This window comes from Nothobranchius furzeri, chromosome 6, assembly GCF_043380555.1.
Source record: "Nothobranchius furzeri strain GRZ-AD chromosome 6, NfurGRZ-RIMD1, whole genome shotgun sequence".
Taxonomy (NCBI): domain Eukaryota; kingdom Metazoa; phylum Chordata; class Actinopteri; order Cyprinodontiformes; family Nothobranchiidae; genus Nothobranchius; species Nothobranchius furzeri.
The window spans coordinates 26058302-26120526 of NC_091746.1; the positions used below are offsets into that span (position 1 = coordinate 26058302).

Genomic DNA, 62225 nt, shown 5'->3' on the forward strand with positions numbered 1-62225 from the left:
CTTAAGCAAACAGGTAGGAGCCTCCTATTGGATGATTACTGCATGGGCGATCGTCTTTCAGCTGCAAAAACCTATTTAACCCAACTGGTGCAACAAGCTGCTGCTCAGTTATTTAACAACCACGTGGAAAGACACATCTGGTGGTGGAAAAGATGCTAGTGTAGCGTGATGAATTGTCCATTTCTAACCTAAAAGTCCCTGCTCTATTTGCTCTGCCCAAGCAAAACCATAAGTTTCTGACACAAGCCTAATCTACAAGATATGGGACAAGAACATTATGCTCTGTGCTCTTATCTAAACTGTTGCTTCCTCGGGCAGCACAGGAAAGAAGACCAAGAACTCTATTAAATAATAATTAAATAACATCTGTTAGTCCAAATAATCATGTAAAGCCTAATGTTCAATCAATCTGTGAAATAAGAATATTAATTACTTGATATTATAATCCTATGATAGTATATATTAAGTAATATAACTTTAAATATTTACACTAGACTGATCACACGTAATGTTTAAGTCACGTGACACATTTCCTTTTTCTGATCCAATCAGAACCTTCCAGATCTGACGTGAGGCGTGGTTTTGTTGGTGCTTGTATAATCCCCTTTTGTGTTAAATTCTGATTCGACAGTAAATCAAAACATCTGAATTATAAAACTATGCCCCACGTCATCTTAACTTCAGTTCCAAGCGTTCTAGAGAAGTTATCAGAGTGGCCAATCTGTAACTTTCCTTTTAAAGCTGAAAGAGCCTAACGACAAGCTGGATTAAATCTGTTGCATGTTCCACCTGCTGCAACGGTTCCTTCAGAATAAAAGCTGAACCATCACGACACCTTCAGGGTCTCGCTGATGCCAATAAACTGTCGTGACCTGGGAGTAACTAAAGACTGGAAGGGTCAGAAACCGCTGCATATCTACAGGCGTCGGTTCCAAGAGGGTCCAAGCTGGACCCCCGACATTCCGGATCTAAACGGGGACTTCCGTTGGGGTACGTAGACCGACAGATGGCGTCTCAATGTGTGTTATAATCTCCAAACCAGAGCTTAGAGCGAAACACCATTTCACTCCCACTCAGAACTAATAGTCTCTCCGGATTTGCTGGTTCTGAACATATTCACACACACACACCATCCTCAGTCTTACTCCACCTTAGTTACATCATACACATAGTGTTTAGAGTTACTCTTGTTTAAATTGATTTGAAATAAATCTTTTAACTTTTAAACCTGACTCTCTCTCTTTCTTGGAGTTAATATGAAGTGTTGCTCAATCCCTGCAATAAAAAGTTCCAATCTTCTGGTTAAAGTAATATTCAAAGATCCACCAAATTGATTTCATATTTCCTATGGAATCTCACATTTTGTCTGTGAATGTTCTCAGTCATACAGGTCACTGTAGCTTTGAAAGAAAAAGTGTCTGGACTTCTTTGAGTGTCTTGAAGACGTTTCACCTCTCATCCGAGAGGCTTCTTCAGTTCTAAGGTCAAATGGTGGAGAGTCCCAGATTTAAACCCAGTGGGAGTTTCCCCTCGAAGAGGGAACAAAAGACCCCCTGATGATCTTCTACATAAACACATGAGCCAAGGTGTGAGGGTGGGTGTGGGTCCTATTCAGCCAGAGTTTCGGGTGAGCTCATTGTGAAGCATGGCCCCACCCTATCAGGTGAATTCCTGAGGTCAGGTGGCCCAGGATATGCGTGGGCGTTGAGGCATCTGGGAAGGGATCTCAAAACTGGATTATAGATAGCAGACAGTTGGTGTCGTAAACCACCGCCTCTGTTCAAAGATGGTTGCTCACAGTGGACATAAATGGCTTCCTTTACTCCTCTTTCAAACCATCTGTCCTCTCTGTCCAAAATGTGAACGTTGGCATCCTCAAAAGAGTGACCTTTGTCCTTTAGATGCAAATGAACTGCTGAGTCCTGTCCCGTGGAGGTAGCTCTTCTATGTTGTGCCATGCGCTTGTGAAGTGGCTGTTTGGTTTCTCCGGTGTAGAGGTCTGGGCAACAGACAAATTTCGCTGATCGCGGTCGTTTGTCGCCTCCCGTGTGTCGAGCGCCTAACTTGCCTCTTAAAGCCGAAAGAACCTAACGACAAGCTGGATTAAATCTGTTGCATGTTCCACCTGCTGCAACGGTTCCTTCAGAATAAAAGCTGAACCATCACGACCCCTTCAGGGTCTCGCTAGATGCCAATAAACTGTCGTGAACTGGGAGTATCTCAAAACGGGACTGGTCGGCAACTGCGGCTTTGCTACAGGCTTCGGTTCCAGACAAGGTCCAAGCTGGACCTCGACACCTCCTGATCTAAATGGGGACTTCCGCCAAGGGTACGTAGGCCGACAGATGGCGTCTCAATGTGTGTTATAACCTCCAACTAAACGCTTAGAGCAAAACACCATCTCACTCCCATCAGAACTAATTGTTTCTCTGGATTTGCTGGTTCTGAACATATCCACACACACACCATCCTCAGTCTTACTCCACCTTAGTTCATCATCACATAGTGTTTAAAGTTAGTCTTGTTCAAATTGTTTAGAAATAAATCTTTTAACTTTTTAAACCTGACTCTCTCAGAGTTGATACAAAATGTTGCTCAATCCCTGCAATAAAAAGATCCGATCTTCTGGTTAAATTTACTCAAAGATCTATTAAGGTGATATTTCATATTTTATGATATTTCACATTCTATGGTTTCTGATTAAATGTAAGAACATCTTTTCTACAGTGTCTTACCCTCTTGCTTGAGGGTGTCAATGATGGCCTTCTGGACAGCAGTCAGGTCGGCAGTCTTACCCATGGTTGCGATTTTGAGTAATGAACCAGGCTGGAACTTTTTAAAAGCCTCAGGAATCTTTTGCAGGTGTTTAGAGTTAATTAGTTGATTCAGATGATTAGGTTAATAGCTCGTTTAGAGAACCTTTTCATGATATGCAAATTTTTTGAGATAGGAATTTTGGGTTTTCATGAGCTGTACGCCACAATCATCAATATTAGAAACAATAAAATGATTGAACTACTTCAGTCGTGTGTAATGAATTTAATATATATGAAAGTCTAATGTTTATCAGTACATTACAGAAAATAATTAACTTAATCACAATATGCTAATTTTTTTAGAAGGACCTGTGTATAGTAAAAGTTGACGAAAAGCAGTGATAGCAGCTCCAGAACTGAACTCTACAACCAAACAATGATGAAACACCGATGTGGATTCTCTAACAAGTTCCATTTTTTCTGTTTCAGAAAATTGACAACTTCCTCATCAGTTTCAGACTGTTCCTTTTTAAAACACAGATAAGGTTTCTCTTTACCTAGCCAAAAATGGAATTAGAAGACAAACACAGCACGAACGTACAAAAGAAGTTTCCGACTGTGTCGCACCTTCAACTAATACCGCATTTGGTATTTTAATGCCATATTTCTCTAGCACACCCATAGTTGGTGTATAATCTATGCTGTTTAGCTAACAATGCACTCCGTTTCTGTGTCAACAAAACTCCTGGCTGGCTCACCACATTTTATGTAACAAGTATAGCAGTAATTAAGTGACTACATGACCTATCAGGAACAGATGTAATTCAGATGAGAAGCTAGGATCAGCTCACAGGAGTAAGTGGCACAGAGACGGAATGAAATAGACTCTTATGTTGGTACCAATAAAGAATAAATTATGACAAATATTTAACAATATGTACAATAAAAATCAATAAATGACCTTATGCAGACATCAAAAATACAAATAATCAAAACTGAATAGAATGTCCATTAATTGGGTAGCACATGATCGATGGCAACTTCAAAACTCCAGCGGACCCAAGGACCAGTGAATTGGTCCTAAAGAATGAGTCCAGTGTCCGTGAGAGAGAGAGGGAATTGTGAAGGACATGATTAGGGTAATCATGGCTCGCTGTTTAATGAAGTTGCTGAGGAACTCCTACCAGCCCAACAGTGGTGGAAAAAGTCTGATTCAACCCTCCTGGCTTGGTTCAGGGATTCTGGGCTTTTAGGCTTGCGGCCTAGGGTCTAGTGGGTAGCTCGCCATTCAATGAGAGAAGACTAGAGCTGAGGAAAATAATCAAATAATCGATGCATCGGGATGCGGACATAAACGATTCTGCATCGTAGAAGAGTACGCCATAATCTATTATGGTGGAATGTAGTTTTGTTTTTTTAAGCGCACCATCCAAATCTGTCAGAGTGAGCGTCCTCCACATTTACCTCCGCCTTAATGTGGTACTGCAGGGCTGAGCGCTAGAGTTGTCACCCGAGACCAAACCGGAACCGAATCAGCCCGACCGGTTCTGTTGGATTTGGGCCGTGAATTATGTTAATTGAGCGGGTTGTCGTGCAGCGCGCTCCGCTCGCTCGATCAGCGACCGAGAGAGAGAGGGGGAGAGAGAGAGACTGTCTGCTCACACAAGAGAGACGATCAGAGGACGCTCCTCCAAACCGATGCTCCAAACACGCGTTATTTTCATAATTTCATTATTATTTCTCCTGGAAGCGCTCTGTCAGACTGCTTGTTGTAATGTAGGGAGATCCGGTCGTGGGGAGGGGGCGGGGTCAGTGACGGCGGCTGCAGCTTGATCGTCTGTCTCTTATTTAGGGACACGGAGAAGTTAAAATGAGAGAGAGATAGAAGATAGAAGTTCTGTTCCACTTTATTCTTTTGTTTCATGAAGATAAACTGATGTTAAATTCAGCTTAAAGAGAAGCTGGGAGGAAGCTTTGGTTCATTTGAAGTTACAGGAGGTCTTGTCTCCTGCTGCTCCTCCAGAGACAGCATGGACATGAGGGTTACATGGTGAGGGTCACATGGTGAGGGTCACACAGGACAGGTTAGTGGAAAGGTTTGTAGTTAGCTGGTTAGTGAAGGAGATCCATCAGATGTGTAATTTAATCCTAATCCAGCCCACAGCCTTCTGCTGGTGTTATTATCAGCAAGAAAAAAACACACATCTTAAATATTATTGGAAGTGTAGAATTTGTTTTATGTTTTATTGTTTTCTGCACCAAACAGAACTTGATTCATTCTCCAACATTTCAGAAACGAACCACTGGGTTCAAATGAAATAACAAACTAAGTCAAACATTTCATTTGGTGTTATTTCTGACACCCTTCAACTGTGGCATAAATATTTGACTCTAAAGCTGCTCAGAGACATTAAACACTCATATATGAACACATTATGGATTTTATTATTACATTATGTGTCCTGTAGGTTTTCAGTACTTTTTTAGATTTTGTGAGTTTTTGCAAAGCGTGTTTTTCTCAGCCTGAGGCGTGGTGTTGAACGAGGAAACAGATTGTTTTACTTTGTTAAATCTTCTTAAATGTTTAAAATGTTTTGTCCTAACCTGTTGTGAATGGAGAGCTTTTGCGGGATGGCAGGTTGTGTCAATTACGTTTTAGATAAAAAAAATAAAAAGTAATTATCTGACATCTTCTATTTATCGATGAAAACAAATCAATATGAAATAATCGTGATGCATCGTGATGCATCGGGATATCGAATCGAATTGAATCGTTGACCCAATAATCGTAATCGAATCGAATCGGGAGACAAGTGAAGATTCACACCTCTAGAGAAGACCTGGCCATTTCCATCATTTTAAAGACATCTCCACACTCTTTCTTTCCGTCTGAGTAACCGTAGTTGGCTCCTGCAGCAACTCTTTCTCTGTGTCCCCTTGTGCTTACCGACATCGTCTGGCTGTGAGCTATTTAACCTCCTAATTGGCTAAGATTTGGCCATGTGACTGGCGACGTCGAAGACATACTGGCCAGTTTATTAGAGACAGACGGAAAAGAGGAGACCAGAACCAGGCCCATCATTTGGCAACTGGGTTACATATGTGCTACAGTAATCTAGACGGGAGGAAATAAAGGCATGGATAACCATTTCAAATTCACGTTTTGACACAAACCTTTGCCGTTTGGAGATATTTCTTAAGTGATAAAAACTATTTTGGACCAATGTTTGAGAGGCCTTCAAGAGACATTGATTGGTCAAAAACACACAAATACCTTAAGTGTGTCTTGATGGCAGAAGATAAATGACCTAGTTGCTGACTTATCAGGGGAACCATGCTCTCAGGGGCAATGATCAGACATTCAGTCTTTTCAGAGTTTAACTGAAGAAATTTTTCTTCTAGCCAGCTGGTGATTGCTGATAGACACTCTAGTAATTACACAATTTATAGAATCCTTAAAAGAGCAGTACAGCTGAATGTCATCTGCATATAGGTGATAAGAGACATTGTGAAAATAATCAATTATCTGTCCAAGAGGGTGTATGTACAGTAGAAACAGCAGTGGACCCAAAACAGAGCCTTGGGGTACCCCACAGAACAGATCAGTAGAATCTGGCATGATTTGGTTTATGCAGAAACTGTAACTTCTGTTAGAAAGGTACGATCTAAACCAGTCTAGAACAGTTCCAGAGATCCCCACCGAGTTACCAAGTCGGTTAATCAAAAGCTGCAGAAAGATCCAACAATACTAACAATGTAGCCATCAAGATGTCGGTGGAACTATGAGAAAGGCTATTTCTATACAACGCTTTTTACAAAAGCAGGATTGGAATTCTTCACAACTTTTGTACAGTTACAGAAAAGTAATCAGCTGATCCTAACCCATAAACACAAACGTGAATAAAAATAGATGTACAAACGCGAGTCAATTCGAAATCATCAGGTTTGCTTTTGAAAGTTTGAAACTCCTAAAGAAAACGGATGCAAAAGGTAGACGTGAAAACTCCTCAGAAAGGAGAAATGGCTTTACTGTTCCACCATGGAACTGGACAGTCTACAGAGAGTGATGCTGACTTGTTGCAACAATGGTCCTTTCGGCTGCGTGCGTTAAATCATCAAGTCTTTAATAACAAAATCTCTTAAATTCAACAACATAAGACAGCTAAGTGAAAATTTCACGAGCCACAGGGAAGAATGCTAGGGGAAATAATCTTCACACATACTGTCCAACACTGATGAAGAGCAGTTCTCAGCAAGTCTAGACATACATATTAGTTCTGCCCAACAGGTCAGTAAAAGAAGAGGCAGACTAGGAGCCAGCCATGCACTCAGGCATGAGGATGGTTCCTGAGCTTATACGGGCTGCGCTCAGGCTGAAGTTGTGGTTGTGCCTGCAGCCAGTGGCTGCTGCCTACCTGCAGTCTCACTGAAGTTAATGCAACATGGCAGCCCTGAGGGCAGAGCCTGCACAACTTTCTCAGCCCTCTCGGAGTAATTGGTGACCCCTGAACCTGCCCTTCGTATAAAAAGAGGAAAGGGAGGGCAAAGGAGAGGAGGGGGAGACAGGACAGTGCATCGTCAACAGATGGGGAGACGAGATTACGCAGAAGAACAAAAACCAAAGGCAGAAAAAATAGAAGATTCAGGAAGACGTGAGCCAGGAGGAAAAGGTTAATCTCTTTCTGTGGACAGTTCGAAAGTTCAGCCATTAAAGTCTGTAATACAGATGTGTGTCCTTTTTAAACAAACATGGAAACCAATAGTATAGGGCCTAATCTTTAAACCAGGAGTTTGTACAGATAATGTCAAGATTCGTAAACAATACAAACATTTCCTCAGGTTATTAAAGGGACAACATCATCATCATCAAAAATAAACTATTTCACTTTTGTTCACTGATGTTAACAAGTTGTAGACTTTGATAGAATTCATCCCACTAGATTTATAACGTCCTCCAATAAGCCGTGTTTCACTTTACACTGGACACACACACACACACACACACACACACACACACACATACACACACACACACACATATATATATATATATATATATATATATATATATATATATATGTTTATGTATTTGGCAGATGCTTTTATCCAAAGCGACTTACAATTTATAACCTATAGGGCATGTTGTGGTCTGTGGGGGAAACCGGAGTACCCGGAGGAAACCCACGCATGCATGGGGAGAACACGCAACTCCAAGCAGAAAGGCCGCAGCTGAGATTCGAACCTGCAACCTTCGTGCTGCGAGGCAACAGTGATAACAACTGCGCCACCATGCAGCCACGTATGTATGTATATACACATATATATATGTGTATACACACATATACATATACATATATATATATATATATATATATATATATATATATATATATATATATATATATATATATATATACACATATACATATACATATATATACATACATATTAGGGGTTGTATGAACTAGTCGACTTCACGGCTCTGTAGTGACTTTTTATGCCTGTCATCGACTAGTCGCTGTCACGTGATAATGACTGACAAGATGCAGTCCTTGGAAAAGACAGCAGGTGAAAAGACGTTGTGCCAGAGCGTCGGTACTGACACAGGCGGTAAAACGGACATTTAACCAAACTGTGACCTTTTCCCTCTTGCAATTCTACCTTCCCCTCACCCCCATCCTAACCGTAACCAGTTTGCGCATGCAAAGCTCTGATCGTTGACGCGCTCCAGACATCTGCGTCCTGAGCACCGGCAAATCAGGTGTCACCACCTCAAAAACAAATTTAACACGCGATCGTTCATGTCGGCTCATTTCCTTTAATGTTTTCTGTCTGCTATTTGTGCCTGATGCGTTTCGCTGCTGCGTAGCGAGGCGCATCACCTGTTTTGTCCTCCGGTGATGAACCCCCAAAATTCCACTATTTCCACTCCGCTCCGGCACGAACTCCGCAGCAAAAACGGTCCCGTTGTAGTCGGCCGGTGAGCACTCTGCTGTTTTTGTGGTCGGTAGATCTTTAAGAACTGCAGTTCAAAGGTAACTCATATATATATACATACATATATATATATATATGATAAGTGACCCGCACTTGTATAGCGCCTCTCAGAGTAAGGACTCCAAAACGCTTTACACTACAGTGTATCATTCATCCATTCACACACACACATTCACACACTGATGGTGATGAACTACGATGTAGCAACAGCTGCCCTGGGGCGCACTGACAGAGGCGAGGCTGCCGAGCACAGGCACCACCGGTCCCTCCGACCACCACCAGCAGGCAAGGTGGGTTAACACACACACACATATATATATATATATATATATATATATATATATATATATATATATATATACACACACACACACATTCATATGTATATACGTTTGTATTCATCCAAGTTAGTCATTAAACAACTGGATCTCCATCCTTAGGCAGATAGTTGTCCTGCATTCATGACTGCGGCCTTGTCTGTGTGGGTTTTCTATGCAGAATGAATCCATTTGTCTCCACTGATGGAAAATAATTGCAAAGCAAACAAATCATCTCTGCCACATTGAGCAGGCTTCTACTCCCGGGGCAAAGCAGCTCGATCGCTGCAGGAAAGAAGACGGACTGACACGGAGATTAACGAGGAAGAAAAGGGAAGCGAGGCAAAAGAGGAGGCTAGAGGAGGTGCAGAGCTAAACGCTCTGGCGTTGGGATTATAAATGCAGAGCGCTCCAAAGCAGCGCTTGTTGCAGAAGCTGATGCAGTGGGAGTGAGACGTCTACGTGGTGTTCTGAGGAGGCTGAAGAAAACGGGGAGAGTTGGAGGCCTCCGTGGAGACTCAGTCCAGGAACATAAGGAGGAGACGTCTGGAGATGCCCTGCTCTGGGGCAGAGATGAAAGAAAATGTTTTTATTACGGGTGTTCCACACAAACTTGGTGACGATATGAAGAATAAAGTTTTTAAAATCAAAAACGTTCTTAATATCAGATGAATATGAAGTTTGTGATGTATCTGTCTGGTTCCTGAGCTGCTGTTTCTGAGGAGGACATGTTTGCAAGGCTTAGAAACTCCAGCGTGTCCTCCTGGCTCATCCCGCGGCGCCTCCTGCTGGTGGGACGGAGGTGTTCAGGAGGCCTCCTGACCAAATGCCTGAACCACCTCAGCTGGCTCCTCTCAGCGTGGAGGAGCAGCGGCTCTACTGGAGTAGAGAGATGTTCCTTGCTCAGTTTAACCCAACATGCTAATTACAGTGCCACCAACTGCACCCCCCAGAAATATCTACGCAACTAATCCCACTGAGGTCAACCGCTGGTTCCATCCTGCAGAACACCATCTCAGAAGCTAACCAGCTGCTCCAGATGGACTCCAGCAGCAGAAGACCACTGTCAGCTAAGAACAAGAAACAGGTTACAAACCAGGATCACCAGAGCTGGACCAGAAGAGACAGGAACACCCTTTTCTAGTCTGATGAATCAGCTGCATCCTAACCCCGACCCATCTTCTGATGGCTACTCCCAGCAGGACCATGCAACATGTCACAAAGCTCAGCTCATGACTTCCTGGACGCCAACGGCCTCCACAGTCACCAGATCTCAGACCAGTCCAGAACCTTTGCGGATGATGCTGTCGTCATGTCAACATGGACCAGAACCTATGCTCTTTCTTTCTAATGCCCATAATAATAAAGCACATGGTGATGTGGGTCATTATGACCATCGTTGTTGTGGTAGGTGTCTTTACAGGAACCCTGAGACCCTCCTGAGGTCTGAAACTGGACCAATGGTCTTATTCAGCATTTAAGCCCGAGTCGTTTAAGGAGGGAGAAGACCTGTTACGGTCACGTCCTTCACATGTCGTTTATTTAAAGGTTAGTTCTTTTTGGTTTTCATTTATCTTGTATTTCCCTACAAACGCTGTTTCTCTATTCTAACTACGGACAGGAAAGGGACCATATATGGTCATATATAAGGCTTGTTTACTGGGCGACTCGAAAATAACAACGGAAAAATAAAAATTGTGTGTGAAAAGTCACCGCTGAGCTGCTGGAGAATCCAGAAAACTCACCTGAAAAGTGCTTGGCTCTGAATTTTTGTCCACCGAGTGAAACAATCCCCACAGGTGTGGGCGGAAGTGTACGGGACGCATCTCTCCACGTGTCCTTCCGCGACACCTGACTAAAAAAAAGAGGAATAAAACTTCCCCTTGGCGTATAAAATTCAATTCATTCATAACAGTAATTTAAATTAGACGAAGCTTTAAAACTAAAACTAAAACATCAATTTACGATTAAAAAAACTCTGGTAGTAAACCCTTGATTTATTCTCTGCTGCCCTCTAGCGGGCAACACGAGTCATCTCTAGAGCATCTGTCCACGTCATTAAAGGCACCAGGAAAACTTGTTTCACTGTTTATTATATGTTTATGTCCAGAAATGGAAACAAAGCTCTCAGTTCTTTTGTTTGCACATTACAAAGCTTTAAATGCAGATGCTTCACGTGTCTGTTGGCTTGTAACTGCAATACAGTAAATACCGACAAGCATAAAAGGAATTTATCATCTAAATGTGGGGAGAACCTGTCACCAAATCACATTTCTGTGTGTAAGAATTACATATGCAACAGTTTTACGCCAATTTAAATTGAATGACCTGAGTGATCTGGTTCAAATTGTGTTTACTCGTCCTGGTTGAGAGCGATTATGTCAGGTTGTTTTATTGTTTGTTTGTTGTTTATTGAGAGTTTAAGTGTTCCTGCTACACCCAAAAGCACGGCCGGGACTGGATAAAGATCACAAGTTTCCTCGTTGTTTTTTTTCCCCCCAGATCTTGTTTTACACGTTTCTCAGAAGCCAGTTTGGAGGAGAGATTCCAGACTGGGAGAAGTAGTTCCACCACCACGGTTTCTCCTCCCTCTCCACGTCCCCCTCAGCAACATCTGGACTGCTGTAGCGTTCAAACTGGTTGTAGGGGTCAAACCGGTCCCAGGTGTCCGTCGTAGGGAAAAGGTGGTCATTGATGTCCGGCTCCACGGGAACCTGCGTGCAGGTGAGAGGTAAAACCAAAGAGAAGTCAAAAACCTGCAGGATTTCACGGAGAATTTTAACATTTATTTAGTGCACTTTGGGGAAAACTGCTCATTTGAAAACGTTGTCATTGTTACTGATATCAGATTAAAATTGTGCCGTTAGAGTCATTGGTTCCTTTACAGTCCCCTAATTACTAAGTACTTACATGGTAATTACATAGTAAGTTAAAGTGTATTATTGTTTCTGAGTTCTTAAACAGTTATTAGCATGTAACTCAGTTTCAATTCTAATTTTTATTTTTATTAATCATTCCGAGTAAATACAGCTTTACACAATAATTACACTTTATTACAGCTGTAATTACACAAGAATACACTAACTTACTTTGTAATTACCATGTAAGTACTAGGTAATTATGGAACTTTAAAAGGAAGCGTTACCGAGTCATTCACAAGTTACGCAGCTCATCCTCTTTGTTCGTTTCCCCTGTGAGCAAAAGGCTACGCATGTGAGGGTTTCCAGTCAGTTTGCACGAGTAGATGCCGGCATTGTTTATTTTAGAATAACCCAAAACAAGTTTCCAACTCCTGCAAATTTCTTCTATCTCAAATCTGGACAGCACCACTGAATCGTGTTGCTACAGATGCTTCTCCTCACAGAGGGAGAGAAACACCAACAGAAACCCCCGGATTTGCTGCTGCAAAGCGATCTTTGGTTTGAGGCTGTGGAGCTAAAGGTGTAACGTGCGACCGCAACGATCCAAACCTTCTCCAGGACAAAGTCCACCAGTCCAGCCTTGTTCATGTTGTGAGGCAAATAAACTCTTTTGCTGACTTTGGAGAAACCCTTGGCTGTAGCGGTCAGGATGTGGGTGCCAGGATTCAGCAGCCGCCAGTAGTCCCCGTCCTCAGCTGTTAGCGAGAAAGAGATGATGTTTTTGAATCATCAGTGACTTCAGCGAACCCTGGATCAAAGCTTAAAGTAGAAATATTATGACTTGTATCTTAAGTTTTAATAGATCTGTGGCTGACACTAAACATGTTCGTTGAGTTCTTTGCACTAAATCCCTCTCAGATCAAAAAATCTTAACAGTTTTATTCTTGACATTTTCAGGACCTTCCAGAATCAGCCATTTTGGGTCTTTGTCACTTTAAGAAAACAATCTGGAGCTGGCCACACCCATCCCTCCCCTGATTGGCTACTATAAGCTGAGAAGCTCCAAGGAGAGCTGCTCCTACAGAAGAAAAGGTGTAGGGTGGTGCTACGCTAGTTTTCCTTATTGTGACATCACAAATAGGGACATTTTGAAACAGCTTGTTTTAGGCAAATAATTCCTTCTGACATAAAAACAGACGGACGGGTTTCTCTCGTGTTTGGAGCGTTTATAGAAGCAGTAGAAACCTGCAGGGCGGCGCTAAAGGATGCCAGACGTGAGTTTTGCACAAATCCTAAAACAGTTCTAAAAGTTATACAATCCAGTTTTTAAGTGGGTGTTTTGTTTGGTTTTTTTTTACCTGTGGTGACGTCTCTTCTAATCCCCCTGACAGAGACCGTGGCACCTTTTATACCATTTCCATCCAAATCCTTAACAACACCTTTAATTCCTCGATGGACCTGTTCAGGGAAACAAGTCACAAACCTCTTCACAGCAGCGAGGAGCTTTGAGTGAGAAAAAGGACTGAAACCAGGCATTCACATTTCTTCTGAGAGCTCAAGCTCTCATATTTTTACCTGAGATTGTTCACAAATTAGTTCTCGGTGCACGGTAAGCAGGTGAATTCTGAGCTTTCATTATCATTGTGTTGTTTCCAACACGTCACGCTCGTCTAGAAGAAACTTACAGACTCGAGAAAACTGAGCAGAGCTTCCTTATTCCGCTTCCACTCTGGGTAAAGCTCCGCCTCGGAGGGGAATTTGTCACATCCAAGCTCCACTGTGATCTCCATACAGTTGGTGTGCAAGTAATTAAAGTCAGACATGCCTGCAGAGGAAATGAGATGGATTATTTTAGCAGGGTTCAGTCAATCAATCAAACTTTATTTATGCAGCACTTAATCATGCAACACATGCAACTCAGAGCGCTTAACAAATTGAAAAGGCCCCGCATTCCCACATTCCCTCCCATCCCCAGAAATTTTAAAACAGTCTGACAATAAAAACCCCTTCACAACACTCATCCTCCGGCACACACACCCACACACACATACATGCCCCCCCCACCCCCACCCCCCATTGAAAAATCACGATGGGCTGAGATCAGGTGACTCAAACCAGCTAAGATAAGGAAACGCCATCAGGGGAGCCATCCGCCCCGACACCAGCAGATCTGCAGCAGCAGCCGAGGCACCGACACAGGGCGCCCAGGGCAGGGAGGGCGGAGACCCCCCACCTCCACCCAGGCACACCTGGAAAGCACCCAGGCCGCCACAGCCGACCACCGCCCCCCAGGGCAGAGGGCTCCCAGAGAGGAAACACTAGAAAAAGGTTAAATTAAGGTTGAAATATAAAATCATAAGAGCTAAAATGAGAATTTTAACATAAAAAGTTATTTAGATATTAAAATAATGTTGATCATAAATCTATGGTAAAAAATAGCATGTATAAAGAAAGAATACATTAAATAAATAACTAAATAAATAAATAAATTTAAAAAGTGATAGTAATCAGTTAAAAGATGGGTCTTGAGCCTGTTTCTAAAAACATGAACGTTATTTGGAGATGTTTCTCCTCGAGGTTGGAAGAGAATCTCACCCCCAGCAAAGCTGTACCACAGCGCCCCATTGATGATGCCCCTATTCCGATAGAAGGAGGCTCCACATCTGTCTGTGTCATTGTTGGACATGGTGGCGTGGGCATCAGCGTAGGTTCGAGCCAGCTGCTTGAAGACCTGAGTGATGGAAGGTTAGTGGTTATTGACGGGGTGGATCCAGGTGTTACCTGTACTCTGTTCATACCTGCTCATCTGGAGTGGGTGAGAACATCTTCTCCTCGTGTGGGTGTTTGGAGAAGTCGAAGGGGTAGGAGATGACCAGCTCTCCTCCATGGAGGCTGGCCGACTGAACAAAAGGCAGTGACCTGATCCACTTCATTACTGCATAAGTCTCTGGTGCCACCTGTAGCCCAAATGTAGGTACTACATTATGTTGGTAGACTGGTCGCCTCAGACTGCGTCTTGAGTTTTCCTACCTTGCTAAACCAGTAGGAATCTGGGATTGGGATGTGGTCAGAGCGGTAGTGTCTGCTTCGCCTGTTCCGGTAGAAGATGGACGTGAGATCCGGAAAGTTGCGGTTCAGGTCGAGATTCTGGGCGTTAGTCCGTCCGTTTGTCCAGCCATTCAACAAGTGACCCTGAAACGTTAGCGGCCAAACAGCTAGAGGCATTAAAATGTGTGAAATCTGTCGAGAATCAGGATGAACGTTGGTGATAACGATGTTGTTTGATCATTAGTAGAAGAAAGGATTGTGTCAAAAACAAGAAATACAATGGACAAATGATATTAGTCAGTCAGTCAGACTATTTCTGTTAATACTATTGTTAACATGTGGACAAGACCATGTATCCGTCAGGACTAAAGCCATAAAGATGCTGAAGCCATCAGAAAAGCCAGAAATTTTTGTTTTTTTTCATCCAAATTACTTGAAAATGGATTTTTCCTTCTTAAACTTGTAACGTACAAAAAGATCTATTTTTCACCATTTCATTGACACAACATGGCAACACCATCTGGACTCCCAAAACTACCCTTTGCTCACTTATTGTTCCTCAACACAGAAACAAATATTCTCTCCCTAGGTCCTGCACTCTCTGAGTAGAAGACTGGCTGCTGCAATCCTCACAACCTACTGGAAGACTTCATGACTTTACAGTTATAAGTTAAAGAGCAAGTCACCCCCTAGCAGATTCTTACTCCACTCCCACTTCCTGTTTGAAAAATGCAACAAATGCTGTTGCCTAGCAGACCGAGAGGGCGGAGCCGCTAACAAATACACACACGGGCTCATAACGACATTGTGACATCATATGGTACCAGCTAACGCTCTAGGGTACCTCTTAGCCAATAGCGATGGCAGATTTAAATTCAAATGCAGTGCAGAGTTTTTACCTGACAACGGCACAACACTGACAGTTTTAGGCAGAAAATTTAAATTTTAACTAAAATGCACTAAAGTGCAAAACGATTGACTACACGTGTCTGCAGCACGATTAGACACACATTTATATAGTTTATCAGAAAAAAAGGTAGATTTGGAGATAACTTGTTCTTTAAATAATCACGTGTTGAATGAACAAGATGTTTAAGTCAACACATATGATTATTATGTTATGCAGAGAGTGCAGGACCTTGGGTGAGAATATTTGTGTCTGCGTTGAGGAACAATAAGTGAGCAAAGGGTTGTTTTGGGAGTCCAAATGATGTTGCCATGTTGTGTCAATGAAATGGTGAAAAATAGATCCTTTTGTACGTTACAAGTTTAATATTTTGAATGCAAACTAAAGAAACAAAGGGTAACTAAAGAATTTTCCTCGTCAGCATGCATGTAGCAACTGATTTGTAATCAGTATTCCTGAGCTTAAAGGGAAATAAACTTTAGGCATGGAAAAGGTGCAAGTTTGGTTTTCACAATCAGAGATTTAAAAACCATCCGGTCAAAGACTTAACCGTGCAGCAAATGCACAGTTCAGAATAAACTGTGAAATGTTTTTAAAATGCCTTTTCAGCCATTTGTTGGTTCTGAACCGTGCGAGAAATTTCAGCAGCATGCCCACATCAGAGGTCGTAAGAGGCTGCGAGACCCAGAGGTAATATTTTACTGTAAACTCTGACAATAATGAAAGCCCAAAGAATATGAGAGACGCGTGAATCTAGAGGTTTGATCTGCAGGACAAAGGAAGTTGAGACACTTCAGCAAAATTCAAACAAGCTTCTACAGAAATGGCCAAAAGTAGAGGGAATCGCAAGTTTTGGTTTAGATCTGTTTTCCATATGCTCCTGACGAACATCTCATAAGTTGGCACTAGGCAATTAGTGCACCTAGTGCCTCGTGCTGGAAAAGGCACGTATTGGGAGGAGTTCCCCAGGGATGATGTTTCGGTACCATTCTTTAGTCGGCCAGTGTTGAGACACTGAACTGGGAGTGAGTCCATTTCCTTTGCTGAGACACACATAAAAGGGTCCTGTGTTTGTAGACAATACACCAGACTGATGGAAGCACCCAAACTTACATTCTCCTTACAGAGTTCTGTACGTCTGGATGAAGGTAAATGAGGCAGCAAAGCTCCCAGTTTGTTCGTTTTTGCGTTATTCTCTAAACTTTTGACCGCGGCTGTACAGAAAAGCAAAGACTCATGCAGGTTTCCCACTACCAGCCAAAGTGTTCAACCAGTTTTCAAACGTTTTTGCTTCATTGTCCCGACAACTCTGACTGGCTGATCACTGAGGCTGGAAGTGGGAGCGTCTCTTCAGGACAAGCAGAAGGACGTGAATCAAGCAGGAGGTGGAAGCTCGTGTAGACGGACATCTCAGCGCTTCGTTCGCTAAAATGAAAGTTGCTTCATTTTACAAATATGCAAATATTTTCCGTGTCAACAGATTCAGCAGAGTACTCCACCTCCGACTAAAGCTGAAGGAGCTCAGCAGCACAGCGGACTGAAAGCGGATAATGGCAGTTTGTCTTGTTTTCAGTTAACAATATTTACTTCCTGGTTGGAGAGCTCCGGGTCATTGCTATCCTCTACCTCTGAGGCAGCCAACTCGTAGCCATCGGGGTTCATGGAGGCCAGAATATGGATCCGAGTGGTGTTGATGATGGTCTGGATTCTCTGGTTCCCCAGAATGTACTCTGAGCACAGATACTGGGCCAAGTAGATGAGCAGCTGACGACCCAGCACCTCGTTTCCATGCATGTTGCCCACCAACTTGATCTCGGGCTCAACTATGGAATAAAACATTAATGCGATCAAAGCAGCTGAAGGGGAACCAAGCTCTGAAGTGGAGTGATGCCGAATTATCACAACCAAAACAAATCTGATCATCTTAGAACGCTAATCCTGACTCACGTAGCTCGTGCTGTCCGGGGTTGTCTGTGAACTCAATCACCAGCAGGTCCCTGCCCTCCGTACTGCGTCCGATGCTGTACACGTGAGAGATGTGGGAGCACTTGGCTGCTGTCCTCTTCAGCAAGCTGTACATCTGAGCGTTGGAGGTGTACGTGAACTGGATGATGGTGCTGGGCTCCTCAGGTGAGAGGCTGGACAGCGCCAGCTCCTGTCTGGCTGAAGGGCAGGTCGAAGTCGGTTTACGTTATTTGCATTGGTCAACAAAGTAGAACAACACACCTAATTGGACCTTTACCTTTCAGCCCAGCCAGAGGGTCAAAGCAGCCTTCTTCTTCACTGGCAAAGAAGCGATCACAGTCCAGGAAGTAAGGCCAGGCCATCTCGATGGCATCAAAGGCGTGTCTGCAGTCCTTCCTCAGCGCCTCACATGTGCTGCGGCACGGTTTTATCATCTTGTTATCCCGGCAGGGCGAGGCTAGCACGGAGCAGCCTACGAGACGGATCTCAGGGGAGCACTCACCGTTGAGCAGAGCATGGATGACACTGAGGAGGAGGTACTCTGCCCCTGACTCTACTTCCAGACGACTCCGGTGACCGAGGATGTTGGGGAATATGGTTCTATAAATACAAAATGTGGCACCAGAAACTCTGGATTAATTACTTTTTTTTAAAATGTCCATTCGTTCTCTTCAGCCTAAGCAGAGAAGCCCAGACTTCCCTCTTCCCAGCCACTTGGACCAGCTCCTCCAGGGAATCCCAAGGCGTTCCCTGGCCAGGTGAGAGGCACGGTCCCTCCAACATGTCCTGGGTCTACCTTTAGGTCTCCTCCTTCACCAGGGAGGCATGCAAGAGGTATCTTAACCAGATGCCCGAGCCACCTCAACTGGCTCCTCTCGATGTGGAGGAGCAGCGTGTCTACTCCAAGCCCCTCCCGGATGACAGAGCTTCTCACCCTATCTCTAAGGGAGAGCCCAGCCACTCTTCGGAGAAAACTCATTTCGGCCGCTTGTATCCGCGATCTCGTTCTTTCGGTCACTACCCAAAGCTCATGACCATAGGTGAGGGTAGGAACGTAGATCGACCGGTAAATCGAGTTTCATCTTCCACCTCAGCTCTCTCTCCACCACGACAGACCGGTACAACGCCCGCATCACTGCAGACGCAGCACCAACCCACCTGTCGATCTCACGCTCCAGTTTTCCCTCACTCGTGAACAAGACCCCGAGATCCTTAAACTCCTCCACTTGAGGCAGAACCTCGTCCCTGACCAGGAGAAGGCATTCTACCCTTTTCCGAATCAAGACCTCGGATTTAGAGGAGCCGATTCTCATCCCAGCTCCACGTTCGGCTGCGAACCGCTCCAGCGAAAGCTGAAGATCACATCTGATGAAGCCAACAGGAATGACAAGGCCACTGAAATGCTGTGAAGATCTAAACTGCATGACCCACCTCGTGTATTCCACATCGTTACAGTAGCCGAGGTTCATCTCTGTGCAGGTAGCTGCGAGGAGAAAATTAGGAAACCCTAGTGAGGGGTTGAATTATTTATTACAAATAAACAGAAACTTCGGTTTTTGGTGTAGATGAACAAGTTTACAGTTCAACAGACATAATATAGTTTAAGAACATTTGTTCAGTTTTATTTTATTGTCCGAACTAAATTAAAAATACACTTAAATTCTTTTGCACTTGGTTGAAAATCTCTAAAAACGAACGTATTATTATCATGATGACGAGCTGCTGAAGCAGCAACTCGGGACAAAGATTCATAAAAACAGATTTTTGACACTGAAAAGGTTTTTTAACGCAGACTAAAAGTTTAGCGGAGTGACCCGAGCGCCCCGAGTCGATCATTTATGACTTTCGCCTCCACACTCGGAGCTCCATCGTGCTGGAGAAGACATTCACCACCAAAATGTTCTTTGAGGATCTGAGGAGTTCCTCATGGAGGGTGTTTTGGTACCATTCTTTATTTATGGCTTGTCTGAGGCTAAACCATGAGTGAGTCCATTCCCTGGGAAGCACCCCCCACACATGAATGATCTCAGACAGTACTGCTGGAGGACTGCATGGTGAGGACACTCATATTTTCTTCTCCAGATAATCCAACTATCAGGAAGAGGATTCATCAGAGAACAGGACCTCCTCCAGTCCAGCTGACGTTTAGGCTACAGGTAGGCTGAGGACTGGAGGAATATCACTTTGTCCTGATATTTACAGGGAAACTAGACTTTTAGGGAGTTGTATAATTCCAACACTAAAGAGGGATTTTGCTTTTAATGACAGTTCACTTGGTCATTTATAGAACAATCTGGAGGTTTTACCGCCAGAAATCTGAGGAAGAAAAGTTTATGATGAATATTTTTGTCACTCTCAGATGAAAGCTGCTCTCTGTAGTATGTTTCATGCACATCATCTTGCAGACAATAAAACAAAAAGCTACTTACGTGTTACTTCCTGCGCGCTGCTGCACATTCCTGAAGGAGAAGGGAAGTTAGCAAAACTTCACAGCATCCATGACGGTTTCTTCTACTGCATCACAGTCATTGGTTAACTGCTTTCCGAGCTCGCTGTTGCTTTACGGTATTTTAAGTTCTTACTCTAAATAAACTGCGATGCCATTTTTCTTACTGATTTTGCACGAGAACATCAGTGATCCTCAAACTCAACACAAGGTGGCGACAAAAACAAACAGCACGAGAATTCAGAAGCTTTTGTCTGAATAGGAATGAGGTTCAAAACACAACCGAGCCTGTTTATTCAGATCAGATTTCATCTAAATGAAAACACTGATTCGTTTGTAGAATCTAACTTCATATATTCTGCAAAGAAGCTGCATCCAAAACAGACAATAACACTGAGGAGTAAATGAACATGACCCAATCATTAGGTGTGTGTGTGTGTGTGTGTGTGTGTGTGTGTGTGTGTGTGTGTGTGTGTGTGTGTGCGTGCGTGTGTGTGTGTGTGTGTGTGTGTGAGGGTCTTACCTAAGAACTCGTCCCCTGGATGACATCTCCGCTGCGGAACGCAACAACAGCCTGTGAGGAGGAGCGACAGCGCCAAAAGTTCCAAACGCATGTTAGAAACGCGCGCAATGCGGCGAGCCGCTGGTGTGATGTGGCACAGTGGTGTGCGCGCGTGTCTGCTGCAACTTTCCGTCTGCTCTCGGTTCCGTGATAATTACCGCCCGCCGCACAGAGAGCTCCTTCCTTTGTCTGCGGAGCATCCCTGAGAGGAGCGGATCAGGGCGCGCTGCTGCAGCGATCATATTTCACACAGCGCGCGCGCGCGTGCGTGTGTGTGTGTGTGTGACGGCAAGTCCATAGGGGGGCGCTGGGGCTCTGCCCTCCCAGGTGCAAAGGGAGGAAAGTATTCAGATGAATTTGTCAAAATAAAGTGGAGACTTCTGAATAAATTCATATTTCATTAAGACAAAAATATTGTTTGTTTAATGTCTTACACTGATGATAATGATAAATGACCTGCACTACAGTGTATCATTCATCCATTCACACACACACGTTCACACACTGATGGTGATGAGCTACGATGTAGCCACAGCTGCCCTGGGGTGCACTGACAGAGGCGAGGCTGCCGAGCACAGGCGCCACCGGTCCTTCCGACCACCACCAGCAGGCAAGGTGGGTGAAGTGTATTGCCCAAGGACACAACAGCAGAATTCTCTGTCCGGAGCCGGGATCGAACCTGCAACCTTCCTCTGGACAAGCCGCTCTACCTCTTTCTTATTCACTCTCTCTCTTTCTTAACATTTTTTTAAAATCCCAATTACCTATTTTTGCTCATTTTAAATATATTTTTGAACATTTTCTAAATGCTTTTTTATACTTAAACATTTTTTTTGTTTTTGTGAAGCACCTCATGATTTTTATCTTGAGAGGCGCTATAGAAATGATATTTTCTTCTTCTTCTTCTACTCCTCCCCCATTAGAAAAAATACTGCAAAGTAAACTTTTTTGGGCCCTCTGACAGCTGTGGGCCCTCATGTCCTAACCTTTCCCCCTTTCCAGCACGTGTGTGTGTGTGTGTGTGTGCGCGTGCGTGCGTGTGTGCGTGTGTAAGGGACACAGTTTCACTTTGTCATGTTTGTCCACAAAACTTTTTCCATAAAGTTTTGGAACCACCAACAGATCTTTGGGGGTGATTCCGAAAATGATCTTTGATGTTTTTGGTCAGCAGGGCTTTGTTGTTTACTCTTGACCTCTGACCTTAAGCCGAGTTATTTGGCCGACTGAAGTGACTTCTTCATCCGTTTGCTCTGGCTCCGTGCTGCTTAAGACAACAAATAAAATAGTTTAAAACTGTTTTGTTTCTACTCGAGTGTTTCCTCTCTGGAACATTTGGATGTGGCCGAAAACAGAAGGGTTGATATCTTATCCATCCTAGAGTGACAGAATTGAAATCAACACAAAAGCATATTTGGAGCTCGTTTATTTCCAGGATGTAACGGTGCTTTAGTGTCAAACATCACTCAGTGGCGTATATTTAAAGAGTCCTTGTGATAGAACATATTCACACATCCTTATTTGCATTTTTAGACCGCTAACACAAGCGTTAACGTTCGCTCTGGCGTTTTAACGTTTTGTCACTGAAACTGACAAATTGGTCCTCACGGCACTTCAGAGATTCACCAGAGTCCTCTCCTCCCAGAAGAACCAGAAGGCTTCACCTTCAGCTCTGTGTGTAGGTGACCTCTCCCAGCAAGGCGTTGACCTCTTCCCTTCTGCAGCTCGCCCCCAGTGCTAAAGCTATCCTTTGACCCTCCCGATGAGGTTCTAAAAGAATTCGAACCACAAGCTCAGGTTATCCTAGCAGGGCAGTTTTCCTCTGTGGTGTCCCACATGCTGCTTGTGCTGTGGACGGACAGGAAGTAGCGATCTTTTCCAGCGAGCCGGCTGATGAGGCTGACCAGAACCTTCCTGTACTGGCGTCGCAGGAGGCAGTAGACAAACGGGTCGCTGGAGGCCTTGGCATACATCAGACACTTGGTGGCGATGCCCCAGTGTCGGGGGATGTGCACAGAGGGAAGCAACTCCACCAATCTGCAGCGGGATAAAACCCAAACACGGGTCCGGGTCATTCTGCCCCAGAACATTTAGAATAGCCTAATCTGAACACTAAATGCAAGCAAAGTAAAGAAAACCCTTCATCGGGTTTTACCTGGTGATGACGTACGGTGAAAAGCAGAGGATGAAGGAGCCGATGAAGATGGAAATCTTCTTAGCAGCACGCTGTCGCCTCTTCTTCTGTCGAGCCAGACACCTCTCCTTCACACTGAAACGCACACAAACAGCTGCTCTTCACCCACGACCGAACCTCCTTCTGCTTAATGCTGCAAGTTAATCATGACATCAGTAACGACATCATGAGTTGGATCATCTTGTTAACGGAGAACCCGGACAGGTGACTCACCACCAAAGGGACTCGGAGGTGTTGGATAGGAGATCTTTCACTCATTTGTGGCTAAATGACTTCTAAATGCTTCCTAAACATTTATTTTAAAACCATCAACTGCATTTGTGTTTTTTCATATTTGGAAACAACCTGGAATATTTTGATTCAAGCCTGTATATTTACATTTGATTTAAAATGTTGGTTTTTTACGGAGCATGAAGTCATAGCAACCTCCTGTGGTCAAATCTGTGAACTGCAGCCCGTGTTTCAAAATAAAAGCTGTTTTTACAAAACATCGCCGTCAATTTGCCGCAACGCCATGGCGACAACAGGGAGCCTCAGGTTGTTTATAAGTGGTCAGACCGTGGCGGTAATGTGGCACAATTGTGTCGTTTTACTAAAGATTAGGCGATGGCGGTATAAAGGGGGTATGGAGCGGTCTCTGCACTGCAGCAGACTTCTGTTTATCGTGGACATAACTTTTTTTTTTTTTTTTTTTGCAATCGAAGCCGAGATTGGTACGTTTATTTGACAAGCGGCTCCTAAAGGTGTCTGTCCCCCACAGTCCCTGTGCAGCCTTGGGTGATCTGACCTCCAGGAGCGCTAACGGAGAAAAGCTCCAGGAGCGCTAACGGAGAGAAGCTCCAGGAGCGCTAACAGAACAGAAAGAAGCTCCAGGAGCGCTAACGGAGAGAAGCTCCAGGAGCGCTAACAGAACAGAAAGAAGCTCCAGGAGCGCTAACGGAGAGAAGCTCCATGAGCGCTAACGGAGAGAAGCTCCAGAGGCGCTAACGGAGAGAAGCTCCAGGGGCGCTAACGGAGAGATGCTCCAGGAGCGCTAGCGGAGAGAAGCTCCAGGGATGCTAACGGAGAGATGCTCCAGGAGCGCTAACGGAGAGAAGCTCCAGGGGCGCTAACGGAGAGATGCTCCAGGAGCGCTAACGGAGAGATGCTCCAGGAGCGCTAATGGACAGATGCTCCAGGAGCGCTAACGGAGAGAAGCTCCAGGGGCGCTAACGGAGAGAAGCTCCAGGGGCGCTAACGGAGAGAAGCTCCAGGAGCGCTAACGCAGAGATGTTTCAGGGGGGCTAACGGAGAGAAGCTCCAGGGGCGCTAACGGAGAGAAGCGCCAGGGGCGCTAACGGAGAGAAGCTCCAGGGGCGCTGCAGCCTTCCAGTTTGCTGTCTCTGGTGATTTTGTTCAAAAAGCAAGATGTACCTCATTATGGTTGCCAGCCGGAGCTCAGCAGCAACTCCCCATGTATTCATGATACCTCCCTCTACTGCGACAAGGAGCGATCGCCATTTATAAGTCCGACAATTATTGCAATTTTTCTACCAAACGAGGCAGAACGAACGCTGCAAAATCGGCGCACTTCCATGCCGGTGTTCTGACTATCCGTGCTTCCTCGTCGAATATTCCTACCCCAGAGTGTTACGACAGTTTCGCTCTTGTTTACAGTGTAGTAACACGCTTATTAAGCACGGTCTATCTTAAATAGGTGATATTACTCAAAAATACAGAACTTTAATATAACTATTAGCAACAATATACAGTCTGTCGTGATTTATTTATGAAAAAGATTGTGTTTGTTATGATTCCGTGAATCCCGTAAACAATGGGAGAAATTTCTTGTTTACAGTATAATAACCATATTTTTTAAGCTAACTGTCTGGTAAACATACAACAAGCAGTAATATAACAACTTCCAAAGGTAGCGTCTCTTCAGGTAAACAGCCTGCGACGTAGTGGTCGGTCAGCGCATTTCCCCAAAGTAGCATGTATCAACGAGTAGCACGAATACTCCGGCATGGTGCATTCATAAGACTCGCTGCTGCAGTAATATTACGGTAATTTGCCGGCCTGGCGTGTCGCAAAAAGGCTAAAGAGTCTGCTTTCAGTGACAGCCCTCCATTCATGTTTCATGGTGGTTTCCGGTTACAGATCAGCACCAACAGATTCTAAGATGAGCGAAGACGAGACATACTCAGTAAACTGATGAGTAGATAAATGCATTTCACTGTAATATTGAGTTGTTGGTAACGGAAAAAGTAGCTTGAGATATTTTTAAAGGCCACGTTTTGCATCTAAATCACCGTTAGCATTGTTAGCCCACGTTAGCCTTCTTTGCCAGATATTCGAGTGAAACAAAAAGATGCCGTGGCTTCTTAGGGGACAAGAAATAACTTCTGGGTCACTCCTGTTACTAACATTCGTTCCTCAATGCTGCTTTTTTCCATTGAGTGCGGAACTAAGTTTACGCTAGGCTAAGTTTTCGCTCACACATGTATTAACTGAGACGTTTTCCTTTGGTATGTCGAAGCAATTCTCCGCCAGGACAGCAGAGGGCGTGACGCCTTTTTGGGGTTTCCTGCCATCAGTGCAGTCACTCTGGTATGTTTATATCAGTATTTCAGGATTTTAAACACGGACAAATATGTCCTCCACTTCTCTATGCAGTCACCACCTCTAATCTCACGTTTCCCATCATTTTCTGACACGAATAAGAACTTCACTGCGTATCTTTGTACTCCTTCAGTCGCGGGTGTGTTGTTAACATTTATATTTTCAGACTTTTACCAGTACATATCTTCGGCTCTCGTTTCATTTCTTTAAGGGGGAAGTTCTGTTGACGAAGTTAAAGGGAGCGGTGTCCTGACCAATCACAGGCTTTGATGGATATTTAGAAAAGTTGGCTCTACTCCGTCCATCCTTGCCAGCCTGTTATTAGAGAGCCCTTGCAACAAGGAATGATGGTGTTGCGTGTCTCCGTGCTGATGCAGACAGAGAAGTCTTAGCTAGCCTTTAGAAATGTCAATGCAGCAGCGTGCACCGGCAACCCCACAGACTCGCATATGATTGGTTCTGGAGCCAGGAGGTATGGAAACACCTCACTTAACTGGACAGGTTGTCCAGTTTGACCTAACCAATTTGATTTTATTCTAAATCTTTATCTTAATGTTATTTGCTTTAAATATTTAATGACTGTATTTTCTAAGGGTGGCGAAAAGTAACTTTGGAATTTTCTTGTGACAAATGGCTGAAAGCTGGGAAAGTGTAGCCGCAAAAGTACAAAATATGAATTTATTCCCTACCTGGGGTGGAGATCCACCAGCAGAAGCAGCGTCTGCACCGTGATGACATCGATCCTCTTGCAGTGGGACCTGGCCACTCTCAGAACCTTCAGGTAGGCGAAGCAGAGGACGAGGAGGCAGAGCGCAAAGCTGCTGCAGTGGAACAGAACCGTGAAGGTCACGTAGGCTCCCTGCTGCGACTCCCCCTCCGCGTCTAGGTGGACCGTGCACGAGGCGTACGTGTGGCTGTACGCGCCCCAGTCCATCATCAGCTGGGTCAGAGAAAAGGTGAAGGACTGGAGCCAGGAGTACGCGACGATTAGAAGCGCGTCCCTGTGGCGCATCTTGCTGGAGTACCTGAGAGGGAACACCACCGCTATCCAGCGGTCCATGCTGAGCGCGGCCATGCTCAGCATGGCGTTGGAGGTGATGAAAGTCTCAGAGAAGCTCACGACGCGGCACAGCAGGTCCCCGAAAGGCTTCGCGCTCCACCTCACTCCGAGGAAAGTAGCGGGCATGTTGATGACAGCCAAGAGGATGTTGGAGAAGGAGAGGTTCAGGACGAAGACTCCTGGGACGTGGGACCTCAGCTCTGCGCTCTGGGTGAAGCATAACAGCACCGACAGGTTGGTCACGCACGAGACGACAGCTGAGACCACTATGGACACCTCCGAGAGGAACTCCGGGATGCTCATCTCTCGCGCCACGGTGTCAGCGGCGGCGGAGGAGAGGATGCTGCGCCATGCTCTCCGGTCCTGCCCGCTACCTGCTGCGACTCACGCTGCTTGCCACATGCCAGATGCGCGCGCGCCGATGAGCTGTCCAGTGCTGAAATGTCCTAACAAGGCTTTCCTGTCACAGTACGAGCCAAGCAGTGAATCCAGCACATTAACGCAGCTGTTTAACTGGAAGAGAGAATCCTTACAGGTGATGTTCATTCGCGCTCGTGCGCATCATCCATGCAAGCGCCTCCTCCAACTCCAAAACACCGCGCGCCTCGCACGTGCAGCCGGTGGATGCCTCGTGTGGCGCATGGGTAATGTTCACGGAAGCAGTAGATGTCATGATGTTTGCACACACGTTCCAGTGAGTTCCACCACGGTGGCTGCAAACGTGCATTGCGTAAAACCAAAAGAAACTTGGGTCACGTTGGCTCAAGAGCATCGCGTGATCACTAAACATACACAGAGACACCCACGCCGTTTCCATGGCAACACCGTGGTTTGGTTGTTTTACAATAGTTCGTGTTGAGAAGATAAATCACAACAGACATGTTGATAAAATCAGAAACAATATGATCAAAATCACCACATCAAACGCACTTTCCTCCAGAGCATTTTAGAAGTCTTAAATGTTTTCATAACCCCGTTATTAGCAGATTATTACTGTTTAATTAGGGTTGGGGTTAAAATCCAACAAGCTGCTTCTCTGAGGCCAATGTTCAATTCACCTCGGTTTCAGTTCCGTTTGTCATCCAAATACACTCAACACACGCTCAAATTCAGATTATAATCTGTTAGATTCAGCAAATTCAGTGAAATTATAGTAAAATTTTAGCCTGATTCAGGTTCTTGGAGCGTGAACTCGTTTTCCGCATCTTTTCATTATGGAGCTGCTGCATGCCAGAGGCAGGAGACGCCAAAAGTTTGAAAAGTCTTTAAGAGTCTTAACTAATTCTGGATTTTCAGAGCGCCAGTGAAGCAGCTAGATCTGCTCTCTTACTTTGGAAATGTAATCCAGCAGAGGCAGAAAGCGAACGCGATGATGGACCCCCTTCGGGCTGAAGATCGAGCTTGCAGCCTCACGGCTCCGGCACCAACACCTTTACTGGATGCAGTAATGTACAAATAGCTTTATTTCAGCAGCAGTATTTATCAAGTAAAAATAGATTTATTGCACTGATTTCTTTGCTCTATTTAGTTCGTTTATTGTCCTGATTGCTGTGAAAGACGCAGCCCATCTGTCTGGTTCTTGCTTATGAAGCTTTGTAGCACAGCTGATGGCAGAAGTTCAAGGAAGTGGTGATCGAGGTGGAAGGGATCACTGGTGAAGGTGTGTGTGTGTGTGTGTGTGTGTGTGTGTGTGTGTGTGTGTGTGTGTGTGTGTGTGTGTGTGTGTGTGTGTGTGTGTGTGTGTGTGTGTGTGTGCGTGTGTATGCGTCTGTCTGTGTGTGGTGTTGAATTTATTCCCAACAGCTCTCTGCACGTTTTGGTTCAATCCTTCAGCTTTCATGAAGATCACATTCACAGCACCCCCCCCCCCCCCACACACACACACACACACACACACCATTTCCTTTCATCATGCTGCTACCAGAAGAGCTGTTGTCACTGAGCGTGGGAATTTAACGACTGCGTTGTTGTGGAATAAAAATTCCCTTTGGTGCCGAGCAGGAAAGAAGAAAAGTGAGAGAGTTAAAAGGACGACTCCGAAAGGGACGAGTGAGGGAAATGGCAATCACCCCCTCATCCGGAAGGAACCCTCTAAGTGATGACACGTTTCCTTCGGGTTCTCCGGGCTGGAGAGAGTTATGTAAGCAGCAGAACACGCCTCTGATGGCAGGGACACTTAAGAATTCCCGTTCAGGCGAGAGGTCCGTCTCGCTCACCTCGGAGCCTCCGGTTGGATGAACGCTGTGTTACATCACAGCGGTTCCCACAGACAGCACCACAGCATCCAGCTCTTTCGGCAGCTGCGACCCCAAACCGTCGGCTCTGTTTAGTTCAGACGTAAAGATGGAAGAGTGCAGCTTTCTGTGGAGGTGCTGCTAGCACACGTCCCTCTAATGATGGTCATGAGGAGGGATGGATGTAAGTGCTGTGAGGAGGAGATGAGTTTGTTAGTCCTGCAGCTCCAGAAACACACTCGGATTCCATCCTGGAGCTGCAGGCGTCTGGGTCTGTGAGGTCCTGGTGCTTTGAGCCACAGAGCTCAGAAACGCTAACCCACACGGACACTCGCATGCCTATAAACGCACACAGAGTCAGATTCATGCCGCTGTCGCTCTCTTGTCCCGCCTCTGCACTTTACTTCACTCTGAGTCAAAATCTAATGGGCCATTCCCATCTGTACCGGGTCGGCCCGGGCCGGGTAGCGTAGGTTGTTTACATATCTGGGTGGCCTGGTATTTTTCCGGGCCAACCAAGGCTCATTCTCAGCCCTCTTCTCGAGGGGGTCTGCTTCAGGCCGACCAGGGCCAACACGCCCACTGCTGACAGCAAACTCACACCTTCCATTAGAGCAAGCCTCTGATTGGTGGGTAGAATCAGCCCACATGGGCTTAAGACAAGGATGTGTGGAATCAACCGGGCCAGGCTGGGGCCGACAGGGCTACCCGGCCCGGGCCGACCCGGTACAGATGGGAATGGCCCGTAACAGTGCTGCCGCCTAGCGGGGGCGTGGCCACATCCTACTGGAGGGAAAACCTACTGATGATGTCACATCAGACTTTTGTACGGTTGGATAAATTAAAAATTAAAACCATTTGTTTTGAATTCCTTAATTTAAACCATGTAAGAAAACATGTTAACTCAGAAACATCCTAATATTTTGTGTTACGATACTGAATTGATTTTAAAGGCAGCATATCTGCGTTTACATTCGGACATTCACTCTTTTAGAGGTGCAGTTCAAACGCCGACTGCTAGGTGGCAGCACTTTTTTTTTTACCACCATCAGTCTGACGAAACAACCAAATCTCAGGAAAATGCTGAGTTGTGTCGCTTTAGCAAACATCGCCTGACTTAGCATCACAATATAATAATGGTTCCCCCGCATCGTGATACGTGTCGTACCGTATGTGCTGTATTATGGACAGTGTTGGGGAGAATACTTTGTAAATGTATTTAGTTACAGAATACTGAATACCTGCTTTAAAATGTATTTTGTAACATATTCCATTACTTTGCGTAATCCTGGTACTGTATTCTAAATACTTGGAATGCTTCCCCTTAAAATCAGCATTTAAGTCTATTAAATATCACAATGTGCGTTGGTAGCTACTCCCTTGAGAAAGCAAAGGACATGTTTATGCTAAACAATATGAACTGGCTGGGAAAATAAAACAATTCTTCAGATTAGATGTTGAGCCTTTGGACTCAGCTAGTCGGTTGTTAGCTGGGAGACAAAGATTGCACTGCACCATCAGATTTCAGGCACCTCGCTCCTTTTTTACAGGGAAAACTGCTCGGATTTCCAGGAAGTGAATTTTTTCTTTCACTGCTAGTAGGTTGATTTAGCTGCGGTTGTGGCTCCACCCACTCCCATCTCCACGGTACTACTCGGGGGTGTAGCCTTCTCGGGGTCTCGGCCATAGTGTTACTATGGTTACAGAGGCACATTGTTTAGGGGCATTATGGGATAGATAGCCTACATAACACAGAGACGCATGTTGCCCAAAATTAATTCATCTTTCGAGTGAAAGTTGTCCAACGTTACAGCTCCTGTGCCCTCTGGCAAACCAGTTGTTTACTTTAAATCCAGATGTCTCTTTTTTATTGTGGATGCTCGATCCAGCTGGTCATTTGTTGTTTTCATTAGGAGGTGAGGGGTGAGATTTAGCCATTTGGCTGATAAACGGTAAACTGACTGTATCTAATAAACGTAATCCTGCCAGCTATGACGCAGCATGTTTCCAACGCCCACAGAGAGAAGCAGAATCCGCCAGGGTGACCAAGCAACCCTTCATCTTCCAAGATACGAGCAACCTCGCTGCAGAAGTCTTGTGTTTACTGCTCAAAATTTACCCACAGAAATCTGGATCCCTGGTCGGGTCACAGCAGCCGACGTCCTCATTAAGAGGCTTAGTCAACTTTATAGCTGCAGAAAAACGAGGCAATTACCGTGTTCCTTCATGCACCGAGAAACCCACATGACAGCACACCCACTTGAAATAAATCAGCACATACACCAACTGTCAGATTGCGTATGTGAGCGTACACCCCACCCACGCAGGGGTCAGAGAGTAGATGTGGCTGTATTATCCAATATCCAGAGTCATGCTTGTGTAAGAATACAAGGAGGCGACGAGAATAAAGGACAGCAGAACGGATTTATATAAAAAAGGGACAAAGACAGAGGAGGAGAAGGCAGATGATTGCCAGATCTACCTGGCTTTGAACAAACCAGGCTCCCTCTCTCTTCTGGACCGATGTTTGGCTGAAGTGAGGGTTTGGCTTGCCAACAATTTCCTGAAGCTGAATGATTCTAAGTCGGAGGCACTCCTGATGACCCCTAACAAAACCACACACTTATCTTCTGATTTGGACACTCTCCCGTATGACCTCAAGCAGTGTGTTACCAACCTGGGGGTGAAACTGGATACACACTTTTCCATGGGCCCTCAGATTAACGCAGTGGTCAGATCGTGTTTTTATCAGCTGCGCAGACTAGTTAGCTTAAAACCGATCCTGAAACAAGCACACCTGGTGCTTCATGCTTTTATCATCTCCCGATGGGATTACGCAAATTCCATTTTAATTGGTTTACCTGCCTCCGCTCTTAGGCTTCAGGTCGTATAAAATGTGGCAGCCAGGTTTTTAACAAACATCCCTAGAAGAGACCATATCACACCTGTACTGGCGCAGCTCCACTGGCTACCCGTGAACTTCAGAGTCAAGTTTAAAATCCTGACTTTTGTTTTTAAGGTCCTGAACGGTCTGGCTCCGGTGTCGGTACAAGATCGGCTCAGGGTCCGTCGACTGCCGATGACGTCAAAGTAGTTGATTGGCTGAACATGAACCTTACGGAATTACGTAATCACGTTACGTTGGTCCAGGCAAATTTTTCTGTTGGAAAGATGGACAACTTTTACAAAGAAATCCATCATTACCTCTTTGAAAATACACTTTTAGCACAGAGCTGCATGCATATTAGGGCTGAACGATTAACTGCATGTGCAATTAAATTGCGATGTGACAAAAGGAGATTTTCTAATCGCAAAGGCTGCAATTTGACAGCGAGTGGTTAGCGCAATGCTAATATACGTGGAAAAACCCATAGGAATGCTAAAGCTAATATCACCGATTACATTCTTACAAATTATGAATTAGAAACTTGCCAAATGATTACATTTGGAGTCTAATAGAACATTATTTTAATAACGAAACTGCTAAATTCTTGCCAACAGCATAGATGTGTACTGTATTTTGTCTGAGTGGGTTTGCCGTACTTTGACGTCATCGGCAGTCGAAGGACCCCGAGCCGATCTTGTACCGACACCGGATTACCTGTCGGATCTTGTGACTCGTTATGTGAAAAACCGGGCGTTGAGGTCTGCTGATTGCCTGCTGCTTCGTGTTCCAACAATGAAATACAAAACGCGGGGGCGGCGTGCTTTTGTCTACGCTGCTCCGACACTCTGGAATGCTCTTCCTCTTTCAGTGAGGCTAGCACCATCCCTCCTCCGGTTCATGTCACTACTTAAGGCTCACTTTTACGACCAGGCATTTTTAAATCCCTGACTTTTATTATTTTACTATGTGTCTTTATTGACCGTGTATTGTTTTATATTGTGTTTTTACTTTTTATTCTGTACAGCACTTTGGTCGGCTGCCATGCCGTTTTTAAATGTGCTTTATAAATAAAGTTGGGATGGTTTGGAGAAGGCATGAGTCAGCCGTCTGGCAGAAGGAGGAAGACGGGAGACAGACGATGAGTTCAAAGGCTTTGATTATCTCTAGAGCCCCGACTGAATCCTTTCTGACCCTCTTTAACCAAGTGTATATGTGTGTGTGTGTGTGTGTGTGTGTGTGTGTGTGTGTGTGTGTGTGTGTGTGTGTGTGTGTGTCACAACTTGTTCATTTGTCTTCATGTCTTTTTGTTCCTCTCCTGAAATTACGTCCATGGACGTAGCTGAGGCACGCTAGCCGACGGGAGGGGGCGGAAGTCCGTGACCGACTTTAAAAGCTAGCTTGTGGCTCCAACAATCATAGTCAATCCAACGTTTTCAACTGAAGCTGCAGAAATGTGTGTGAAGCCACAACATCACGCAGGAGCTGTCGTGATTAACTTTTGTGATCAGATTCACCCAAATGTAGGGCCAAAGCTCCCCCGTGCGCACCTGTGCACAGCCAAGTTTTACCAAGTAAGACAAGGGAACGTGGGAACTTGCAAGAGCAAGAAAATCACAAATCAACAGAAGTCAACCTGGAAAGTAACAGACCTTGTCACAGTCATGTCCTCGGAAAATGCAGATTTTGTCCTGATGGTAACACCCGGAGCACGAACACCAAGAGTAAATGACAAAGTAAATCAGCCTAAATGCACCGGAGGCGTGGAGGAAGGAACAAGGACCAGGTGTGCAGGATCTGATTCCAGGCAGGTGAGCTAGTTAACTAAGGGAGCTGAGGGTCACCAAAATGACAGACTGAGTAAACTAGGGAACAGAGGGAATAACACCAAACTCACCTGGGAAGGAACCAACTCAACTTCAACTTCCAGGTTTGTTTGGATCTGTGGTAAATACAAATGCGTTTACAGAGTTAATGCAGAAAGTATCCCTCATTTTCTTGTGTTTGTCTAATTCCAAAATTAATTTAACCCTCCCACTGTCTTTATAGGTGACCCTGCCAGGAAAGTGTACCACTGAGCAGGATTGATGGTTTATCCCTTGAGATCCACGTGGCAGGGGTGAGGTGGTGCTCACTCCTCACCCAGATCCCCCCACAGGGCCGGCCACCCCCACACAGGTGCCTTGGTCTGCCTGGGTCGTGGCTCCCGGGTCAGGGAGTTTAAGATTTTGGGCATCTGCCTGACCAATCCCGGTGGCTGTCTTGTGGGGTCTGGGTCCCTCGGCTCTGCTGGGTCCCCAGCGGGGGTGGTCGCCCCTGGGTCCCGGGTCATTGGGTCCCGGGCTCAGCTGGCTAGGGGGTGGGAGGCTGCAGGCGAGCCTGTGGGCTTGCCGCCGATATCTACCGGGACTCTGCCGACTGCTGGTTGTGGCCAGGGCTGGACTGGGACAAAAATTCAGCCCGGGCATTTTGATTGGAGACCGGCCCATCACCTGGGTTTTTGGAAAAGACATTAAGCCTTACGCTGTTTCTGACACACACCAACGTACACTTTCTTATTGGTAATATTTATGTATCAATCTAATAAACGTAAACCTACACCATCCTTCCTATCCTGGTATTCTAAAAAAGTAGGGTTGGGGGCAAATGATTATTTTTAAAGTGATTATTCTGACGATTATTTTATCGAATAGTCAACTATTCTAATGACTATTTAGATGATTAATTTAGCGATTATTTTTCTATTGCACAATTAATAAAAACCAAAAAATCTCAAATAAATTCCTCCAAAAAATTGATAAATTGTTACTGTAAGAGAATAAACACTACAGGCCTTCCATTTTGTATAACACTGCTTTTATTGTGTTGCGGTTGTTTATGTTCTGGTGACGTGTAGAACTTGGGAGTGCAGGCTGCTGCCTGAGAGGTGGTTGGAGACGGAGTGTCTCCATGCTGCTTTGTTTTGGTCACTTATGTGCGTGAGGCAAGTGGTGTTACGACCCTTCCTGGGGAGTCACGTGTAAAGGGTTAAATTTACCTAAATATTACCTTATTTATTATCTCTTGATGTTATTAGTCCCTATTTCTGTGGTTAATTGACAATAGTTTCCTGAAATGTTTCTCCTATTTTAACTGTAAATCCTTCTAGCTGTTATATTTATAACAAGAAACAGATATTCGGACGGAATATTTTCATGTTTATTCGAATATGATTGTGGAACACACCCAGCATCATAATAAATGAAGTCATATTTATGCCAATTTAAGCCTTTATGGGTGACCAGGACACTGTAATCAATTTTTGGCAAGGGAAATTATCTTTTTTTTTTGCCATTTTTGGGGTGTTTATGATGATACAGTAGGCAGTATGAGTACAGTAACATCAACAGATAATACATAAAACCCTTATTTGGTCAATTTTAGCCTCCATGAAAATCTGAGCGATTCAATCACTTTTTGGCAAGTAAAATGCCATTTTAGTTGTCTACAATTAAATCATCAATAAAGAATTTAAAGACATTTTGAGGCGTTTCTTATAGGTAAACAGGAGGGTGTAGTCTCTATTTGGCAAGTGACAAACTTAATTGTATGTGCTGATGTGCTTTTATCTTGTTACTTTTAAATAGAGCAACGTAATGTATAGATAGCAACCTACACAGTGTCATTAAAGCCAAAGCTTGATCATTTTAAATACTTTTTTTCCAAGTAAAAATGTGCCCCAAACTAGTTAACCGTGGCTCCATGTCAAGTGGACTAAAGAAAGGAAGGGGAAAAAATTAAATCGCTGGAGAATTGTTTATTTACATTTATACAACGTTTACATTCAATACATGGTGCCATTTTACATTGTTTATTTATTTTTTTAGTATCAAGGCTGTAACATAAAGAAAGCCAGTTCTTACCACAAACCATCTTTCAATCGCAAATATTGCAAAAAGGATTAATATATCCTCATTGTGAACGTTTAAGACAAATAGCAACACTTAAAACAACTTCCGAACTGGAAAAACTAATGTGGCAAGGTGAAGAAACAATGCCCGAGCGGGATTCGATCCCCAGACCTCTGGGGAGAGAGTCATACGCTCTAACCAGTCAGCCAAAAGGACATCTACTTGGCCAAATAGCCAGGGCGCATCATCAATCGGGACATTGTGGATGCTCACACTGCCACATCTTCCTCCCTCTTTCCACAAGCACGTCCTCGAGCGCCCGCGCAGGGTGCCACAAACACTGCCACACTAATATCCGCGATAAACATCTGTTTAAGTACCGGAAGAGGTTATCTTTGCTTTCTGAATGTCCATATTGCTAGATATGCCGAGTTTTAGGGCGAAATCCTGGGGAATTTTGTCTAGAAATGCAATTACCTAACCGTGCGCGATCCCGCGGTGGCTAATCATTTTTTGGCAGCGAGTCGATTAATGGCACAACACCGGCTCGGGTTTCTCCTCCTCCTCCCTCTTTTCTTCTCCAACCCGTCGCTGGGCTGAGGCTCCATCACTTCCTAAATTGATTTTACTTGAACCTTCACTATCAAACAACTGTGAGATTTTAACACATGTGCCAGCATCAGCCTGAAGGGCCAGTTTCTTTTTTAGTCGAATTTTCTCCGCTCCTCCTTTCCGTTTTTTGTTCTCCATTTTGTAAAGCTCGTCTGTCTGTTTACTGAGATTCACAAACAACTGGCGGGTGCATCAGACCTCTGGCTATTGGTCCAGCCCAGAGTGTATTATTACCAATTGGCCAATCCACCAACTTTTATGAGGCGTCGCGTGGGGCGGCGCGGGCAAGTTGTCTGCAACAACTAGAGGCCAGAAAGAAAAAAAAAAAAAAAAAAAAAAACCAGACACCGGCCCATAAAAGATGAAAGGGTCGGCCCAGCGGGCAATTGCCCGCTATGCCCTATGGTCAGTCCAGCAGTGGTTGTGGCCCCCCTGGGGCGATCCTCTGCGCCTCTCGAGGGGGGCGGGGGCTTTTCTGGTCGCAGTCTCCCTGGAGTTCCTGTGCTCTCGGGCAGCTCCTGGATCTCTGGAACTTGGAGCTCCCTCCGTCTCCTGCACATCTTTGGGGGGCAGATCTGTGGCCCCTCACACTCTCTATTGGACGCTCCTATAGAGAAACCTTACATAAACAAGCGCGTGTACACACACAGGTGCTCACATGTGCTCTCATAAGTATGGACTTGGGCACATTCAACACAGGTCTTAAGGCTGTGGTTGGCACTAAATGCACTGTGATTTATTATCGTGTGATTGTTCAGTTAAACAATGTTTTTATATTTCTTCATCAAGTTGACGCAGTGATAACTGTCGTATTGTTGTTGTGTCCCTTTTTTTTTGTTTTTCTGCTTTTTTTCTTCTCTCTTTCTGCAGGTCTAGACACAGACTCTTGTTCATTATTGTTTATTTTTGTGAAAAACCCCCCATCTTTTGTCTCTTCCTTTCTCTTTCACCTCTGTCTCCGTGTCTGGTCGGAATTACAAAGCATTCAAAAACAACAACAATAAAGTTTTAAGTATCAGGCGTGACATTAAAAGCAGACGCTTTGATGCTCCACCTGAGAGTAAATCTGTAAGGCTTGTCACCAGCATTCAGACATCAATTCTGTTTCCCTCACAGCCAGACAGGATGCACAAACAATAATAATAATAATAATAATTCTGGGGATGGGAGGGAATGTGGGTATGTGGGGCCTTTTTAATTTGTTAAGCACTTTGAGTTGCATGTATTGTAGGATAAAGTGCTATATAATAAAAGTTGATTGACTGATATTCTTTTAAATAAAAGATAAAAAAGTAACAGATTCTTTTACAAGTACTAGTCAATAAGAAGCTCTTTATAAAACCAAAATCTCTCATAATAGGGTTGAACAAATGAGGTTACTAACGTTTGAAGTGAGTTTAGTGTAAAAGTGCACGTTCAGACAAAAGTGTTTGTTTCTGATGAGCAAAAGTTCACGTTTTGGTTTAAAATCAACTCTCATGAGTCTGATCATCCTCCAGGCTACTTCATTCCACATCATCATAACTTCATAAAAACTTATTCCACACAAACTTTTTTGGCTTGATTAGTTTTCTAAAACCCACCAATGAGCAGCTAAAGCAGTAACATCAAGCAGATGCTGTTTATTACTCGAAAACATCGGTTTAAGTCGTATTTCTGGAGTTTAACGAGTCCGGACCCCACGTTAAACTTTAAACAATGGTTCATTCACCAAGTCCTGGCAGAAATCTCCTTCTCTGGCTTTAACTGCTCACAGGCTGTTGCTAACTTTGTTTTCACTTTGAGACTTTAGGCCAATAACACAGATGATTGTGCATCCAGCAACACTTCTGGTGAGAGTGGTCAATCAAAACAGCAGAAATGCCTGAAAATTCAAAAAATGCTCTAAAAAATACCTGTAATCTGTTGGGAGAAATGTCGGACTATTTCAGAGTTTGAGTTCATCGAATAATCTCATAGAGAACTGTTTGTTAGGTAGAAATAAGATGTTTGCCGTTTTCTGTGCCGATCAAAAGATCTGCTGTTGAACTTTCACCAAAACCCTTTCGTCTTTGTTCAAATACTTCCCAACTTGTCAATTAACCCTTATATGTCTTTACTGCAGTTTTTTGTGCTCAAACATTAAAAACGTTAGAAAATTAAAAGGTAATAAGGATTAAAGGTGAAATTTGTAAGACTGGCATCTTGTGGTCAAGTGAGGGTACTGCAGTCCATTTTGTAAGAGCAAATATGACTTTTTCACTCTCGTGCCGCGAGTTTCGTGGCAGTTGCGGATCAGCACCAGAAGATTCTAGATGACAAGCAAAGACGAGTCATACACGGTAAGTTCATAAGTACAAAAATACATTGTATCTGGTCTTGGCACTCTTTATGGTAGGGCGCACTTACTACACTTATTACAGTAGTACGTTTCTGCCATATCAGGAAGTGTGGTTGTTTGCTGTCTTGCTGTTATAGTTCAGAACAACTCAACAAAGAAACTAAACGCCACGACTGACTCATTATTCACGTCATACACACATATTTCACTGTAACGTCCAGTTGTTGGTCATTGAAAACGTAGCTTGAGATATTTTTAGAGCAGACTATTTGTTTCTAATTCACTGTTAGCATCATTAGCGCAAAGTTAGCTTCTAGCCTGCTTCACCTGATTATAAAGTAAAACACAAAGGTGCCGTGGCTTCTTGGAGGTACAAGAAATCCCTTCTGGGTCGCTCCTGTTTACTGGCTTTGGTTTTGTTAAACGACTCTGAGCTTTTTCCCTGCTGGTGTAGAAGTACAAATGCTGCTGCGTTAGCTCGCTGCAGATTCAGCAACCTCACTGGTTGTAAACAGTAACTACGGTATGTTGTTTCTGGGTTTTTCAACAAGGAGAAAGACTGATAACCCCCCAGTTGCCTGAGAAGGAAATCTTTCAGCGTAACAGAGACGTTAAACTGTTTTATGATTATTTCACAGTAAAATTCTTAAGAATTTCACCTTTAAACACCCACATTTTCCTGAAGCTCGCTATATCCAAGTCTAAAGATAAGGCTGGAGGGAGTCATTCCCTATCTGACTACATTTTTGTAAGACTTTGGATGACAGATTGTTTCCAGGGAACATCTCCGTATAAACAGATTTGAAGGGAATTCGTGGAATTCCAGACCTCATTAAAACCTCCAGAACTGCGTGGCCGCAGGAGAGCTCCAAATCCTCACAGATGCCCTCAAGTGGCTGTCATACATGCAGAGGAAGGTTTTCCCTGCAAGTCCAGCTTTGCCCTTTAATGTACATTTAAACCGGTTGTGTTAGTAACCGCAGAAGCACGAGGAGATTAGAGCAAAATCATTCAACGGCTGGATGTAGCTTTTGTCCAGCTGTGTGAGACTGATGTGACCTTTACCTAAAGCTTGTGTGGAAGGATTTTGTGATTGTTTTTATCCTAAAACTCCTGAAGGTTTGCATTTCCTCCCCTCTTTAGTTCCCCAGAAGCTCGGATCTGAAAACACTGAGTCACTCGTCGTGAATTTGACTCCAGACAGATGGAAGCTGTTAGGGTCTTTGCTGCTGTTCAAGCTGTTAGAGCTCTGCTACTGCAAAAGCACATGCATGTCATCTGGCACGCCGATTGGATAGTATGGCAGGAAAAACCTAACATCAATAATTCACAGTTTATTTTAAATTTAAAAAGGTAAACGTAAATGCTTAGAATCAAATCGAATTAAATGAAGAAATTTCTAAATGTAAATATTTTAAATATATAAATCTGCATCTAAATATTTAAATGTAAACATAAATATTAAGACTCAGATACAAGGATATAATTGTACACCCAAGGGCGTCAGTTTGTTTTCAGAATTGCTGGGGACAATAACCATACACTTGAGTGGGGTTTAAAAATTGCTGGGGACAATAAAGTAGGCTAGCACAGGGGTCGGCAACCCGCGGCTCTGGAGCCGCATGCGGCTCCTCCATCCATCTGATGCGGCTCTCTGTGCTTGTAAAATAATGAATGGATATTTAAATAAAATGCTTTATATTTTACTGCATTAATTTTACATCTGTGTGCCAATTCTAAATGTAAAGATTGTCTGCGTAAACCTGAACAGTTCCAACCCGGTCTTACTGTGAGACCGGGTTGACGCGTCACGCTTGTGCGTAATCATATCGGCGCTTCTGAGCTGCTTTCTGACCTTCCCCACCTACAAAGTTTAATTACACCAATCTAACATGACAGAGCCTGGATTTGTATTCTGAACAGTCTAAACACGTTTTAAAAAGAAACGTGTGACAAAAGTGGCACCTGCTCAGTAAAACCACCAACAGGGTGAAAAATATAAAAATATTGTAGGCAGAGACGGGCTACAACTTCTGGATCCACTTTATATAAATCGTTTTATTGATTATCTTCTTATGAAAGATAACTTTGACGTACACGAGCGACCAGGCGCGTTGCAAGCTTTTCAAAAGTGTGGGGATGTTGTCTGTGCCTGAAATAAGTTCATGTTATTCATCTTGTTAGTTTAATTTCCATAATAGCGGAGCAGGTGAGAATTTTAGACGCGTCACGCATGTCTCCGTTTCAAACATGTTTAAACTGTTCAGAATACAAATCCAGGCTCTGTCTCGTTAAATTGGTGTAACTAAAGTTTGTACTGAATGAAACTTTACATTAAACCATGTTGAAAAGTAAAGGATCCGATTAAATAGTTTCCCCCTCATTTACAGTCAGTACAGTGCAGTGCGCACGGCTCTGGGGTTAATCAAGTTTAATTGTAACATTAATGTGTTACTGGACATGCTGGTCTGGTTGGTTAGACCAGTGTTTGAAGTGGAAAACACACACACACACACACACACACACACACACACACACACACACACCAATTAAAATAATGCTGATAGCATGGACTAGAAGCCAGGTGATGGTTTATGTATTTAAATGATGATCAGGCTGATGTAAAATGTAATCTCCATCCACATCCAGACACAATTATCCTCTATTCTTTCTCTATTTGCTCTGCTCTTGTCTGGGCTGATCAGCTGATGGTGCGCGCAGCACGCCTAACTAGCGGCTGATGCACATTTTACGCATTTGGAGAGGTGGACTGGATGCTTTGCGTTTACTGGAAGATGGTCCACTTAACGCACGGTTGTAGACTACATATTAATGACAAATGAATGAAAATTAAATTGAGTTTTTACTTCATATTTTAGAAATAAAAATGACTGGGGAACACATTTATGACGTCTTTTTAAACTAAATTTTCTAGCGCGACCTGCCTGCTTCACTTAAGTCACTGCTTATTAAGGTCCGTCCAAAATTACCGTGGCCCATCCAAAAATGAAAACCTGGCGCCGCGCCAGTTATAAACCTCTGCAAATTGTTGTTCTTCACTTTATCAAACTCAGACTTTGTACAGCTAAATTCAAGATGTAAAATTATGAATTCAGTCGAGCTCTTCCGTCCCTCCCTCTCCTGCTCTCCTGGAAACCCGACATCGGCTGGGAGGTGAAGAAGGAGATGAGGCAAACAGAGTGAGTGCGACGTAAAGAAACCAGACTGGTGTGGAGGTGAGCAAAACAGCTGGAAAAGTGTGGGTGTTGAATCCCCCACGGGTGCGATGCCCCCGGCTGCTGTCACCTGTTGTGAGCAGCGCTCTGCTGTCTGAGGGTAGGCCCCGCCCGCAACGTTGCGGCTGCTGCGGTGTTTACTTTACTGTGGGAAACGGGTAATAATGGCTCTTTGATGGGAACAGGTTGCCGACCCCTGGTATAAGATCTGAGCTGGTAAAACAAAAATCCTCATCAGCAGGCTTTTTTGAAAGAGGGGGGGACACAGCTGCCAATCACAAATTTTGCCGGGGACATGTCCCCGGCGTCCCCGGTTAAAATGACGCCTATGTGTACACCCCAATAATTATCAATAAATCTACAAATGCAAAGGAAAAATTACTGATCCATAAACTAATCTAAATATTCACATCTAATATTAAAAATGACGAAGATGTATATCATCAAAAGAAGTCCCAGGAGAAGGGAGGAGTCAAAGGCCCCACCTGACATATACAGTCATACACAAACACAGTCACACACTCCCTCCCTCATGCTCACACACACACATACAACCAAAGACTTACAAAAATGAACGCCGGACACCCACTCATGCTCCCCATATGCACCCTATTCACTCTGGTACCGGTACTGCTGCACATGGGGTACAGCCATCACCGGTTCCCAGAGTCTGACCCTTTGTGCTCGGGTGCTGATGAGCAGGCTCCCCCACCCAACACTGAGCACAGCAACCCACCACCCCAACCAGATGGCCAGATCTCCCTCCTTGCCTCCACGGTAAGATAATCAACCTATAAAAGGTATTATTAAAATACAGTTTTTGTTCATATAGAAATATTGAACAAAACCATAAATATAGAGATGTAAAATAAGATTTTAAATTTTTATCCAACCCTAAAATTTGTAATTTCAAATTTTAACCCATGAAAAATGTTATTTTAATAATAATCAAGATAAAGTTATTCAAGAGTTTCATTAGGTCTTGAGCACATTGCTCATAATTAATGATTCAGCTTATTTGTGCATATAACATAATGTTGGTAAAATGCTTTATTAAAAATGCTATTATACTTGTTGTACAAGTTTGGTTTTCATTTCTTTCACAATTAACACTTTTTTATCTACTGTGTTTGACCATACAGTTTAATTGAAATGTTATTTTTAATTAGTTGCTATTAGTCAGGCTATAGAAGCCAGATAAACTAGATGCATGTACTGTCCACATAAAAATATAAAGTAATGATAGTAAAATGTACTCTACTGAACATAACAGATCATCATTCAAAGCATAAACAGCCACATGTTTTCTTCAAGGTAAGCTGGAGCAGAATTCTAGCTTTCAATAAACACTTTAAAATGGATATTACAACTCGAGTTTAGGGCTTCTTGTAGGACTTAAAGTTATTAAATATGCTTATATTAGAGCAGTGTGTTGCATTACTACATTAAATTTATTGCTATAATATATTATAGTAATGTGTGTGGTCTAAATGTGTTCTACAGTGTGTTAGGACTGTCGTGTTCCTGTAGAACAGTCACGTGTCTGTCTTCCTACAAATGCTCGGGAAAAATAAATAGGCTGCTTTGTGAATGAATTAGGACATAATATATAATATTTAATAATTACCAAAAATCGCCAGGGGAAATGTGACGATATTTAATGTTTGTGATTTGTCCCACTGCCGTTCAAACTGACTTACGGCGCTGGGATGTTTGGAACTATTGAGAGCTCCGTGAACCACGTGACCGCGAGTCGGCGAGTTCAAAGCGTGCCGCTACTCTCGCTCTCTATAGCTCTGGTTTCCTGTTAGCGGCTATATTTTCCACTGAATCTGATGGCTCTCAAACAACCAATGCTTTTCAAACATCTCAATGCATATTTTTTATCATTCAGTTCATTAACATCAGCACATTTCGATCAGTCCAATGATGTAAGTTTCAGTGGGAGCACGGGCAGAATATCTTGCCCTCCAGCAGAACCCGGAAACAGCACCAGTAGGAAACAAATTATCCAAAAGATCCTTTATTTACACCGGCAATCATAATCAGCGGTACTTAGCTGTCCCAGCTGATGCGACCCCCTCCCCGGGGTCTGAGCTTCCGACACGGTCCAACGCCCCGGGGTGCAGCTTGCGAGGGCGGCGGGTGAATCCGCATCATAGGTCCGGCTGCCAGGGTCTGTGGCGGCGGATGTCGGCGTGGTCTTGGCACCCAACTACTCCCAGCCCTCGCTACCTAAAGAGGGCGTCAAGCCTCCCATCCTAGGCACACTGCCACCTGCTCAACCATCTTCATCGCCGGTGTTCTGAGAAAACGTCCCTGTTCATTCCACCCTAACCCACACAAATGCACATTGAAAACACTTCAGTTCTATTTTATTAACCTAAATATCCCGCTTTTAATAGTTTACACCCACTTTATGCTCACGAGGAAGTTATAAGATCTAATAAAAATGCTAAATTAACATAGTAATGTGCGCATGTAACCACCAGTCATTCGGTTGCTTAAGGTAAAAAAAAATCCATGAAACAATCTGAGGTTAACACGTGATTCCATAAAGCTTATAAAGCAAATGGAGTCACGTGTACAACGATCTCACAAACGCTGAAGCACGTGACGCTTGCTGACTGCGTCTGCGTGCTCCTCTCCACCCTTTGATCACGTCCCTTTGTGACGTCATCGTGCCAGCCTATAGCGCGCTAGAACCCTTTTCATCAGTCAGTCGGGCAGAGCTTCGCAGGAAGGATGCGTGGATTCGGTAACCTCCTCAGGACCCGTACAGCCATGTTTGCTGTTACTGGGTTGGTAGCAGGTGCTCTAATTACTAAAGCGGTTAGAAACACTTATGGATATTTTCATAGAGACGCAGAAAAAGAGGATTTATCCTCTACAGAACAATCAGAGTCTGATTTTAATAGCCCTGGACCCGAAATGTCAACTGGTCGACTCAGAGATGTCGAACCTTTGATTACAGACGATGAAGGGATGAATTCTGTCTCTCTGAAAGCAAATGTTAAATATTCTTACAGAGAATTAAAAGACGTTTCATCCACTTTGGGAAAACCGGAGTCTGACTTTAATAGCCCTGAACTCAAAGAACCAGCTTGTCTTTACAGAGACGTCGAACCATCGATTACAGATAATGAAGGGATGAATTCTCTCTCTCTGAAAGCGAATGTTGAATATTCTTACAGAGAAACAAAAGACGGTTCATCCACTTTAGAAAAACCAGAATATGAAAGCAACGGTGGTTTTGGACTGGAATTAGAAACTGGTCTACTCAGAGATGTCGAACCATCGGTTTTCCATGAAGAGAAGGATTCTGGCCGCCAGAGAAGCGTCTCTGTGGCCCATGAAGACACAGAACCACGGACTGAAAAACCATTCTCTGATTTTACGTCAGATCAAGTAAGTACGTCGGACTTGGATGTGTTTGAATTTAGAGAATCTGGCTCGAGGTCTCCCAGCGAAGACTTGACTGGAAATGAGGAAATGTTTGTGGTTTTCAGAGAAAAACAGTTGTCTGCAGTTTTAGAGACGGCGTTCGCAGACCAGGCAGCAGAAATACCGATCTCTGCTCAGGACTTTTCTGAACAACGCTTCGACGACTTGTCTAGTGAAAATGACGGATATTCCTTTAGTCCAGAAGCTGCTTTTCTCCACTCTTCTTTTGAAGATGTGTCGGCTTCTCAGGACGACGGCGTTACGCCAGGAAACTGTTTAGCATCAGAAGAGACGAGTTATTCCTCGTCTGTAAAGTCCGCCGGAGGTGATCTGTCGTTATTTCATTCAGAAGACGACCTCTCCTGGGATAAACCAGATACAGGCGTCTTTTTCACTTTTAAGGAAGATTTTGGAGAAATCCAGTCAGACGATTTGTCTTCAGCAAAGGATTTATGTGAGGGCGACTGTTCTGCAACTACAGAGGAGCTTTTCGATGAGAACGACGAAAACTCGCTCTCTTTAGGTCAAAAGCTGGAAACGTCACCCAGTTTTACAGAATTAGAGGCTTTTATGGAAGGAGAAGCGAAAGCATCTCCGGTTTCAGCAGAAGATTGCGATTACGTGTTCGACGGCTCTGAAATGCTTCATGATGCAGATGAGACCTGGTCTGAGCCGGAAAACGACCTTGACTCGTTGCCCTACGATGACAGCGACTTGCCTTATATGGACGAAGGAATGGGTTGCAAACTCGGGTTGGAAACCGATGTGAGGGAGCTAAATTGTGAAAATGGAGCTCCTTTCAGCGGTTCTAATCCTGATACCGAATGGGGGCAGGACGTTGGTCTGTCTCAGACTAAGATTATTTGGGGGAATCAGGATGACGATCAGATTGGTCTTTCCACAATTATAGAGGAGAACTGTGAGGAAAGAGACGAAAAATCACTTTCTTTAGAAGAAAATGAGGAAATGTCTCCTACCGATGAAGAATTGGAGGACATAGATGATGAAACATCCATTTTTTCAGAAGAAGAACTGAGTGAGGGCGACACAGATTCAGAGAAAAACTATGATTTGCTCTCCGACAGCTTTGAAAGTTATGATGAAGATGAAACTAGTTGCTCCGAACAAGAAGAAGAAGATTCATTGCCTGAAGACGAAAGTCACGCTGAAGACTCGACGTCTGTGAGCCCTGCGGCTGAAACGTTCGTTTCAGAGCAGAAACCAGATGAAGGTAATTCTTCTCCTGGCTGGTCGCCCGGCTCTTGTCACTCTGATGGTGAGGATGAAACACAGGATGTTTTAAATGATGAAGAGGAAACATCTTTGGTTACGGAGGACAGCTTTAATCACGAGCCTGATGATTCTGATGCAGGTGAGACAATTAGCTCCGTTTTTGAGGTCGATGTGGATTTATCGCCTGAAGACACAAGTGGCCTTACAGATAAGGAGGCTGAGCTAAAGAGACTAGATGAAATGGAAGCCAAACTTTTGTTGGAGCTTGGTCTAGAGGATCTGGTCTGTGACAACGTGGGTCCTGCTAGCTCGTCCTCTCCCCACGATGAGTCACTGGGAATCTTGGAGGATGGATCTGAAGCACCTTTAGCTTCACAAGCAAGCAGAGATTCCAGGTCTGTCTCTTCTGATGTAGAAGATGTGGATTTATTGTCTGAAGACACAAGTGGCCTTGCAAGTGGGCAGGCTGAGGTAAAGAGGCTAAATGCATTTGATGAACTTTTGTTGGAGCTTGGTCTAGAGGATCTGGTCTGTGACAACGTGGCTCCTGCTAGCTCGTCCTCTCCCCACGATGAGTCACTGGGAATCTTGGAGGATGGATCTGAAGCACCTTTAGCTTCACAAGCAAGCAGAGATTCCAGGTCTGTCTCTTCTGATGTAGAAGATGTGGATTTATTGTCTGAAGACACAAGTGGCCTTGCAAGTGGGCAGGCTGAGGTAAAGAGGCTAAATGCATTTGATGAACTTTTGTTGGAGCTTGGTCTAGAGGATCTGGTCTGTGACAACGTGGCTCCTGCTAGCTCGTCCTCTCCTCACGATGAGTCACTGGGAATCTTGGAGGATGGATCTGAAGCACCTTTAGCTTCACAAGATGAGGAACTGAGTGAGAATGACGATGGAAGATCTTTAAGCTCAGGTGATGAGGTTGATGCGGACATAACATGGTCAGATATTGAAGAAGGATTAGCCAAAGGGTTAGAATTAGCTTCAAAGGAAGTTCAAAAGTTGTGGGATTTAATAAACAAATGTGAATCATCTCAGAGACGGGAAGAAAGCATAGTTGAAAACGTAAGTTCAGGTGGGGATGAAGACGGAAGACCTTTAGACTCAGACGAGGAACTGAGCAAGAAAGATGGAAGATCTTTAGACTCAGGTGATGAGGTTGATGCGGACATAACATGGTCAGATATTGAAGAAGGATTAGCCAAAGGGTTAGAATTAGCTTCAAATGAAGTTCAAAAGTTGTGGGATTTAATAAACAAATGTGAACCATCTCAGAGACGGGAAGAAAGCATCGTTGAAAACGTAAGTTCAGGTGGGGATGAAGACGGAAGATCTTCAAACTCAGATGAGGAACTGAGTGAGAAAGACGGAAGATCTTCAGACTCAGATGAGGAACTGAGTGAGAAAGACGGAAGATCTTCAAACTCAGATGAGAAACTGAGTGAGAAAGATGGACTTACACGTGGGCAGGCTGAGGTAAAGAGGCTAAATGAATTTGATAAACTTTTGTTGGAGCTCGGTCTAGAGGATCTGGTCTGTGACAACGTGGCTCCTGCTAGCTCGCCGTCCAGCTCAGGAAAGGAACTGGATGAGGCTGATGTAGACATAAATTGGTCAGATATTATAGAAGGAGTAGCCAATGGGTTTGGATTAGATACAAATGAAGTTCAAGTGTTGTGGGATGTTGCAAAAAAATGTAAAACATCTCAGAGAAGAGAAGAAAGCAACGTTGAAAACGTGAGTTCAGGTGAGGATGAAGACAGAAGATCTTCATATGAGAGGACAAGTGTGAATGAAGCTCTTCCAAGCACGTCCTCCGGGATCTCGTACGAGCCAACCCCGCATCGTCAGAGGAAAAATAATGGATGTAAGGTTAAAGAAAAATCATCAGTTACTACAGGAAAGAGTTCAGGAGTAAATAAAAGTGGAACCTCGATCACAGGAGCCAACGCTCGGAGTTCTCTGGTTTCTGGCCGAGAGACTGAACCAGAGTCCTCACGGGTAAGCGAGACTAAAGCGTCAGTCACACCTGCAAAACACCTGAAGGGACTGAAAAAGAGGTGGGGTATGTTTAAGAAGAAAATTAATTTTTTTTAACTTAGGGAGTCAAGAAAATAAAATCTCTAAAAAAAATAGTAGATTCACACATGTTCTATAGGTGCTTTTTTAGGTTTAGGCTCACTTGGTGACTTAGAACCGAGAAGCTGTTTAGATTTCACTAGCAAGTAGAAAAAATAGAAGCAAGAGCAACAACATTTTTATAAAACTTATGTGTTTTCTATCAAATAAAAAACATAAAATAACAAAAACATCTATATAAAACTTATGTGTTTTCTATCAAATCAAATTAAAATAAAAAAAAAACTATTTATAAAAAACCCAAAAAAACAATAAAATAACACACCAAAAAAAAAACATCCCTCCCGCAGAATCGCCACCTTATCGTGGTGGGAGGGTTTGAGGACCTACACGTTCCTGGAAGCTGTGTTGTCTGGGCCATCAGTCCCTGTTAGGGTCTGCATGGCAGCATGGCCTCAGGTAGGCGGTCGGACTAAGAGCGATTGAAACACCTAAAGAGGAAAACTCCTCTATATGGAGCTCTTCCATGTAGAGAAGGTGCTATCCACGGCCAGCCGTGTTGATTATTTGATAGACGGGGATCTGACCTCTGCAGGACAGCAGTGGGGACATGGCATCTCCTTGGTATTTGATGGAGACTTGTGCGCTCTTCACTTAGACACTGAGGGCTGTGGGGGGAAGAGGGGTGGTGTGGTGGCATCAGCTGGCGCAGGCCAGACAATGCCTGCACTGCCCACTCACCACAGCCATGAATACACCTCATCAACACGCACCAACACTGTAGTGGAGCAGGCGGAGGGAGACTAGGGGTCTTAGCACACCTCTGTTGTCGCTTGGCGTTCCGGGGCTGAAGGCCAGGAGGGGGATCTGGCCGTCTGGTTGGGGTCTGGGGTGGTGGGTTGCTTTGCTCAGCGTTGGGCGGGGGAGCCTGCTCATCAGCACCCCAGCAGAAAGGGTCGAACTCTGGGAACGGGTGATGGTTGTACCCTTTGTGCAGCAGTACCGGGACCAGAGTGAATAGGGTGTGGATGGGGAGCATGAGCGGGTGTCTGGCGTTCATTTTTGTAAGTCTTTGGTTGTATGTGTGTGTGTGAGCATGAGGGAAGGAGTGTGTGACTCAGTGCGTTTACATGCAGCCAGTAACCCTTTTAAAACCCGAATATTCACAATAACCCAGTTCCGCAGGTCCGTGTAAACACCGCCAGAAACCCGGATATGCTCATAACCGGGTTTTTAAAAACCCGGTTACTACACCTGGGGTAACCCTTTTCTAACCCGAATGTTTGGTCGTGTAAACGCATACCGGAATATCCCCATCAAAGCGTGTGTTCTGCGAATGCTCTGTTCGCAAGGAATCTTGGTCTTTTGAGTAGCGAGACGTCTTGTATGCGCCAGAACACCGGAAGTAAACAACAAGTTGGGAGCAAAATGGCGAGTCGCAGCACAGCACCACACTTTCGGAGTGACAAGGAAACTAAAGCGCAAACAAACGCGGTCGCTATCTCTTCTGAACTGGGAAAAATGTTGTTGTTTTCACGGATACCGGAACGAGAAGAACCGGAAATGACGCATATTGCGTCTGGACGTAGTCCACACGTCCTGACGCTACCCCAACGTCCGCATTTACATCGGGTTATGCAAGTTAGGGGTAACTCTTTCTATTTGTGCTTGTAAACGGGTTATTCTGATCAACTCAGAAACCCGAATGCCGACCTTAACCCGATCATAACCCGGATATTGGCTGCATGTAAACGTACTCACTGTGTCTGTGTATGACTGTATATGTCAGGTGGGGCCTTTGACTCCTCCCGTCTCCTGGGACTTCTTTTGATGCTATACATATTCGCCTCCCCTTCCCCTGCCACATCTGGTGTGGAGTGTGGTGCCTTGGTCTGCCTGAGTGTTCGTGGCTCCCGGGTCAGGGGGTTTAAGATTTTTGGCGTCCGCCTGATCCATCCCGGTGGATGCCTGGTGGGATTTGGGTCCCTGGACTCTGCTGGGTTCCCAGCGGGGCTGGTCGCCCCTGGATCCCGGGTCGCTGGGTCTCGGGCTCGGCCGGCTAGGGGGTGGGAGGCTGCGGGCGGGCCTGTGGGCTCGCCGCTGATATCTCCCGGGACTCTGCCGACTGCTGGTTGTGGCCCTCCTGGGGTAATCCTCTGCGCCTCTCAAGGGGGGCTGGGGCTTTTCTGGTTACAGTCTCCCTGGGTTCCCTGCGCTCTGGGGCAGCTCCTGGATCTCTGAGACTCGGAGCTCCTTCCATCTCCTACACATCTTTGGGGGGCAGATCTGTGGCCCCTCACCCTCTCTATTGGACACTTCTATGGAGAAACCTTACATATACAAGCGCGTGTACACACACAGGTGCTCACATGGTGCTCTCATAAGTATGGACATGGGCACGTTCAATACATGTCTTAAGGCTATGGTTGGCACTAAATGCACTGTGATTTGTTAACATGTGATTGTTCAGTAAAATAATGTTGATTTTATATTTCCTCAACAAGTTGACGCAGTGATAGCTTGCTCCTCTTGTATTGTTGTGTGTCCCTTTTCTGCAGGTCTAGAAGCAGACTCTTGTTCATCATCGATTGTTTATTTTCGTGGATCCCCCCACCACCACCACCACCACCACCTGTTTCTTCCTTTCTCTCTCACCTCTGTCTCAGTGTCTAGTTGGAATTACCAGGCCATCAGCCGGAGGGACGTCATATCGGCTCTGTCTACGCCCATGGCAAAGATCTCAATCCCAGATGCTCGGGCTGCTGCTGACACCTGAAGTTTGGCGGCAATCATCTGATTATTCTGGTCTGATTGAACTCTGCCCGAGTGGTTATTCTTTTCTTAGCCAGCCCCGGGGTTCTGGTCGTAGTGGAGGCCTAGCTGTTGTTTTCAGAGACCATCTTTCATGTAGCTCTACAATCTCTGGTCACTTTGCTTTCTTTGAACTGCAGCTGATTAAAGTCGGGCGAAATGACCCGTTCTACTGTGCTGTGGTCCATTGTCCACCTGGTCCAAACAGTTCTTTCCTTCAGGAGTTTAGTGACTTTCTATCCTCCACTGTGAGGCTGTCCAGACTGGTGATTGTTGGTGATTTTAACATCCATGTTGATGATCCCTCTGATCATTTTGCCATGAATTTCTCCAGCCTTATGGACTCCTTCAGCTTTACCCACCATGATTCTGGCCCCACACACACCAGGGGGCACACTCTAGACTTTGTTTTTACCCTGAGTCTAAATGCTGACAGTGTTTGTCCTGAGGACATTTATTTTTTTTTAACATATGTTTATTTAGTTTTTTTCTTCCCCCTTTTTTCCCTTTACCCCCCTTCCATCAACAGTATCCAACACAAAAATATAATGAACACATGGCAGGTATTAAAATACTAATAATGATGATGATAATAATAATAATAATAATTAAAATGTTAATCCTAACAGATTCAAGATAAGTGAATAATAATTTAAGATAACACACAATGCAAACAAATAAGAAAAAATAAATAAATAAAAAATAAAATTTTTAGGTTACACAGTATATTCCCAACAACACGTCATACATTGTTCGTCATTGTCTAGTTATCTTATTCACCCCTCGCCCCCCTCCAAATCCCCACTCCTTAGTAGATCCAGAAATATCTTCCAAATATTATAAAATTCAGAGGCCTTCTCTTTAACAATATAAGTCAGTTTCTCCAGAGCTAAACTCGATGTTACGTTGTTTAACCAGTGGTTAAAGGAGGGGCAACCAACATTCTTCCAACATAATGCAATACAGCGTTTGGCCTGTAACCAACAAAGATCGATCGTTTTTCTTTCCACACACGACAGAGTATTGTCATCTGGGTACAAGCCTAAAATACATAACTTAGGGCAAAGTGGTACAGGGGAAGTTGTGATCTGAGAAATATATTGTAACACTAAAATCCAAAATTTTTGAATCTCTTCACATTTCCACAGGGAACCCTGATGTCTATTACACTTATAGCATAGATCAATTATATTAGGATCAATTTTATTCAATTGTACAGGGGATATGTATGTTCGCATTATCCAATTAAATTGTATTATTCTCAAACAAGTGTTAATTGTTAGAGTGTGTGCTTTTAAACATATTTTACTCCATTCAATAGATGAAATATCTTCTTGTAAGTCACTAATCTACTCCCGTCTTCTACTATCAGAGTTGTCCTTATGGTTTTCAACTAACATGCCTTAAAACTGGGACACCAATCTTTTATCAAAATAGTTTTTTGTAACATTAGTTTCTAGGATTGACAGTGGAGGTTGATGTACTGAGCTATTTAAGTGTGCCAGAATAAAACTTCTAAGTCGTAAGTACTTAAAAAAGTGTTTCTGCGGAATATTAAACTTTGCCCTTAATTCCCTGAATGACATTAAAGAGTGTTCCTCGTATAGGTCCTACAAATTCGCAACGCCCTTGTTAAGCCATTCTCTAAAGCCCAAGTCATTTTTAGCAGGAGCAAAAAGTTCATTACCCCAAATTGGGGAGAAACAGGACAGCCTTGGAGAGTCATTCAGCGTTTTTTGTACTTTATGCCAAATAACAACAGTATTTTTCACAAATGGATTCGTAGTAGTTTTCTTTAAAGTATTAAAGGGTGCTGAGTATAGATAGCTATTTAATGACAAACCTTTTGAGGACATCTTTTCAATTTCTAGCCAGGGAAGGAAAATATTGTTTGAAAACCAGAACATAGTCGTCCTCAACTGAGCAGCCCAAAAATACCATTCTAAATTTGGAAATTGTAGCCCTCTCCTATCATATGGTAAATACAAGAGGGAGAGTCTGAGTCTTGGCTTCCTGTTGTTCCAAATGAAATTAGAGAGGAGCTTTCTGATCTTGGAAAAAAAAAGAAGGAGGAGGAGCCAGCGGAATTGACTGAAAGATATATAGAAATTTAGGTAATATAGTCATTTTTACTATGTTTATTCTTCCCAGTAAAGAAAGAGGCAATGATATTAATCTAGTGATCTCTTCCGACACCTCAATTGCCATGGGCTCATAGTTGGCTGAGCTAAGATCGCTTATTTTGGGGTTATTCTGATGCCCAAATATTTAAATCCCTCTATGGCATTTACAAATAGATGGGACACAACTGGTTTCATCCTCTCATTTACATTTAGAAACATAATGGATGATTTTTCTCTATTTACTTTGAACCCAGAGAAACTGCCAAATTGATCGAATAGCTTCATGAGGGATAGTATTGATTCTGCGAGATGTGATAGAAACACAATAGTATCATCCGCGTACATTGCTGTTTTGTGTAGCGTCTCTCCAATTTTAATACCCTGGATTGATGGATGTGATCTAATTGCTATTGCTAAAGGTTCCATGACTAGTACAAAAAGCAGAGGTGAAATTGGAGACCCTTGTCTGGTGCCTCGAAATAGCTCAAAAGAATGAGAGATGAGATTATTAGTAGATACCATTGCAACCGAATTAGCAAGTAAAATTTCAACCCACCTACGAAAGTGATCACCAAATCCGAAACGCTTAAGCACCTCAATTAGATAGGGCCATTCAACTCGGTCGAACGCCTTCTCCGCATCGAGTGATAGTATTGCAGTGTCAGGTGTCTCTTCACACTTATGGATTATATTGAGAACTCTCCTCACATTATGGAACCCCTGACGGTTTTGAACAAAACCATTTTGATCTCCATGTATAATGGCTGGAAGAGCCCTCTCCAGCCTCATAGCCAGAGCCTTAGCTATGATTTTGGAGTCAGAATTTAACAACGATATGGGTCTATAAGAACTGCTTTCAGTTGGCGCTTTGTTTGGTTTTAGAATGAGAATGATCAGGGCACTACGTAATGTAGCAGGTAAGCAACCTGCTATAAAGGATTCCAGATAAACATCTAGTAATGGGGGAATTAATTTTGCTTTAAGTAGCTTGTACATGTCTATTGGGAGCCCGTCAGGACCCAAAGCTTTACCTCCCCTCATGTTCGTAATGGCACCCGAAACGTCATTGAAATTTATTTCTCTCTCTAATTCATTCTTCATACCCTCAGAAATGCAAGGAAAGACCAAACTATCCAAGAAAGTATTTTGGTTCACCAGGTCTAATGGACTGTCAGAATTATATAGGTTTTTATAATATAAGGCAAAGGTGTTATTGATTTCTATGGGATCCGTAGATAATTCCCCTTGATCATTCCTAATTAAATTAATGGCTCTGTCAGATTCAAGTTTCTTTATCTGCCAAGCTAGCAGTTTACCCGGCTTTTCTCCCTGATCATAAAACGTCTGCTTCAATCTTATTAGACCCTCTTCGGCTTTAAGCAAGGACATCTCCTCGTATTTAGCTTTAAGGGTTAATAATTCCTGTTTTCTTTGTGTTGAATCATCTATGATAACCTCTCTCTCTAATTCTCTAATTTTATTGTTTAATTCGTTCATTGTCTGTTTAAATTTGTTAAATTTAGAGCTGGTGAAACTTATCATTTGTCCTCTAATATATGCTTTAAAAGCTTCCCATCTAATGGCTGCAGTTGTTTGAGTTGTATTAATTGAGAAGTAGAGCTCAATATGCTCTCCTACAAATTTTATAAAGTCAGAATCATGTAACCATTTAGGGTGTAAGCGCCACTTGTTCGAGCGGCTATTCACTTGTTCTACCCTGTAAAATAGTGAGGTTGGGGCATGATCTGACAAAACAATACTGTCATATACGCACTCAGTGATATTGGGTAGCAAAGATGAGGAAATTAAAAAATAATCTATTCGGGAGTAGGATTGAAATACTGCCGAATAGGATGAGAATTCTCTTTTATTAGGGTTTTGGATTCTCCATGGATTACAAAGGTTCAGATCTTTCAGATATTGTATTTTTTTCCTTGTTTGCGAGTGTGAAGTGTCTATCCCTGATGAGCGGTCCAGTTTCGGGTCCAAAGTACAATTTAAGTCTCCTGCCAATATTATCTTACCCGGAAGGGTAGCTATCAATAGAAATAAATTCTCAAAGAATGCAGGGTTATCATCATTAGGGCCATAAACATTTCAAGAGAGTTCCTTGAATCACCAAAAATCTGCCCGCTTTATCATAAATAGTGTCATTTACTTGGAAAGGCACTGAATCATGAATTAACACCATAATCCCTCTTGAATGACAAGGGAAACAGGATGCTAATACTTTGCCTGGCCATCTCCTACGTACTTTCACCAGATCCTCTCTAAGTAAATGGGTCTCTTGGCTAAACGCTATTGATGACTCAAGTTGTTTAAGCCTGGTAATAACCTGTTTTAGTTTAACCACTTTTACCATTCCTCTCACATTCCAGGAAGTAAATTTAACATTCTTATATGAAGTCATCTATTCTTAATAATACATCAGATTGTGCAATATATATCATCTTTTGGTTGTTGGTAAACCTTTCAGTATCCCTTGCTTTTGTGCTAGTAATGAACAGTGTTGGGCAAGTTACTTCCAAACTGTAATGCATTATTTATTACTTGTTACCCTCATTTTAAAGTAATTAATTACATTACAATATTACTGATTTTAAAATGTAAGGCATTACACTACTGTTGCATTACTTGAAGTAGCTTTCACCAAAACAACTTCAATATGAATCTGGTAATCTGACGCTCAGTGAGCTCATGACATATATGTGGAAGGTGATGTGGTGTCTGAGCTAGGATTGCTGTTAAAAACAGTCAGATATAATAACAGTGCTTTAAAATGATTGTTTATTAAATAAAAGCAACAACAATCTGTACTCTCAGCACGCTGCAATCTTATATTAACTGAGCAGGGAGTGAGGTGGTGGGGTCTCCAAGCCTATATTAGCCTTGGTCCCCAAATGCCTTGATACGGCCCTGGATGTGGGACTGACATCTGGGGTGATCTGATTCTATCACATGTATAAATATTAAATGCTTATATATTATTACTTTTCACTGGTAAACATGTGTATTGGGGATAAATCTACCAACTTTTTTTTCTTTTCAAGCACTTTGTTTTGTTTTCTTGATTTTATGTGAATAATTTCCGGCCCTTTCTCTCTCTAACCTTCCTGCATGCTGCATGTTTTCTCCATCTTCCAGAAAAACTGTTTCCTAGATTTCCTACTTTCTAACTAATCAGCCAAAGGGATCTACCGAATGCAAAAAAAAAAAAAATTTAAATAAAAAAGCTTCGTGCTGCGCTCCAGCAGCAATGAGTTGAAATCACCGGGGCACAGATTATGAACTCAGCTGAAAAGTACATGAAGTACCAGAGAATATGGGCTGATATAAATGATCACAAACGAATTACTTTGTTTTGGTGGAGCGATTTTGTGAATATAACAGCGGCCGCGCGCAGGACGCAGCTGGAGTATTTGAGCCGTTACTGCTCTGCACAGAGAATGCTCGCAAAGCTGAGTCCATAAATGACGTAATATATGCAGATACTGGATCTTTTTTCAGGCTTCCCGCAATTTGAATTTTTAGGAAACCTGCATCTTGATTCTGGGTTTAAAAATGCATTGTAATTACCACGTTACTGACAATTGTACCGAGTAAATATTACCATTTTCTTTCCCTGTAATGCCTTACATTACCACATCACAGCAAAAGAAATGCATTACAGTAGTTAATTACTTTTGTACCGCGTTACTCCCAACACTGGTAATGAACAAGTAAAAAACAACAAGTTGTGAAAAACACAAACAAACAACATAAAATCTGCCATACATGAACCCCCTTAGCAGTCAACCTGATCGAGACCGCCCCTCGCCCCACCCCACCCTCCCCCTGACCTTGGGGTGCCGTTAAGTGCACACGCTGATCCAATGTGAACAAGGTAGCAGCAAAATCTAGTCGAGCTGAGATGTGGTTATGGAGCTGAACTAGACACACGTACTTTTGTGAGCTCCTGGCGATGTTTCACTAAGTTCCTGAAAACCGTCCTTTCACTGCTTGAACAGTGATATCTACTGCTTGTAGCAAGTTATTATCAACATTATGCCAGCAAAGAAATCACAAAATAAGTCTAAAGTACACTCTTCTCCGAGTGAGGAAGAAGACGTCTCAGGTGCCAACAATCAAGCTAACTCTCCGGGTTATGCTAGCCCATGGTCTCTCTTAGACGTGAGTACTGGAATGGCCCAGAATTTGGATGTTATTCAAATACTCGACGGGATCAGAAGTGACTTTTCCACAAAAATCGGTGTGGTCCTGACAGCAATTCAAGACATTAAAAGGGACGTGCAGGACTTCCCGATACGCATGGATGGGGCAGAGAAGCGCATCAGCAATGTGGAGGATAACGTTGATTCAGAGAAAGGCAAGACAGAGGCGCTAGTTAAACAAGTGGCTCTCCTCACGAACAAACTCGAGGACCTTGAAAACCGTTCTTGCCGATCCAACCTACGACTAGTTAATGTGCTGGAGAAAATAGAAAGAAACGACGCAGTGGCTTTTCTGGAGAAGTGGCTCCCCGAAGCGCTGGGACCAGCGACATTCCCGAGACAACCTCTCATTGAAAGAGCTCACCGGTTGCCGGGCCGGACGCAACCCAATTGACCACCCACACCGAGAGTCCTCATCGTGACGTTTTTAAACTTCCAAGATAGAGTTCGGGTGATGCGAGCGGCTAGTACCAAAGGGAAAGTTATCTGTGGGGGCCAAGAGGTCATGTTCTTCCCGCATGATCTTTCCACAGATCTTCACCGACGAAGGAGGGGTTTTGACCGGGTAAAACAGCAGCTGAGGTCGTTGAACATTCGATACGGATCAATCTACCCGGCAAAGCTTTGTGTGTCAACTGATGAACATACGCATGTCTTTGAGACCCCAGCAGATGCGGAAAAATTCATCAAAGGTTTGCAGAACACAGCGATACAATGGATTATCTATGGGAACTGTCGATCCCTTAACTATCTGCCCATAACAACTGTAGTTTGAAATTGTTGGATTTACTGGCCAATATTGCTTATCCTTGCTGTTAAACTTTTTGGGGAGAGTATTTATAGGGGTTCTTTTTTTTTCTTTTCTCGTCATTCTCCTCAGAGGTAATGGGTAATTTATTTACCCCTTATAGATGAATGGCCACGTCCACTCGTTGTTTGGGCTTTCATTTGAGTGTGGAGTGTTGGTTGTTCGCCATATAGTCGGCTCTCTGGGATGAGAGCTATGCTGGAAGAAAGTTTGGAATGATTATTATGTGCATATTTGGTCAAGTAGAATACATATTTTCGCCAAGAGTCGCAATTGTTCAGGTGGTTTGGCTTTGTCTGAGGACATTTATATTTCAGATCACCATTGCATTTTCTTTAACTTGTCAGTTTCTGTGTGCCCACCTCCTGCTCGCCGTACGGTTAGTTCTCGTTTTCTTATTGAGAGCACAGCTAGCTCCTCCTTGAACCGTCACCTTATCGTGGTGGAGGAGTTTAAGCGCCCTAATGATTCTAGGAGCTAGGTTGTCTGGGGCACTTTGTGCCCCTGGTAGGGTCTCCCATGGCAAATTGGTCTTAGGTGAAGGGTGAGACAAAGAACGGTTCAGAGGATCTTTCATGGATGTACAATCGAAGAGTCGGAGTACCCGGCTCGGAGGGTTACCAGGGTCCCACATTCTCTCACTACTACAGGGCTGATGCTTTCCTCCTAAATCCCCAAAGAGAAGAGAGTTCACACCCAAACTTCCTTTGCAATAAAAAAAATAACCAATTTTTACAATTTCCTCTAAACAGGAAATGAAGCGTCTTAATAACTCAACAAACCTGCGTAAGAAAACATCGTAGAAACATAAAATTATATAACAACATGGTCTCATAACAAGCAACTTTCTGTCGGATGCAGACAGGCCCCCACAATGAGGCTTTAAAATTGAGGCCAACCCGGAAGTAAGAAAAAATGCAGTTCCACCTTCATCCACTAGGGGTTGGTGTCAGAAGCGAGCAAATCCTCATTGACTCCCATGTTAAAAATACCAATTTCACAGCAGAAATAAACATGTTTACAGCCTGGTTCCAAAACATGTTTTTGGTTTAAATGATCTAGTTTACACTCATGACAACTCTGAGGGGGGTGAATGTTTTTCTCACTCTTCTGTTTAAGTGTATTAAAAGCCTAAAATTCTGTATAATTAATGAGCATCAGACCCACGTGACCACAGAGCTAGCTCCGTGGAAAGGCTTCAGTAGAGCCTCGGTCTGGCCTGGAAACTGCTCCGGGATTTTGAGTCTCTGTGTTTGTGTATTCTTTTTTGGATATTTTTGTGCAATTGTTGGACAAAATGACTTGCTGTGGCATTAATTGCACTAATAGAGCGTCCAAGGAGTCTCCACTTCATTTTTGTCGATAAGTAAAATTATATTTATGTATTTTAGGTCACTGCCGAGCTGAGCTTAGATTTTAACATGTACTGTTTAACCATGAAATTTAAATGTAATAGGGTAAAACCCAGTGCATTTAACATAATGTTGCACTTTAGAAAATGGGTTGAAATATAACATGTTGGTGGAGCTGGGTTCCCACTATCGGCTTGTGGAGCTCTCGGGAGACCGATGTTTTCCACCCGGAATGCCGGCTGTTTCTCCCCGCATCCCGGTCCATCTCTGTCTGATCGCGGCTCCTGTTAGCTGCGCGGGCTGACAGCTAGTTCTGGCAAGCCAGAACCACCAAAATACGCCACTTCTCCGCGCATCGCTGTCTGATCGCGGCTCCTGTTTGCTGCGGCGGGCTGACGGCTGGTTCTCCCAGCAGCTCGACGCATCTGTCTGATCGCGGCTTCTGTGCGGCTGCCGGCTTGTGGAGCTTTCGGAGACCTCTGTGTTCCACCCGGTTTTACCCAGCGGTCAGCCCGGCGTATCTCTCACTCAGAAGCTCTGGTGTTGTGCACAGTTAACTCCGGTTGTAGCTAGGTTGCTACCTCCGTTAGCTTAGCTCCCACCTCCGCATTAGCTTTGGGTTAGCTTCAGGTTAGCTTGTAGCTAGTTCGACCGGGTGTCGTCAGTTGATCCCAGCCTTACAGCCCCACCCTCAGCTCCACCTCTCTTCCCTTTTGTGGAATTGTCTGGGCTTGACGGAACCTGTGACACGGTCAAAATGGCGGTGGTGGCCACCTCCCATTTTAGCAGAAAAACTTGTTATTGGAGTCTATGGAAACCCATTGTCCATATATTAATGTTGATGGATGCAGAAGATGCAGAAGATGATGAAGATGATGATGATGATGATGATGATGATGATGATGATGATGATGGGGATGCAGAAGATGATGAAGATGCTGCTGCTGATGATGATGATGATGATGGGGATGGGGATGCAGAAGAAGATGATGTAGATGTAGATGATGATGATGATGACAAAGATGATGAAGATGCTGCTGCTGCTGCTGCTGATGATGCAGAAGAAGATGATGTAGATGTAGATGATGAAGATGATTCATAACTTTAGGATCTTTTTTACCAAACAAATTAAAATATGTTCAGTCTCATTTAAAAAAGAATATTCAGCTTTTTAAATCTGACTTTCTGTTTTTGGTGAAGTGATGAATTAATATTTTGGTTTCAGTTTTTAAGTTTTTATCGGACTTTTGACCTTTTAAATGCATTTAAGTCATTTTATTTATTTATTCACACATGTTGAGTCCACAGCGTGGGATTCCTGTTGTTTTAATTGCTGCAGGTTCATTGTAATAATTATAATAAGAATAATAATAATGATGCTCAGATTTAGTGCTCACGCTCCTGCAGAAGATTCTAAAAGCCAAACTTTAATTTCAGACTGAGCCTGTCAGAAATCAGAGCTCAGAAACTAAACTTTCATGCTGAGTAAAAATATAAACAACAAAAAATAAAATCGCCACGTCAGGATATAAATCTGCGTTCCTAGAGCGCCCTCTGGTGGCTTCTTTAGGAACTAGGTGCTACATGTGGCCTCTTGGTGGTTAAACTTCATTTCTCTTTGATCTAAATCCATCCGCGGCATAAACAGATGACACACCTATAATTTGGGCTCAGACGTGACTATTTATTATGTTTTGAAGATAACTGAGAGGAGTGTTTATAGAGGGATGTGGAGTTTTGTCTTTATAAGGATAAATGATGTAAGTGTGGTCTTCTCTGCCAAAACTGAAAAAATGAGGGCTCCAGACACACACACACACACACACACACACACACACACACACACACACACACACACACACACACACACACACACACACACACACACATACAAGGACAGAGTAGTAATTTGTGGTTTCATCAGCTTCTATCCCTCGGTTCTGTTTTGGTTCCTGTCCTTGCAGCCAACAGCAACACGGTTCAGCATCCGTTTGAATAAACACTAAAGATGGCGTCTGGGTTCAGTCTGGAAGCTGAGGGCGAAGGCAGGCTGTACGTTTACCATGAATATCACATCTTTTTAAGCTAAACACAGGACTCACTCGGTCTGTTTGGAATTAGATGTGATCCAAATAAATATAATCATGACATTAATCTGAATTTGATCGTCAATAACCCAGGGTGATGCAACCAACCAATCCGAGCAGCAGGGGTTGGACTCCTTTTTGGTTTTGGTTTGTTTAAATTAGAAGAATGTTTCCAAGCTGGAGATGA

At 43.7% G+C, this 62225-nt stretch overlaps 2 protein-coding genes across 5 annotated transcripts; both read right to left on the minus strand.

Annotated features, from left to right (window-relative positions):
- Positions 1–11146: 11146 nt before the first annotated feature.
- On the minus strand, positions 11147–21101 carry cpz (carboxypeptidase Z). 3 transcript variants are annotated; one of them, XM_015971574.3, is made up of 13 exons: positions 20821–21101; positions 20281–20310; positions 19283–19334; positions 18129–18451; positions 17834–18049; positions 17513–17709; positions 14962–15123; positions 14730–14888; positions 14527–14662; positions 13617–13756; positions 13290–13389; positions 12541–12686; positions 11147–11784 (listed from the first exon to the last, which is right to left on the minus strand). In XM_015971574.3, exons 1-13 carry the CDS (start codon positions 20909–20911, stop codon positions 11581–11583), a joined length of 1956 nt encoding a protein of 651 aa, XP_015827060.3. In that variant the 5' UTR covers positions 20912–21101; the 3' UTR covers positions 11147–11580. The 3 variants fall into 3 exon arrangements, with proteins under 3 accessions (XP_015827060.3, XP_015827050.3, XP_015827068.1); XM_015971564.3 differs by having other exon boundaries at positions 17474–17709; XM_015971582.3 differs by lacking the exons at positions 19283–19334; positions 20281–20310; positions 20821–21101 and having other exon boundaries at positions 17474–17709; positions 18129–18265; positions 18354–18445.
- Positions 21102–22265: 1164 nt separating this feature from the next.
- gpr78a (G protein-coupled receptor 78a) lies at positions 22266–44453 on the minus strand. Of its 2 annotated transcripts, XM_070552070.1 has the most exons (4): positions 44304–44453; positions 26341–44220; positions 23012–23125; positions 22266–22893 (listed from the first exon to the last, which is right to left on the minus strand). In XM_070552070.1, exons 2-4 carry the CDS (start codon positions 27012–27014, stop codon positions 22650–22652), a joined length of 1032 nt encoding a protein of 343 aa, XP_070408171.1. In that variant the 5' UTR covers positions 27015–44220; positions 44304–44453; the 3' UTR covers positions 22266–22649. The 2 variants fall into 2 exon arrangements, with proteins under 2 accessions (XP_070408171.1, XP_015827079.3); XM_015971593.3 differs by having other exon boundaries at positions 26341–44453.
- Between the last annotated feature and the right edge of the window lie 17772 nt (positions 44454–62225).

Coding starts and splice junctions, on each gene's coding strand:
- gpr78a (XM_070552070.1), bottom strand. CDS start 27,014: ATGAGCATCCCGGAGTTCCTCTCGGAGGTGTCCATAGTGGTCTCAGCT. Junction 23,126..26,340: donor CTGGTGGATCTCCACCCCAG/GTAGGGAATAAA, acceptor TGTGCGTTTCAG/TGTGAAGGAGAGGTGTCTGG. Junction 22,894..23,011: donor TCACCGTACGTCATCACCAG/GTAAAACCCGAT, acceptor ATCCCGCTGCAG/ATTGGTGGAGTTGCTTCCCT.
- cpz (XM_015971564.3), bottom strand. CDS start 20,911: ATGCGTTTGGAACTTTTGGCGCTGTCGCTCCTCCTCACAGGCTGTTGT. Junction 15,124..17,473: donor CGGAGCTCTCCAACCAGGAA/GTAAATATTGTT, acceptor CTAACGTTTCAG/GGTCACTTGTTGAATGGCTG. Junction 13,390..13,616: donor TGCTCAGTTTTCTCGAGTCT/GTAAGTTTCTTC, acceptor TTCCCTGAACAG/GTCCATCGAGGAATTAAAGG.